General features: G+C 42.9%; 1 protein-coding gene and 1 pseudogene across 1 annotated transcript; one reads left to right on the forward strand and one right to left on the reverse strand.

Annotated features, from left to right (window-relative positions):
* Positions 1–10,432: 10,432 nt before the first annotated feature.
* DRAM1 (DNA damage regulated autophagy modulator 1) lies at positions 10,433–51,837 on the reverse strand. Its single transcript, XM_065887684.1, has 7 exons — positions 51,707–51,837; positions 29,337–29,404; positions 23,600–23,742; positions 19,227–19,404; positions 15,173–15,231; positions 11,050–11,142; positions 10,433–10,477 (listed from the first exon to the last, which is right to left on the reverse strand). The coding sequence occupies exons 1-7, from the start codon at positions 51,835–51,837 to the stop codon at positions 10,433–10,435; spliced, it is 717 nt and encodes a 238-aa protein (XP_065743756.1).
* LOC136130652 (large ribosomal subunit protein uL15-like) lies at positions 34,555–36,839 on the forward strand (annotated as a pseudogene).
* Positions 51,838–60,948: the final 9,111 nt, after the last annotated feature.

Raw genomic sequence — 60,948 nt, forward strand, 5'->3', positions numbered from 1 at the left:
AATATGGTCATGGGAGTCCCACATGGGAATCCGTACTTCCAAGTGGGGGAGGGAGAAGGAAAGAGAAATAAGGAAAACATGACCCAGAGTAGTGGCCCTCAATTCAAAGGAGGAGAATTTTGAGACATGGTGAATTGTGTCTAAGGCCACAGTTGGAGAATATGGAGACCATTGGCATGAAGAAAACTATTGGCAAGTGTTTTCAAGAAAAAGTTCAGTTGAGTAATGGGTCTGGAAGAGGTTAAGTAGTGGGTAGACTGCAAACAAAAAGGGCCACCACCTAGATGATGGAATAAAGTGAAAGGCTGTTCTGTATCTACTAAACTTGAAACTCGGGGTGGAGGGGGACTGGGCGGGGACCCAAGAATTGTTTTGACAAGCCCTCCAGGTGATTCTGATACACACTAACGTTTGTGGACCACTGCTATAGTACAGTTCTCAGCCTTGGCCACACAGTGGAATCACCTGGAATAATGATGCTTCTGCTCTATTCCTGAAATTCATTTAGTTGCTCCAGGCAATAGGGGTGTTTACAGAACTCTACAGGTGATTCTAATGTGCGGCTAAGAGTTGAAAACCACTGCTACCTCAAAGAGGAAGTGGAAGGGGTACAAATCACTGTGATGCCAAGGGCTAGCTGTGCCAGACATTGTGCTAAGGATAAGAACATGCTTTTAAAGCTTTAATGGGCATAAGGAAAACCCAGCGAGCTCCCAGGTGCTTTACGGGCATTGCTCCAGTGAATCTTCATGACAAGACTATGAGGCAGGTATGATGGTTATTCCCATTTTACAGATGAAGACACTGAGGTTCCATGAAGTTACCTGACTTGCTGGAGCATCAAAGCCGGAACTTGAAAACCAAGTCTTTGACTCCAAAGTACTGATTCCTTTTTTTAGAATTGTGATAAAATATATATAACATAAGAATTTGCCACTTTCACCACTTTGAAGCATACGGTTTTAGTGGCATTAAGCACATTTACAGTGTTGTGTAACCACCACCACTATCCATTTCCGGAACTTTTTCATCATCTCAAAACATATACACCGTACCCATTAAACAGTAACTCCCCATTCTCCCCTCCCTCCAGCTCCTGGTCACTCCTATTCTACTGTCTGTCTCTATGAATTAAAGTATTCGTTCTAAATCATCATTTCCAGATGGGCTCAAAGAAGAAATGAAGGTGCTGAGGTTGATCATTTTTTTTCCTTGAAAAAGGTATCTCTGAGTTAGGTGAGGCTCCCACCTGAAACCCATGTCCCCAGATACTTAAAAACTTGTAATTCCCACCAAACAGCATAAGCTCTCCTGCCTCTGTTCCACAGCACAGGTGAATCCCTTTTCCCACCTTGCCTTCATTTAGCAAACTCTGTCTCCTCCTCCAAGTCTCCCTCCAGGCATGACCATCCCTAGGGATCTGAACCAAGCTCTTCAACTAGCATGGTCCCACAGACCAGGCTTGGCAAACTAACGTTAACTCGAACCACCTAAGCGTCTTACTAAAATGCAGATTTGGATTTAGTGAGTCTGGGTTGGGGCCCTAAGATTCTGAGTTTCTATCAAGCTTCCAGGTCCCTGGAACACACTTTGAGCCATGAGGTCAGAGAGGGCAGTGCTTCACCATAGCATGTTATTTGTTTTATTTTTTTTTTAACTCTAGTGTTTCCTTGGCTGTTTCTCCACTCCACTATAAATACCTTGAGGGCAGAAACCCATCTTATTTATGGTTATATTCCAGAGACTAGCATGGTGCCAACCCAGAGTAACTCTCAATAAATGTTGAATGAATGAATAAATAAATGAGCTCACAGGCTGGAAGGATAAAAAGGAACAGATCTGTGAAGAGCCTGGTAAGCCATACTAAGGAATTTGAAATTTATCCTGAAGTTATGGGGAGCCACTGAAGGATTTTAAGAGGCTGTTATATCAAATGTGTATGTGCAGTGTGTAAGATGTGTTGGAAAGGACCAAGAATGAAATTAAGGAAACGATAGTGAGCTACTGCACTAGTCCAAGCAAATAATTATGAATAAATAAGGTAGTGATGGTGGGAATGGGGAGGAGGAAGAGGTCTCAAGGCCATGTAGATGGTTAACCACATATCCCCGTTTGCTTCTGACAGACCCAGTTTCCTTCTGGTTCACTTATTAATAATGTCCCTTTCATTCCCCAGAATGCCCTGGTTTGGATGATAATTATCTTTTAACCCAGTACATAGGAGATAAAGTTAATAGAACATGAGGTGGGGTTGGGGAGCAGAGTGTTTCTGCCCTGGGTGACCCAGGGAATGGTAACACCATTCACCAAACCAGGCAGTCCAGGAGGAGAAGCAACAGGAGAAGTTTCTTTTTAAAATAAAAATAGTTAAAAAGTGAGTCAGTGAAAAATATTCAGTAAATTGCAGTAAGAGGATGACAAAAATTGCAAAGGAGACACACAAATGGTTGAAGTCTGGGGAGTATTGAAGGAAGTTATCATCCTCCCTCCCTGAACCTCTGAACTGAGTTAGTCTCAGAGCCATTTATTAGGAAACCTGCCCTCATCTGCCATTCACACCAGCTGCAGATGGGAAGTCGAAATGGCCAATTAATTCCGGGTTTTTTCTCTCACTTCTCACTTTCTGTTTTTGGCTGCATTGGGTCTTCCTTGCTGCGTGTGGGCTTTCTCTAGTTGTGGCGAGCGGGGGCTACTCTTTGTTGAGGTGCGTGGGCTTCTCATTGTGGTGGCTTCTCTTGTTGCAGATCACAGGCTCTAGGCACGTAGGCTTCAGTAGTTGCAGCACGCAGGCTCAGTAGTTGTGGCACACGGGCCCTAGAACACATGGCGTGGACTCAGTAGTTGCGGTGCGAGGGCTCTAGGGCACACGGGCTTCAGTAGTTGTGGCACGTGGGCTCAGTAGTTGTGGCTCGCAGGCTCTAGAGCGCAGGCTCAGTAATTGTGGCACAAGGGCTTAGTTGCTGCGCGGCATGTGGGATCTTCCCGGACCAGGGCTCAAATCCGTGTCACCTGCATTGGCAGGTGGATCCTTAACCACTGCACCACCAGGGAAGCCCCACTTCTCATTTTCTTCTCTTCAAGTCACTGCTGCATCTGCTCCCAACAGCCAAGGACTTTTGAGTATCTTCAGCATCAATTGGATCACAGCTGACTGTGGTCTTTCAGGCAGTCAAAACAACGACAGAGCACACCAAGGCCTAGTTAACTGAGTCTTCTCAAAAGAACACATCCCCCGGTTTGAGCCAAAGGTCAGGGAACACCAAAATGTTCTACCTCATTTATAAGCCCCGTGACCCAAGATCCTCACTAATGTCTATTCATACTTGCCAGCACCTTGGCTCTTCCCTCCCCTACAACATGTCAGCAACTGGGTAATTATTTAATAAACCTCAGAGCATACCTTTGCTTCTCTCGGCCAGAGAGACCAGGGATTTTCCTGGTTTCAGTTTCAAGGTGGTTCTGACTTCAGAGTTCCAAGTGTGGTCAAGCGGAAGAATAAATTCACCCGCTAGAGCCTTTTGAGGGAACTTTCAAACAAAACTCTGGCTTTTCAAGTATTAAGAGGAAATGACAGACTGAACTAAGCTCAGTATTCATTTTAATACGCGTGTTAAATGTTATGTTAGCAGCTGTCAAATTGCTGGCCGGCTCTAACTACATCACTCTTCACCCTAAATCAGATACCTTGGGTGGCACCCGGAACTTCCTTCTCTGGGCTGACCCTAAACAACAGGATTGTTCAAGAAGGTGAATTTTGTCTTCCAGGCATTCCTATCACTTGTGCTAACATTAGCCTGATGAGCAAGAGAGCTGGAACCTGGGACCCCGAGCCCGGAGACCCTTCTGCTTCCGCTGGAGGCTCAGAGAACTCTACATCCTCCAACCACATCACCTGCTGGAGGTCGGACGCCAAGCCCATCCGTCTGACAAGTGTGAGCACCGAGGACTTCTGTTACTCAGCCTGGGGGAAGCCTAAGTGGTCTCTGCACCCCACCATGATTGCCTCCTTGGCAAGTAGAGAGAAGTTGTTTCTAACCCCAAGTCCATCTTACTGCACCAATCAGAAGCAAAAGATACTAAGAGTTCAGAGTCCTAAGAAACCACACCTCACAGCCACCAGGGCCTTAATCATACTGAAAGGCCCCCAGCCCCCAGCCTCACTGCCCCATGGCATCCTTAGCCATTTCGGTGCTCCCCTTCAAGGGTCATGCATGGCTGTGGGAGAGCTAATCTCAAACTCCCACCGAAGACTGGTGTGGTACAGGAGCCCTCTCTCTATCATGTTCCCACCACCTCCTCCCTGCCCCCTTCTCACAGCATCTTCGTTGTGGTTGGATGCTCAGTCAGTATTAACAGGAACTGAGTCATAATGCAAGCAAGTAAAGAAATGTTCTTGGTGGTTAAACAAAAGTCCCTGAATAGCTGGTACTGAGAAAACTTCATGCTGTCTCTCCACAGGTAGTCCCAACTTTGTCTTTTTCAAAATGACAAAAGGATTTTGTGGACAGCGAAACTATTCTGTATGATACTACAATAGCAGCTACATGCCATTCTACATTTGTCAAAACTCATGGAATGTGCACCACACCAAGAGTGAACCCTAATGGATACTACAGACTATGGTGTAATGATGTATCAAGGTAGGTCCATCAGTTAAAGCCTATTATTTCTAAGTAAGTTAAGTTTCTCAAAGCTGGAGAATCAATCTCTCTCTCTCTCTCTCTCTCTCTCTCTCTCTCACCCCTGCATCGCTGGTGTTCCCCACTCACTGGGTCATTCCACACTGACCACCAATCTACAAGGTCAGGGAGGACTAAAAGGCTTGTGGATTCTCCCTGGTTCTGTAATGGTTCAGAAAGAGGAAAGGGAATATTGTGGTTGATGATTGATGTCTATAAAAGCAAAATGTTCTCAGAAGATAAGGAAGTATAAGTGAAGTGGCAGCCCTTCAAAGAGATCCCAAAAGAGAAAGTGGATAGAAAAGGGATGAGATTAGAAGAGGCAGAGACAAAAGTGCAAGATCACAATGAAAAACCCAAGTGAGATGGAGACACTCTTGACCATGAAAAGGAGAGTGGGCATCAGTTGGGAGGAGGTAAAAGACAGTGGCGTTCTGCTGTCCGCAGAGAGGGGAGCAAACAGCCTCACCCTCCCTGCCCTAGGGGCTTAAATAAAAGGGAGAGTGAAGAGGGCTTTGTAGAACATGGCTGTTCTACAGCCATCAGCTGGCTTCTGTCCCACACCATGTACTGCAGAATCCACATGATGAATGTAGAACATAGCTGTTCTACAGCCATCAGCTGGCTTCTGTCCCACACCATGTACTGCAGAATCCACATGATGAATGAATGAGTTGCCAAGAAAAGGTGAACTTACAATCAGCATCCCCAGTTTAGATGGAAGGGTGAAATAGCTGGAAAGATTTTCCAACAGAAAACACTCATGTGATAAGGTTCCAAAGGCAAGAAGATAGTATTTGTCACATCACAGATTGCAGTTCCCGTTGGTCCCAGCGTTCCCACTTATGGGGATTTCTCCCACAGATTTCCTTGCACCCGTGTGAAATGCTGTATGTACTAGGTCACTCACTTATAATTGCAAAGCTTGGAAACCACATGATTGGTCATCAAACAGGGGACTTGTTAAATAAAGGATGGCACATAGAACACTGTACAAGTGTAAAACAGAACAAAAAAACCCAAAGAAGCTCTCTATGTGTTGATAAGGAAACATCTCTGAGATACACTGCTTAGTCAAAAAAGGCAGGCTCAAAACTGTTTGCAAGATATGCTACATTTGGGATAGAAATTAAAAGGGAAACGTTCTTAAATGTGTGTTTCTGCTTGTATTTTCATTAAAAGGGGCTATCTGCCAGAAGAGCGGTGAATTAAGTGTGGGTAGAGGAAGGTACAAAGGCTTTTCACAGAGTACCTTTTTATATCGTTTTGATTTTTGAATCACATCAATATATTACTGATTTGAGATTTTAAAAAAAAGAAAACATGGTTCAGAGAGTAAGGGCTGTGAGTGGGAACAGTTGAATCACCTGTTATCTAGAAATTATCTTTCCACCCCAGCACAGTGAGTCCAGATAACAGCAGTTTGCTATATTTGCATATTAGGAGAACTCTTGGGTATTTGTATTAAGTCAGGGCTCTTATAGGAATAAGCATGGGAAATCCAGCTCAAGTTTACCGAAGTTAAAAAGAGATTCACGTAACTGGAGAGTCCAGAGGTAGAGCCGGCTCTGGGGATGGAGGGCTTTGCTCATCACTGAGGGACTACCTAGGCTGCAGGCTCACTAGGCGTCATCTATCTCATGGCACCCTGACCCAAACCACAGTGCAGATGGCTGGTAGCCCCTTCAGCATTTTCCAAGCATTGATTTTGGAGGTCACCCCCCACCCCAGTGTGAGTTTGGCATACCGCTGCCCTTCGTTTTAGAAGATGAATCTGCTGGGGGTGACCCAGGAGCGTCAGAAGCTTCTCCTCCAGGGCTTGAGGCTGTGGTTGCTCTCTTGTGCAACAGACAAGATGCAGACGCATGACATTCTGGCCTTGAGAATGCAGGGTATTCAGAGCCAGACCAAGAGTATGTGTGTGGGGAGACGGCTGGGCCTCCAGGCTTGCCAGAATCAAGGAATGGGAGAGAATGGAGACCACTTATCTTCCTCCCACTCCCCCTTCCTCATTCCAGGCCCAAATACCAGACCAGTGTGTCTCCAAATGAGTAAAAACTGGGAACATGGGACCATGCCACATGTAAGGGATGTTAGGAAACCCAAACACAGCACAACACTGATGTACTTAATTTGGTTTATGAAATATAATTTCTGTGGAATCCTCTGTTAATGTTTGGGGAGAAAAAAAAAAAAAAAAAAAAAAAAAGGATGCACTGGATTAGAAAACAAGAGTCCCAGACAGGAATCTGTTGCCATCCGGTGGTAGAACCACTTACAGGTCACTGAACCTCTTTTGCTTTGCCTTAGTTTCCTCATTTGAAGCATGTGACAATTAACTGCCTGACCAATCTCACAGAGGTTAAATAAGAACACGAGAAGCTTGGAGAAGTATAAACATAACTTTGAAGTTAACTGAAGGTACATTATTACCTACCTGGCTTACATTTACTTATCTTTTTTTTTACCTGAAAAGATTGGCAGCAGGTAAAATTTGGTTTGCTCTGAATCAAGTTGGGTTGGCTTTTCTGACCTGTGGGATCAGGGAAGACTTTAATTTCATAGTGGAATCTGCAGCTTTTTGTCTGTGCAAGATCCACTTATCATCCCTTTCTTCTGAGAAACAACTTTCCCGCACCATCAGCCCAGTAGTTTGGGTGGTGTGGACCCCTCAATGCTCCAGAGGTGGACATGTGATGCTGGTCTGACCAATCAGAGCATCATCACGCCTCCCTGGGCTACAGGATGGGCATGTGACCCAAGGCAGCCAATCAGAGACAGTGAGTTTCAATTGGAGAGCTTTGGTTGGAACTTTTAGGAAGCCCTCTCATTCCACTGGACAGTTTGTAGCCTGGGTCTTCTAGAAGCCATCTCACTCCCACCAGGGGAAAGCCTGCCTGAGAATGATGCCAACAGAGAGAAAAGCAGAGCTGAGAGAAGGAGAGAACAGATGGAGTCCTGGTGGCACTTGTGGATCCAGCCATCCCTATAGCCAGCTCTACCCCCGGACTTCTCATTACTTGAAGCAATAGATGCCCCTTTTTCCTTCAACAAATTTGAGTTGGATTTCTGGTGCAAACTTCTGATACTACTATTCAAGAATCTCTACAGAGATGAGCCATCCTGCCCACATGCAAATCTACATGAATTAAGAACACATAAGGTGGGCTTCCCTGGTGGCGCACTGGTTGAGAGTCTGCTTGCCGATGCAGGGGACATGGTTTTCGTGCCCGGGTACGCGAAGATCCCACATGCCGCGGAGCGGCTGGGCCCGTGAGCCATGGCCGCTGAGCCTGCGCGTCCAGAGCCTGTGCTCCACAACGGGAGAGGCCACAACAGTGAGAGGCCCGCGTACTGCACACACACACACACAAAAAGAACACATAAGGTTTAAACTCTACCTTTATAGAGTCCAAGTGGAGCTAGAATCCTTTCCTGGATAAATAGACTTCATAGTAGCACCCAGTCGACATATTGTAATTTAACAGAGACACAAACTACTAAAATAAAGAAATATTTCATTTTATTTTACTCCTTTAGCCATGAGGTCCAAGGAAATGCAAGTTCATGGAAATTAGAAGTAATACCAGAATATGGATAAGATCAGCTTTAGAGATTTCATGGAATCAGCAGAACGTGATTGTCTGGAGTGATTTTTGGCCTTCTCAGTTTGCCAAGCCAGGTGTACCATTTTGTCTAGCCCATTTAACAATTTCTGTGGTAACTGTCCAGGATGAAGAGAGTCATCATAGAATGGAGAAGCCCAAACAACTGAAACGTTTCCAGCACACAGAGCAGAACAGTCAATATTACAAGGTGACACAGACTATTTAAGCACTTAGTTAGTAAACCAGAGTAAATCTCATTATGCAGCACTACAAATATCCCTAGCCACGCCTTCATTTGCTCATTCCTTCATTCATGCATTCAGTGAGTATTTATTTATTAAGCACCTACTGTGTACCAGGAGGCAGCCTGGTAAATGCTGGAGTTACAAAGACAAAGATTAAGGCGCAGACTCTGCCCTCAAGGAGCTCCCAATCTAAACCTTTCAGAGAGATATAGAAATGAATGACAACGCATCCAGAAGGGCTGATAACAAAAGTCTGTTCCCAGGAAGACCCAGCTCTGGATTCATTCTACTGCAGGTTCCACGGTAAAGGTCAGTGGCATTCCTCCCCCTCTGCAGAACATAGCTTTAACCAGGATTTCAGTTCCAGTGTTACACAGAGAGCCACAGCATTATAACAAGTTACCACTAACCCAGCAGCGGGTCTGAGGCTCTCACCACTGAACCTTTAGGGGAAATAGAGTGTGACCTTGCAGAAGTGGCTGACCACCCCTAAGTCTCACTCCTTCCTCCACAGCTATCCAGGCGGGCTGCTCTGCCCTTGGCATATGCCCTCAAGGTCTGGACCCACTTGGCCAGACATGGGTTTATGGTCTGGAGGGTCCCTGAAGAAGAGTTCCTTCTCTCCAACTTCTAAACCTAAGCCTTCCTATTTCAAGACCCACTTCTTCCTCTGGAATGACCTGCTTTTCATTTGTCATTTTTGATTTGGGTGAAAAGTGGCACCATGTGAAGGTCTTGCTGAGCAAAGGACCTGCTTCACATTTTGTAAAGTGTGCAAACATCCAGCCATAGGCATTAAGAAGAGGAGCAAACAAACTTCATCACACACCCTGCTCCCCTTTCTCCTCTCTCAGACCTGCGCTCCCATCATCACGTTGACCGGCGTAAAATGAATGCAAGGTGTTAGTTGCAGCTTCTGAGTCAGACTGTATGTCAAGTTATGCCAGTAACAATAAAGGGTAGTTTTATAAGTGGAATCTGCAATGCTGTTTGCAGACTGGCTTTTGCAGAGGTTTAGTATTAAGCAAAAGTCTCCTTCCCATAATCCTGCCTTACTTGGATATTCCCTGAGACACACTCCCCTCTCCCCGCTCATCTGGTAAAGACGACAGTCCGGAATCCAGTGAGTTTTTCCTGTTAGTTGTTCACCTGCATTTCACTCTGTTGTTAGAAGGCTTTTGATTTCTAAGCTGCCTTGCTAAATCAATCCTACCTGGAGTTACATCACTACGGACTGCCAGTTAGCAGCAAGGGTAGAAGCTTGGTCTCTGTGAGCAGGGAGGCCTGTGGGGGGGACAGAATTTCAAAACCGTGGTCTTCCGTGGTCACTGAGTTAATGTGCATCGTGGTATTAAGGCCTTTCAACAGAAGCATTTTGCTTGGTTCATCTAAAAATCATAGTCTCTTAGTGTTAGTTTATTAACGAAATCTTAATGATCATTATAAACTGAATTTTATAGATGCTCTTGAGATATAAAATTATACAGTGCATTCTCTAAAAATGAAATTTTAAAATGAATATTCCCTGATTTTACTTTTTAATGAATTCCTCCTTTAGTGTATTTCCATAAATCTCTTACACACAAAGAAACAAAACAGAATCTGTACAAAAAATAAGAGGTCTCCATTTTCTGGAACACCTTATCTTTTCTGTAATGAATTTGTTAATATAAAAAAGTGTCTACTTAGAAAATTATAAAAACATTGCTACAATGTCATAAATGCTCTACATTCTCTAGGAAAATATACCTTTGGAAATAGTACAACTATTGGAAATTCAAGTCCTGGATGTGCTGCAGATAAATTCCACGCAGGGCAGCGTTAAAGCCCTGTCTATCCTCTGTACCACTACTAGAAATTGTCTGCCACTTTCCTTGAGTGAGATTGAATTCTCCTTTCTTCAAACATCACCATTGATTTCTGTGGATATCCTTAGGGTGACACTCTATTTTTAAAAAAATAAAAAAAGGTTTAAAAGAAGGTAAACAATTCCAGTGCCAGCTCTGAAACTCCCAACAGCTTTGCACCCCCTCAGAGATGATCTCACTACGGTTTGTACTGAGCTCGAGTTGGGTCCTCAAGAGTTTTCTTGGCCTTCTCTCTAACCTTTTAGCTAGTAATTCACTTGTTTCAAAATGTAAGACTTTCCCTGTTGCCAAATCTGACAAGGTCCCATCTTCTCTCTGCCTTGAGAACATTTTTCAACAACACACTTTTATTTTTAAGAAAAGACACATTTCCTGTTATTTGGAACTTGTGAGACCTCTGTGAAAAAAACATAACCAGGATCTATGACTATAAGCATCAGATGGCAGAGGACAGATGAGCGTTTCCTTGTTTAGGAGGAGATTCAAGATGCTTTCCTTTGGGAATACACTAAATTGCATAATACTTACACATTTTTGCAAACACATAAGGGTAAAAAGATAGTGCTCTTATGTTAAATGCAAGAAATGTTCTATGGATCTCTACTAATCCGCATCATAACTTATAACATTTGTATTGATAAATACCTACCTGGAAATCGTAGATGAATGTTAGAAAGTAGAAAATAAAACCAAAGGCCACTGTCCATTCACAGATCGCACTCACTACATGATATACATAATCCTAAGAGCAACAACAAAAAAAGAAACAGAATTTAGCCTAAACGCATTCACTTTAGTGGACATACTGAAATAATAATGAGCAGGTCAGGCCAAAGGAAAAAGCTGTCCAGTGAGCGTAAATCAACCCCCGAAGGAAACACGGTAAGCAAGGCCACGTGGATGCACATCAGGGCAACTGCCCGATAAGAATGTGAATACAATGACCCCAAAAGTTCTCTCTGGTTCTCACACACTCTGGCTTTAAGACTTGGCTGTGGAACCTCAACAGGCAGAAGAAGGATCACAAAACGGCTGAGAGTGGAAAGCAAATTTGGACTCAACAGAAGAAAGAACTTTCCATACAAGGCACGACTTGCTCTCCCACAGCTGGGAATCCCAAAGTTGAAAGGCAGGCTTGAAAAGCACCTACCCAGTGTCCATATGGTTATTCCAGACTTCAAGTATGCATCTAAAGGAAACTGGCTATCACCCCTGGGTTTTGTGTTTCTCTGTTACTATAGAAAACGTCAGTTCAGAAAATAGGTCTGCTTGATGTTATAAGGTAAGCACAGCTACAAAGCAAATGCTAATTATGAGACTATTTTCTTGGGGGCAGGAATGAGAGAATGGAGGACAAGAAAGAGAATGGCTTTAATTCGGGGTTCCAAAGTCAGCTGCCTCTGGAGGCCAGGAAACTAATAAAAAGAAATGAAACTGACGGTTGCAAAAAGAGGGACAATGGGGAGCCCACGCCCCATCAGCTTAATTCCATTCTCGCCAGGTAGGAAAGTATGACCCCAGTGTTCCTTTAAGATTAAGAAGAGAGAGAGAGAGAGAGAGAGAGAGAGAGAGAGAGAGAGAGAGAGAGAGAGAGAGAGAGAGAGAGAGAGAGAGAGAGAGAGAGAGAGAGAGAGAGAGAGAGAGAGAGAGAGACTTCCCTGTTGGTCCAGTGGTTAAGACTCTGTGCTTCCAATGCAGGGGGCTCGGGTTTGATCCCTAGTCAGGGAACTAAGATCCCACATGCCATGCGGCGGGGCCAAAAAAAGACCCACGGAGTGTGTGTGTGTGTGTGTGTGTGTGTGTCTGTATGTATGTGTGAGATAGCTCCCCTGATTTTTAAATACTGGAAACCATTTTTAAAAAGCATTTTTAAACACCATCTAAGTAAAAAATTCTTGTCTAAATTCTGACTTTAGCCCACATGCCCAATTAGCCTGTGGACTGTCATCAGTTCGAGCCCTCTGATTTCAAATCATAACCTATATTTTCTTCCTACTTCACTGTCTGCTCTGCCGTAGGTTACAAGTGTGAACAAACAAGTGTGCTAGATTACAGGTCAGTTCTTTTCTTTGATCCACCACAAAGATCTAATTGAGGCACATCAAACTCTCAGACACCACCGCTCACCCTCCCCACGGAGGATCACATCCACCCACTGTTCTCATCCAGGCCACTCCAGGGAGAATCTGACCGGCCTACGTTACAGGGTCGAGAATGGGGGCCACTTCCTTTTCAAAGGTGACAGCACTAGGGGATCCACCCCATCTCCTATCATCTCTAGACAATGAAGATGGCTTAATCAAATAGAAGCAGAATTTGGGGGTGGGAGAGGATTTCTGTAGCATGGTATTAATAACAGTGCACTGAAGGAGGGGTCCAGACTCTTCCACTACACATATATGAACGCAGGCAAAGCTCTAATCTCCTTGCTACGTAAAACGGGACAAGGACATCATAATTCTTACCCTCCCTGCCACGTTAAGTCAATGCACAGGAATGTGCTCTGAAACCTCTGAAGCACTCCACAGTTTGGGGCAGGACCTAAACGATTATTCTGTTCCGTGAACTTATGTAAAGAGTTTTCTTTGCATTCGTGGATATTGGGGAACAGAAGGGGAGTGAATAGAAAACCAGGTACTTTTCACATTTTTAAGATAGAAAATGAAATGAAAAAAGGTTTTTCAACTGGGGAATATGCTTTGATGAATCCTTCCCAGCTGCTGATTTGTTTGATTTGTGGTGGAAGGCCTCCCCCCAGTGGTTAAGAAGTAAAATACACCTAGGGCTACTCTTCTGTGAGCTCTCCTTATCAGGAAGCACTTTTTTTCTAACTTCTGCCTGGCTCGCCCTCACCGTCTTCAGTCTCTCACTTGCTTCTTGCAGGCTTCCATCACCTGCCAGAATCCCCTCTGGTGGAAAGTGCTTCCTCTGACCCTGCCATTACCCCGACCAGGGATCGAACCCATGCTCCCTGCAGTGGAAGCACGGAGTCAAACAATGGACCACCAGGGAAGCCCCTGAAACTGCTTTTTTTTTTAAACAAAGGGATTGGGCTTTTTTTTTTGGCTGCATTGGGTCTTCGTTGCTACATGTGGGCTTTATCTAGTTGCGGCGAGCGGGGGCAGCTCTTCATTGCGGGGTGCAGGATTCTCATTGTGGTGGCTTCTCTTGTTGCAGAGCACGAGCTCTAGCCACGCGGGCTTCAGTAGTTGTAGCAAGGCGGGCTCAGTAGTTGTGGCTCACGGGCTGTAGAGCACAGGCTCAGTAGTTGTGGCTCACGGGCTTAGTTGCTCTGCGGCATGTGGGATCTTCCTGGACCGGGGCTCAAACCCGTGTACCCTGCATTGGCAGGCAGATCCTTAACCACTGCGCCACCAGGGAAGCCCCTGAAACTGCTCTTTGAAAAACATCAGTAAGTCCACCTGCCCCTTGGGAAAAACTGCTGCTCCTCACTAACTCCCTTCTCTCTGTAGGTAACTAACGACATGAGTTGATCTTAATTCGAAACATCTGATTCCTTGTGTTCTGATGTTTGGTCTGGAAACTACCCGTCACTCTACCCTATGCTCTGATGGCTCTTGATCCTACCCCAGGTCTAGTCCCCCATGTCTAACTGGACATTTCTCCTCGGCGTTTCACTATAGCTTCAGATTCAACGATTCTGAAACCAAACCCATCCATTTCTCCCCATGAAATCATTTATTCCTGTTAAGGACCCAATCTTTTCGTCTTCTTTTTTAAAAATATTTATTCATTTATTTGGCTGCGCTGGGTCTTAGTTGCAGCACGCAGGATCTTTTAGTTGTGGCACATGGAATCTTTAGTTGCGGCATGCAAACTCTTAGTTGCAGCATGTGGGATCTAGTTCCGTGACCAGGGATCAAATCTGGGCCCCCTGCATTAGGAGCGCTGAGTCTTAGCCACTGGACCACCAGGGAAGTCCCAAGGGACCCAATCTTATCTGTTCATGAGAACAGGTTCTTTGGTTCACCCAAGACAAAAACTTGGAAGTCATCTTCACTTCATCACGTCCTTTCATTCTTATGCTATTTCTTCCAGTCTAGGGGAATCTTGATTTAAAATCTAAACTAGTGGAACTGCCTTCTCTCTGCCATTCTAACTCCGGTCTCTCTCCTCTTCAATACATCCCAGGTGTCTCTTCTAATTTTCTTCCAATAATATTCTTTTTTTTTTGCGGTACGCGGGCCTCTCACTGTTGTGGCCTCTCCCGTTGCGGAGCACAGGTTCCGGACGCGCAGGCTCAGCGGCCATGGCTCACGGGCCCAGCTGCTCCGCGGCATGTGGGATGATGGCGAATCCCACACGAACCCGTGTCCCCTGCATCGGCAGGCGGACTCTCAACCACTGCGCCACCTGGGAAGCCCTCCAATAATATTCTTTTCATTTACTTTCCTGTTCAAAAGCCTTCGGCCGATCACCTACATCAAGCATGAGCCTCTCTGCCCACCTCTTAAAGCCTTGCACAAACTATTCCCCCACAACCTTATCCCCGACCACATTTATTTCTCACCCTATGCTGATACAAACCATCTTCTACTCTGTTTTCATCACCTCTGCTTAACATGTGGTGCTTCCTCTGACCTCCATACACCTTCATTCGCATTGTTTCCCTACCATTAAATCTCGCCTCTTTTACTAAGCCTCGATGGTTGAAGGGTTTAAAATTTTAATTTCAAATTTTAAAAAATAATTTTGAAAATAATTCAAGGAACCAGGTTTGACAATCATATTGAAAACAGCTTATAGTTTACCTTTTCTTTTGGATTCCACTCCAGCTTGGTTACAGAAATTAATGAAGCACAGGCAATCACTAAAAAACGAAATTGTTAAGGAAACTACAGGAGAAAATAGGTCCTTTATTAGAAGAATAAAGAATAGGTTATTCTTCTAATAATATAACCATTACACAATGTTCACATGTTAGTGCCAACATTTCTGCTATCAAACAAGTTATATCAGCTTCTTATCATCTCAAACCTTAAGTTCGATCATGGCAGCAGTTAAAATACAACACGGAAGTAGTCATTCCTTAGCAATACTTTGTCAGTTATGTATAGAAGACTTTTAATCTGTGGATACATTTTGCTTGACCCTGTTTTTTAAGTTTGGTCAAAATGACACAGCAGTCTAATATGGGTACTTTTGCAGTAGTTTTCCCCTAAAATACTATTGTCCCTAAATAATAATATTGATTAAAATTCTTTTTCCTAAAATACTATGTTCAAGGCAACAGCTTCAAGGAAAAAATTAACATTTCAAAGCATCACAAAGTACCAAGGCTCATATACAAAAACAAGCTACAGAAATTTAATGTATTATCTTTATAAAAATTTTAAAAAAACAGATTTTTCCATTGAGTAACTGGGTATAAGCGGAGCCCTTCCTCCCTGGCCCAAAGGGTTTACAAATCAGAAAGATACATCCTACATCTGACCTTGGGGACGAAGGACAAATCCTGAGAGGCCAGCCTAATAAGGCCAGGGACTGAGGCTACTGCCCAACGTGGACAAGACTGTCTGCACAAAGGTGGTGACAACCATTTTGATTGAACATAGAAGGCCAAAGAGAAAGCTAGGGAGAAATGGGATGCTCTTTAAAAGTTTTTGCAAAATGTTAATTCCAAGTGTTGCGTCAATCAATGCCAAGTTTAGCGCCTCCTCTGAATTTGGAGTCAGCACCCTCTCTCCCTGCCCTCCGCCACCTCCCATGTTTTGCAATGCTTAACACCTCTCAGTTTCTCAAAGTAAAAGAAGTAGAGAATGGGACTTCCCTGGCAGTCCAGTGGTTAAGACTCGACGCTTCCAGAGCTGGGGGCGCGGGTTCAATCCCTGGTCAGGGAACTAAGATCCCGCATGCCGCTGGCCAAAAAATAAAAAGAAGTAGAGAACACTAAAGGTTCTCTAATCATGTCATGACCGTATGTCTGTTTCTAATAGTTTTAAAAGCCTCTTACTTAATTCTTTCACTTAATTCTTTATCTCATCTTTAGTCCCATCAGGTCCCATGCTGGGGAGGAGTGGGTGGGGGGGAGAGGCGGACAAAACTCTGGCAAAAAAGACCTGGTCTCAGCTCCCAGAAACATTACAGCCTTGTCGGACCCAGGGAATGTGCCGCGTTAGAGAGAAAAGAACAGGGTGCAGTCATGACTCGGAGGGAAGATTATTAATTTGGAGCGAAATGGGGTTTGAGGTGTCAGGGAAGCTACACTGAGTTGAGTTTAATCTAAGCTGTGAGGTTTGAGGAGCTCTCTAGGACAGCATCATCCCACAGAAATTCAGGCATATTGTGTAACAATGTTCTCTACTATAGTCACCACATTGACAGAAACGAAAAAGAGCCTAATGAAATTAATATTAACGTATCGTATTTAACCCAATATATCAAACATGTTGTCATTTCAACATGTAATAATATAAACAATTATTAATGAGATATTTTACATTTTTTTTCTCATTAAGTCTTTGAAATCCAGTGTTTTACACTTACGGCCCTTCTCTACACAGACTACCCACGTTTGAATGCTCAACAGCCTCGTGTGGCCAGTGGCTACTGTGTGTTGGACAGACAGTTCAGTTCTAGAAAGACAAAGTGGAGAAGGTTATCCAGGCAAGAAGAAGAGCATGGGCAAAAGCAGAGAACGGGAAAGAGCCACAGTCAGGGAAGAAAGTGTAAAACGGAGGTCGGAGAAATAGGCAGCCTCAGACTGCGTCTCACACAAAGGAACCGGCCTTTGCCCTGTTAGTGATTTTGTGAAGCCTTTTGAAAGCTGCAGAAGCTGAATGCAAGATGGATAGTTTAGTAGGAAGGGCTCGGAAGCGTGATTCCAGTTCTCAGTTTCTTCAGGAGTCAAATAAGGTTTCACGGAACTAATACAGGAAAGAGAAACAAGGACATTTTCAAGATACTTTAAAATCTTTCTAAGGAAATATAAATCCATGCTAATGTTTAAGACAAAAGACTTTTTCCTATGGATGAATTTGTTCAAGTTAATTAGATAAAGACATATAACCTGTTTCTGTTCAGGGATCCTACCCGTCAGCATGGCTCATACGAACTTCCTAGAAATGGGAACTATTAGTATGTGAAACTCTGGCTTGAAAAAGTAATTCTGCTAAACCTCTCTCATTTTAGTACCTAGAGATCTGTCTCCAAAGTTGGAAGCAAGGAAAGTTTTCCTATACCAAAAAACTTTGTTTTTGACTTTACAAGTGGTTCTATAAATCTTACAACTAAAACAAGCTAAAAGGTTTGAGGAGATCCGTCTCAAGAGAAAGCATGAATGTCTTCAATCCATAAATAGGACAAGGAAACAGAGAAGGAACTATCTTAGGAACCAGGGTGTATAGTTTGTTGTTAAATTTCTCAATACTAGAATTTGGTTCCTCTGTGCTTAGAAATTTTGTAATTAAAATTTTTCTTCCCTAAATGACAAAAACAAAACCCAAAACCATCCTTAGACTTCACATTTTGTATAGCTCCAATTTTTTTTTTTAAGAAAAATTTTTAATTAATTTATTTATTTTTGGTTGCATTGGGTCTTCTTTGCTGCGCCCAGGCTTTGTCTAGTTGCAGCGAGCGGGACCTACTCTTTATTGCAGTGTGCGGGCTTCTCATTGCGGTGGCTTCTCTTGTGGTGGAGCACGGGCTCTAGGCACGTGGGCTTCAGTAGTTGTGGCATACAGGCTCAGTAGTTGTGGCTCATGGGCTCTAGAGCACAGGCTCAGTAGTTGTTGTGCATGGGCTTAGTTGCTCTGCAGCATGTGGGATCTTCCCGGACCAGGGCTCGAACCCGTGTCCCCTGCATTGGCAGGTGGATCCTTCACCACTGCGCCACCAGGAAGTCCCTATAGCTCCAATTTTAAAAGAAAAATGCAAGGCTTAATACTTAGAAGCACATGATGACAAAATATCTTTTTACTCAAGCTTGCCCACTTTGTACCACAACCCAACTTGGATGAACAAGACTACCGCTAATAAAATAGTTCCATTTTCCTACAGTCTGAAAATAATCACCAATTTTTAATGACTCTTTAGCATTTGCTATGACTGCAGATGGTATTTTGAAAGATGGGGAATTTTCCACCCTTGAAAGACCACAGCTTTTTTTTTCTTTGTTAAATACCTCTTGGGGGGAAAAAAAGGAAAAGAAAGAATGAAAAAGGAAAAAAAAAAGGAAGGAAGGGTTGTTTTTCATTTCTTCTAAATCAGAATATACAGGTATGATAAATTTCTATTTTCTTTTCACATTGTTGAATTAGGAAAAATAAAATTTCATTTTGAAAATGAAATCAGTGATAAAAAGAAAAGGCTAAATGTATTTAAATGACTTAGAAATAAATAGTATAGAGCTTTTTAAAACCTCTTAATATGGATGAATAAATCAAACCATCTAACCACCTATGTGTGGGGAGAAGGGAAAGTCGGGCCTCTTGGGAATCCACAAGGCTATTACTTTAAGTACAATATCAATATTTGAGGTCTTTAGCCAAGCACTACAGAGAAAAATAAATATTTTCACATGGCTCACGAAACCGACCCTGTGGAAGGAAAGTAAATAGAGACTGAAGTGTTCTGACATTGTTTTTCATTTTCCTTTCACACCATTCTTTTCCCCAAAGATTCTTTTGATTTAACCAGACAACGTTGAGATATTTTCCTTATGATTTACCCGTTTCTCCCAATCGTTCTTCTGAAGCCTGTTGACACTTGGCTGTTAACCTTTGCTTTCTCCATTTTTTTTGGAGGGGAGTGGGGCGGCGAGGGTGTCAAGCTTGCAAGGACACTGACAAATGTAAGAAAGGATACTGGGGATGATGGCTGCAGAGGAAACGGCAGAGATGGCCATCCGTATGCGGCATGTGGAAAGGCTGTTCCACTGGGGACACGATTTGTAAGAGATGATGGATTGCAGGAGCGTGTACACAACACCGCAGACAAACGCCAAAAGGGCACCGCCATCGTGTACCACGGGGACAGTTAACTCCTAGAGAGAAAGTCACACATGTGCTGTTACTCAGCGTGAGTCTGTGCACATCAAGAGCCGAACACTCACTCACTTGCTTTGGGCTCCTCAAAGCCACCAGGCATCACAGATGCACACACCCCATCTTTGGAAAATACAGCTGCTTGCAGAAGATGACCAAGAGAAAAGCCTTCCCGGCACTGGAGTAAATGCCAGGAACTTGCTTGTTCCATAGCAAACGTTTGGCTTGCTGCGAGTTGGGCAGATGGGCCTGGTTCAGTAATAATATCTCAATAAAACTGGGGGGGGAAACCCATATTAAACCAAAAAAATTATAAAAGAATTAAGAAAAACAAATCCTTTTCACCCCTTGAATGTTAGGCACATTTGAGCAAGGGAAAATAAACAAAAGGCAAAGCATCTAATGCTAATGAGCTGGGGTTGTTTTAGGAATAACCTGGTAGTCCTGGTACTTTCCACTCTCCATTTTCTTTCTATGCTAATAAGTAAATCAAATCCTGAATTTACATACTTTGTTTCCACCCCCCACTAGCACCGTCAGGAAACTTGCTTCCTCAACCCTGGCCAATTCAATACATCAGATCTTAATCTGCAAGCTTCATGACACCCACATTAGCCCTGACGAAATCAGATCAAAAGGCCCTTGAATTAGCAGGAGGTGTGTTTCCAGTGTGCCCTTTTCACTGTGGAATACATATTTGCTCATCAAAGATGTCTTTTAGAAGGGAAACGACTCAGATCAGACATGAATTTTGGATAGAGGTTAAGATGAAAACCTGGTAGCTCTTTTTGAAACTCTTGTTAATTTAAAAGATAATAGGGCTTCCCTGGTGGCGCAGTGGTTGAGAGTCCGCCTGCCGATGCAGGGAACACGGGTTCGTGCCCCGGTCCGGGAAGATCCCACATGCCGCGGAGCGGCTGGGCCCGTGAGCCATGGCCGCTGAGCCTGCGCGTCCGGAGCCTGGGCTCCACAACGGGAGAGGCCACAACAGTGAGAGGCCCGCGTACCGGTAAAAAAAAAAAAAGATAATAAAAGTAGAGAAAACTAGACTATTGAGAGGATTCAACCTCAGGAAACTTGACTTTTCCAAAAAGGAGACTTCTTGAGGGACAGGAAAGCATTGACGGAGATTGCTTGGTGAGGAGACACCAAAAAGTAGCCATCTTATCCACCAGTGCAGGAAAGAGTGCTAGCTGTGAACTCCTGGTAAGTACAGCTTACTCCCCCTCAAGAAAAAGCAGCAGCCAATGCCGTCTCCCGCCCTCACATCTCTAATTCTTCTTGAGGCAGCCGCTCACATAGGTTTGCTTACGGCACGCCGAAAGTGAATTGCGGGGTATCAAAAACGGAAGTTGTAAAGATACATTTACGGGAACAATGACAAGGCAAACACTTTGCTCTCAGGAAAGTTAGAAATTCTATTTCTGGTCTTTGTGAAGATGTAATCACTTCACAGAAACCTTAAAAGGAACCAAAGTGTAATTATCTAACCACCTAAGCCTTCTTCCTGAAGTCTGCCCTTTATGGTTTAAATACTGATGGCCGTTATCACTTGTGATGTTGAGTCATTCCGAGAATAATGTGATGGGATATCATACAGTGCATACTATCCCCCCCACAGGACAAGTCATACCCACATTCCACTAGACAACTTATATCCTTCCAAGTTGCCACCTTCCCTTTGAAAATAATTTTTCCATCGTGCTTTCTGACGCTAGAACTGTGAATTTTTTCCCTAATTTTAGGGAAAAAAAATTTATCATTCTTTTTTTTTTAAGTTTATTTTATTTTTGGCTGCACTGGGTCTTCGTTGCTGCGTGCAGGTTTTTGTCTAGTTGCGGCGAGCGGGGGCTACTCCTCGTTGCGGTGTGTGGGCTTCTCATTGTGGTGGCTTCTCTTTGTTGCGGAGTATGGGCTCTAGGCATGTGGGCTTCAGTAGCGGCGGCACGCGGGCTCAGTAGTTGTGGTGCATGGGCTTAGTTGCTCCGCAACATGTGGGATCTTTGTGGACCAGGGCTAGAACCTGTGTCCCCTGCATTGGCAGGCGGATTCTTTAACCACTGCGCCACCTGGGAAGCCCTAGAACTGTGAATTGTGTACATGGTTTTTTCTCACAGAGATTTTCTCATTCTGGCCTAGAGGTTAACTCTTCCCCACAGGTTCTGGGCAGACTGCTTCAATCAAAGGTGACTTTTCATGACTCACAGGATTTGGGGAGAGTATTAACCTCTCTGGGTCTCCATTTCTCCATTGATAAATGAGGAAAATAATACTACCTATCTTCTAAGGTCATTATTAGAATTATACGAGTTAAAGCATGAAATGTTTTCATAAATGTCTGTCACCTAGAAAACTTCAATAAGAATTCCCAGGTGGTCCAGTGGTTAGGACTCCATGCTCTCACTGCCGGGACCAGGGTTCAATCCCTGGTCGGGGAACTAAGATCCCACAAGCCGTGCAGCCCGGCCAAATAAGAAAAAGAAAGAAGAAAAAAAGAAAACTTCAATAAATGTTGTTATGGAACCCAAAACGCACACAATCATAAAACGTAAGGAAATGTTATCAAGAGTCTCTACCATGTGACAAATGTCATAGGCAACTAGTGATGTTTATTTCCTAACACAGAGACAATAGAGTAGGAAAGTTAAACGAAGCCGGAAGCAAACTGAGTTCACAAGACGGCCTCCTGGAAGCCCTATAGGCTTGCTTCAGGGAGGCTACAAATTTGGCTCTCAGCTTTCACCCGTGTTAACAAGGAAACACTGTTAGCTGTGGATTTGTAACATCCCAAAACGAAAACTTGTTGGCCACCAGACCTGGAAGAATATCCCTCCCCTAGGTTGTCCTGAAGGTTCTGTGTCATACAAGGAAGGATTTCTCACCCCTCACAACACAGCACTGAGTTTCCCAGAGCACTTTATTATACTGTCCCCCCCCACCAATGACAGATGGCTTCCTGCATGTGCAGGGCAGAAAAGGTGATTCTCTGAGGCCCACGTGATGCAGGTGAGGCAGAGGGCCCTCTGACAATGGTCTGACTCATGCAGGAGCAGACACTAGAGAACAGGTGGACAGCAGACAGTACAGGCGGTGTCCTGAGGTTATCAGCCTCCCAGGTACACACCAGGAGGCAGTGCCCCTCTGCTGCAGCTTCAGTGTGCAGATGTGGACTTGAACAGCCAGCTAGCACTGAAGGCTGACACGTTTTTATAAAGTAAGCATCACAGAAGATCAACCCACCTCTGGTGGGAAAAAAGTTAAAGGAATACCCCCAGGCAGAACCAAAAGTCCTCCAGGAGTAACCTCCTTTCTACGGTCACAAAGGGACAATGGTGATGACAGAGCAGGCCCTCCAGGGTGTTGGCCTATAGTGATGAACCGATGACCATGAAGACGGCTAAGTACAGACTGCTGGGCACTGTACATTATCTCATCGAATCCCAGCAATAACCCTGTAAGGCGAGTGCTCATAATTAGTACTCATTTGAAATACAACACATACTTGTAAAATATAAAATATTGCCTCCATAGACAAATACCATGCCTTCCTGAGAGAGACTTCGGAATGAAAGGAATCCAAAAATTAGAATAAAACATGTAGGATTTTTTCCAGCACTTGACACAGTAAGAATATGTCAAGTGGACTCTGCAGTTGTTGTTGTATAAGTTAATTTGCTCAGTAAGGCCATATTTTGGCCCTGCAACTGATTAGCTGAGTAACCCTGACCAACTTATTTCACCTCCATGTCCCTAGATCCTCATCTGTGAAAGGAAGAGATCAGATGCCTCTCTTTGAATTGAACACCAGAGGCCCAAACAGTAGAATCAGTAAACATACACACGCTCATACACAGAAACGTTTTCACGATGTTAATGAAATCATTACAATGACTGAAGTAGCTCTCCCAGCACATTAAACCACATCAACAAGAACACAGAGCAACCCAGAGCCCACAGCATGGTCTGAAGCACGCTCTCTCTCACACACGCACCCCATCTCTCTCAAGTACTAGGCTGGGCTGACTTGCAAATGACGAAGATTTGTTTCTAAGAAGCAAACTATCCCAATATTCATACGCTCATCAACTATTTGAGAGCTGTGCTGGCACAAGCGTGCCTCTGGTGCTCTTGCTTCTCTCCTCCAGATACATATACTCCATCACCCCCAATAACCAGAAAAACTTCAGGTCATACCTGGAAATTGGCTACAATGCCCAACCCGATGCATCCCACCAATCCTAGAACTAACGACACCAAGTTAAAAACAGGAGTGCTGAAATCGCTGGTTTGGTTTTGCTTCTCTACTATTTTATATCTTGTGTACATCGTGGCTGCACCTGAAAAAGAAAGGGACTCTGATGAATTTTTATTTTTTGACTTTTTAGAAGGAAAAACACATGAACAGTTTTTATGGCTTTTAAAATAATTTGTATTTTCAGTCTCCTGATTGCAATAGTCTCCCCACTCGTTCACACCTGCCCTTCCTCACCCCATCTTACTCTCCCCCGCCATGTGACGCATACACACACACGCATACACACACACACACACACACACACACACACACTGTCTTGGCTGTTATCCTTTTCACATAAATGCTATTGTGAACGTATTTTTCTGGGACTTGCTTTTTTATTTATTTAAAAATGTTCCATGGTTGGGACTTCCCTGGTGGCACAGTGGTTAAGAATCCGCCTGCCAATGCAGGGGACGCAGGTTTGAGCCCTGATCTGGGAAGATCCCACACGCCGCAGAGCAACTAAGCCCGTGCGCCACAACTACTGAGCCTGAGCTCTAGAGCACACGAGCCACAACTACTGAGCCCACGTGCCGCAACTACTGAAGCCCGTGTGCCTAGAGCCCATGCTCCACAACAAGAGAAGCCACTGCAATGAGAAGCCTGTGCACTGCAACAAAGAGTAGCCCCCACTCGCCGCAACTAGAGAAAGCCTGCACACAGCAACGAAGACCCAACGCAGCCATAAATAAATAAATTTAAAATAAATAACTAAATAAATTTTTAAAATAAAAATGTTCCGTGGAGATCTTGCCAATGTCAGTACACATAGGTCTCCCTCATCATGGTATACAGTGAGATGCCATATTTATTTCATCATTCTCCTAATGATAGATTTCTACATTATATGTTTTCCTATTACAAACAATGCTCAGTGAACATCCTTATATAGAAGGCTTTGGCGCACTTTCAGTGTTTCTGAAAGATGAATTCCTAGAAGTAGTATTACTGGGCCAAAAAACGATGCTCAATTTAAATGCCAAAAAGTAGCTCCAAACTGCTCCAAGACTGAGGCAATTTATACTCCCACAGCAGAGTTTGAAAGCAATTCTGTATGCCCTGTCCTTTTAATTGTTGCCAATCTAACAAATGAAAAATGGCAACCTGTTTGTTTAATTTGCATTTCTCTGATAGTCAGTGAGATTGAGCAACTTTCAGTATGTCATTACTCATTTGCATTTCTCTTCTGAAAATTGTATGTTTATCATTTTTTAAATTTTTCTCTTGAGTTTGTTCATTTTTAATTTGTAGTTGCTCTTTATACATTATGTACATTAGTCTATTGTCTGCTATAAATATTACACATGTTCTTCTGGTCTGTTGTTTGTCTTTAACTTCGTGAATCTTTCTTCACTTAGAAGTTTCCATTTTCATCTACCCAAATCTGTCAGTTCTTCTATTTAGCTTCGGGGTTTTGTGTTTGTAAGTTTAGATAAGCTTTTCCATCCTAAGGTTTAAAAATATTTTCCTATACTTAAATCCAAATCCTCTTTTTTTTTTTTTTTTAAGATTTAATTTTATTTATTTTTGGCTGTGTTGGGTCTTCACTCTTGCGCGCGGGCTTTCTCTAGTTGCAGCGAGCGGGGCTACTCTTCTTTGCAGTCGGGCTTCTCCTTGCGGTGGCTTCTCTTGTTGCAGAGCACGGGCTCTAGGCGTGCGGGCTTCAGTAGGTGTGGAGCGTGGGCTCAGTAGTTGTGGCGCGTGGGCTTAGTTGTTGCATGGCATGTGGGATCTTCCCGGACCAGGGCTCGAACCCATGTCCCCTGCACTGGCAGGCGGATTCTTATCCACTGCACCACCATAAGAAGAAGTCCCTCCTCTTATGGTTTTGTTCTTCATGTTTACTTCTTTAATTGCCATTGGCTTTTGTGAATAGTGTGAGAGCAAATTTAACTCAGCAAATTTAGCTTACAGAAAAAGTCACATAGATATGCAGAGATATGTTTAAAAGATATTCACTTTAGCATTGTATATTACAAAATGAAAAATAGCCTAAATGTTTAACAATAGGGGACTGAATTATAAATTATTATATGTCCATGAGATGGATATCATGCATGTGTTGGGATAAAGTAGATTTCTGTGTGTTCAATAGTGTTATGATGGCCATAATATTTTTTGCTGAATTTTTAAAACCAGTCTAAAGGCTAATCACTTATCATAGAGCATTTTAAACAGAGATATTCATGTCAGATTCTCCCTTGCCTAGAAGCAAAAAGCTACATTTATCACTTGCTAGTGATAAAATAATCTGTCTTCTAAATCTGGACTCTGGGCAAGGATGGTGTAAGAGGGCACTGGGATTGACTGATTTCTACTTCCTCTTGCTCACCTCCAAAACCTTGGGAGGAGAAGACAACAAATGAGTGATGGGGTGAAACTCCCTCTACCAAGGAGGATGAACAAATTCTGAAGATGTCAAGTCACTAGGTAGGGTTTCCAGCACCTCTGCCCCTTCCGCCCTGCATCAGTAGAGAGGGCCAGAAAGTGCTGGTTATATGATGGGTCCCTGGCAAACACCTGATTGTTCTGCAGGGTTAAGGGTCTATGGAAAGAGCCCTATCTCTTCCATCCATATACCCTCATCACCCATAGGACTGAGTTTTTTAGTCTTTACATTAATTGGCTCATGAGAGAGGGTTGTAGCCTCTCAACTGCATCTCAGGTGCATTTGAGGAACTGAAAAATCGTAGCTGAGTTGGAGACAAACTATTCCATGCTTCACCTTTCCCTTCCTCTAACAGGTGAGCTAACACCTTTGTCATTGGTTCAGAAGCTTTTGTGAGTATCCAAGTCCCTTAGAGTGCTGGTTCACAGCACATATGCTTGGGCCCCACTTCCAGAAGTTCTGATCCAGTAGATCTGCAGTGTGGCCCTGGAACAGGCTTTGGAACCAGCACCCAAGAGGATTTTCTTTTAAGTTACCTTCAGAACACACTCTGAGAAACACTAGCTTCTAAACTTTAGGTGTCTTTGGCTTAACGCAAATGCATTGGATATAAATCACAATTTTAGAAATTACATTTAAAATCCATTTCAAATTCCTGTGTCAAATTACCAGATAAAGTGAATAGTTCTATAATGAGGCCAAAAATAACTTTGGATTTCTAGTCACTTGAGTTTCTTAAAGTAGAGCAAAACTGTAGTTGCAAAGGTTATACTTTTTAAAAAATCACATATACCAAGCATAAACCCTAATGTAAACTACTGACTTTGGGTGGTAATGATGTGGCAATGTAGGTTCATCAGCTGTAACTAATATATTACTCTGGTGGGGGATGTTGATAATGGAGAAGGCTGTGGGGGTTGCGGGGGAGCAGGGCATATATGGGAAATCTCTACCTTTTCCTCCAGTTTTCTGTGAATCTGAAAATGTTCTAAAAAATAATGTTTGTTAAAAAATAACAATAAAAGAGGGAAGAAGAACTACAATCATGCAGCCTGTGGAACCAAAACCACATTCACAGAAAGAGACAAGATGAAAAGGCAGAGGGCTATGTACCAGATGAAGGAACAAGGTAAAACCCCAGAAAAACAACTGAATGAAGTGGAGATAGGAAACCTTCCAGAAAAAAGAATCCAGAAAAATGATAGTGAAGATGATCCAGGACCTCGGAAAAAGAATGGAGGCAAGGATCGAGAAGATGCCAGAAATGTTTAACAAAGACCTAGAAGAATTAAAGAACAAACAAACAGAGATGAACAATACAATAACTGAAATGAAAAATACACTAGAAGGAAGCAAGCAGAATAACTGAGGCAGAAGAACAGATAAGTGACCTGGAAGGCAGAAGGGTGGAATTCACTGCCGTGGAACAGAATAAAGAAAAAAGAATGAAAAGAAATGAAGACAGCCTAAGGGACCTCTGGGAAAACATTAAACGCAACAACATTCACACTATAGGGGTCCCAGAAGGAGAAGAGAGAGAGAAAGGACCCGAGAAAATACTTGAAGAGTTTATAGATGAAAACTTCCCTAACATGGGAGAGGAAATAGCCACCCAAGTCCAGGAAACACAGAGTCCCAGGCAGGATAAGCCCAAGGAGAAACACGTCGAGTAATCAAACTGAATAATTAAATTAAATTAAAATTAATTAATTAATTTAATCAAATTAAAGACAAAGAAAAATTATTGAAAGCAACAAGGGAAAAACGGCAAATAACATACAAGGGAACTCCCATACGGTTAACAGCTGATTTCTCAGCAGAAACTCTACAAGCCAGAAGGGAGTGGCACAGTATATTTAAAGTGATGAAAGGGAAAAACCTACAACCAAGATTACTCTACCCAGCAAGGATCTCATTCAGATTTGATGGAGAAATCAAAAGCTTTACAGACAAGCAAAAACTAAGAGAATTCAGCACCAACCAAACTAGCTCTACAACAAATGCTAAAGGAACTTCTCTAAGTGGGAAACACGAGAGAAGAAAAGGACCTACAAAAACAAACCCATAACAATTAAGAAAATTGTAATAGGAACATACATATCAATAATTACCTTAAACGTGACTGGAATAAATGCTCCAACCGAAAGACACAGGCTTGCTGAATGGATACGAAAACAAGACCTTGCTGTCTACAAGAGACCCACTTCAGACCTAGGGACACATACAGACTGAAAGTGAGGGGATGGAAAAAGATATTCCATGCAAATGGAAATCAAAAGGAAGCTGGAGCAGCAATACTCATATCAGATAAAACAGACTTTAAAATAAAGAATGTTACAAGAGACAAGGAAGGACACTACCTTGGATGATCAAGGGATCAATCCAAGAAGAAGACATAACAATTAAAAATATATATGCACCCAACACATAGGAGCACCTGAATACATAAGGCAACTGCTAACAGCTATAAAAGAGGAAATCAACAGTAACACAATAATAGTGGGGGAATTTAACACCTCACTTACACCAATGGACAGATCATCCAGACAGAAAATTAATAAGGAAACACAAGCTTTAAATGACAAAATAGACCAGATAGATTTAAATGATATTTATGGGACATTCTATCCAAAAACAGCAGATTACACTTTCTTCTCAAGTGCACAAGGAACATTCTCCAGGATAGATCACATCTTGGGTCACAAATCAAGCCTCCGTAAATTTAAGAAAATTGAAATCATATCAAGCATCTTTTCCGACCACAATGCTATGAGGTTAGAAATCAACTACAAGGAAAAAATGTAAAAAACACAAACACATGGAGGCTAAACAATACGTTACTAAATAGCCAAGAGATCACTGAAGAAATCAAAGAGGAAATCAAAAAATACCTAGAGACAAATTACAATGAAAACACAATGATCCAAAACCTATGGGATGAAGCAAAAGCAGTTCTAAGAGGGAAGTTTATAGCAATACAAGCCTACCTCAAGAAACAAGAAAAATCTCAAATAAACAATCTAACCTTACACCTAAAGGAGCTAGAGAAAGAAGAACAAACAAAACCCAAAGTTAGTAGAAGGAAAGAAATCATAAAGATCACAGCAGAAATAAATGAAATAGAAGTAAAGAAAACAATAACAAAGGTCAAAGACCAATAAATAAAAATGATGCAAAAACTAACATTTTATTTCACGTGAGATTGGTAATTTTTAATTTATTTATAATAATTATTGTGTACTTACTAAGAAATGCAGAGAAGTTTATCATAAATCCAAAAATACCACTCTCTGGAGGTGTTGTTCCTGTATCACTGAGAAAGAGAAGACATGTCCAAATTAGTAAAAAGGAATTCAGTTCAGGCATGTAATTGGCAGGTATTATATTGTGTCCCTTCTGGGTGTTCGGCCACTTTGAATTCCAAAGATTTGACCTGATTTTGTTCTAAAGTATTTTCAAGTTGGGCTCTGAAAAATTACAAACTATTTTTTCTTTTTTCCCCAGTTTTACTGATATATAATTAACAAACAGCACTGTACAGCATAATGATCTGACTTAGAGACATCATGAAACGATCACCACAGTAAGTTTCGTGAACATCCATCATCTCATATAGATATAAATTTTTTTGAGAACTTTATTTGTTATGCTGAGAACTCTTAGGATTTACTTTCTTAACAACGTTCATATATAACATACAGCAGTGTTAATTATAGTACCCATGTTGTACGTTACCTCCCTAGTACTTATTTATATTCTAACTGGAAGTTTGTGTTATTTGACCACCATCATCCAATCCCCCTCTTCCTCACCCCTGGCCTCTGAGAACCACAAGTCTGGTCTCTTTTCCTATGAGTTTGTTTGTATGTTTGTTTGTTTTGAAGTATAATTGACAACACTATGTGAGGAAATATTTAAAGTGAATGGTGGTGGTGTTTTTCAGATGATCCCACCTGAAAAATCTGAAGTGTGTGTTCATTCTTGATGAGGAATTGAGTGAGACTATTTTTTGGGGGGGGGGAAAAAAAACCTGGTCTAAAATCACATTTGAAAAGTCTACTATTTGAATATTAAATATACCTAAACACATCATCTTAATTTTTAACAATATGATTTATGCATAAGAATTTACACTGCTGAAAATATGATAGAAGGCTGAGCAATAAGTATTATTGATGCCTGTCAGTACTTTATGGAAATAGGGTATCAAGGGTATTACTCATGGTGACAAATTACTTTAACAAAAAAATAGCTTCTATGAGACATATTTCAGATGCAGTCTATCAATTAATTAATTCAATGAGCTGGAATGTAGCATTTGACATGTGCTAGCTTCTATTCATTAATGCCAAGGTTTACATTTTTATACTCTCAAGCTGCTTGCATAAAGCACAGTTTCAAACTGATGGCAAAGGCACTCCCAACATGAAACAACTCGTACTTGTCTTGAGTGTTTCCACGTTTTAAAACAGCTCTGAAATTTAAGTACTGAAAAATGGATCAAGTTGAAAAGATGCACTTCAAAGTGTTTGAAAAATTCCACAGGAAGCCTGTGTGTGCAGGAAGCAGGAGTCTTTAAGCTTTGTGAACACTTAATATTTGAAGAGTATGAAGAGGTTAATGTTCCCCCTTCCCACAAATTCCTCTAGTCCCAATTACTTCAATCTCAAGTGTCACTTGTACCTGTAAGAATCTGAAGGGTTTAAAATTTAACATTACCATTTTTCCTACAAATAATCTTCTTTCTCACTAAAGGGACGTTGAGGTGAAGGCTGCCCGACGTTTGGGATGCCCTTCTGAGCACAACATCGTCCTGAATGGGCGAGGAGGGGATGGGAACCAGTGATGGAAACAGCTGGTGGAAACAGCTCATGTGTGCCCTTGGGCAGCACTTTTTTTTTTTTTTTGCGGTACTCAGGCCTCTCACTGTTGTGGCCTCGCCCGTTGCGGAGCACAGGCTCTGGACGCGCAGGCTCATCGGCCATGGCTCACGGGCCCAGCCGCTCCGCGGCATGTGGGATCTTCCCGGACCAGGGCACGAACCCGTGTCCCCTGCATCAGCAGGCGCCATCAGCAGCAACCACTGCGCCACCAGGGAGGCCCTGGGCAGCACTTTTGCCAGAAAATTCTCACAGGGAAAGGAAGCCTTCTATTCTTGACCTCAGGGTATAAAAAAGCAGCTACCCGATGACTCATGCAAGAGTACTTGTTGGCACAGGTCTGTGAGGAATCTGCCACGTGCCAGGAAGATTGTTGGTTGTGGAGAAGTGACGAGGATATTGAGGAGGGTAGGTAGGTGGGGGGACAAAGGTGCTCTAACAGGAGATGAGAAGATGCCCATACTTGGGAATGATCTGTCCAGGGAGAGCAAACCAGGACATATTTCAAGGGCCCATGTATGCAGTCCACATGACATCGAACATCGATTCGAAAGCTCAGAATTTCAGAGTGGTATTTTACTCTTATCTTTACATTTAAAACCATACAGGCAGAATCTGGGAATTCCCTGGCAGTCCAGTGGTTAGGACTCCATGCTTTCACTGCCACGAGCCTGGATTAGATCCCTGGTCAGGGAACAAAAAAGATCCCACAAGCCACACAGCGAGGTCAAAAACAAAAACAAACACACAAAAAAACCCATACAGGCAGAATCAAAAGTGCTTTGCAAACAGCCTTTCCATATGCATTTGTTGAATGAATGACTATCAGTACTGGCAGTAGACACTACTTTTTGAACACTTACCATGCACCAGCCACTGCTAGGTGCTCACCATACATCATTTCATTTCATCCTCTTAACCCTGAGGTGGGCCTATTACCAACCCCACTTTATTAAGGAGGAAACTGGGTATTGGAGAGGTTATATAACTTGTTCCAGGTCCCAGTGCTATCATATGGAGGGAATCTACATTCCATCTATGTGTCTGACTCTGCTTTCCTGCCTCCTCTGTGCTCTAACAGCAGGCAAGGAACAAAGCAATTAGAAGAATGACTGGGGGAGGAGAGCGAGCACAGATGTGCTGGTAAACGCTTAACAAACAGCTCTAGAGGGAACCTGATTTGTAACACAGGCCAATTTCCATGCTATAAATATTCCCAATATGTCAAAATTCAAGCTACCAAAATGCTGGTCACTGAACAAGGAGTTGGGAAAAAATGCACACAGTTGGCTCATCATGCCTTAGTTCTATGGCAGGAAGGTGTAAAGTAGGTTAAGACCTCATAGCTTCTCAGATGCCATAATTTAATAATAAAACACCTTTGAAAAATGGTTCTGAAGAACCTAGGGGCAGGACAGGAATAAAGACGCAGACATAGAGAATGGACTTGAGGACATGGGGAGGTGGAAGGGTAAGCTGGGATGAAGTGAGAGAGTGGCATGGACATATATACACTACCAAATGTAAAACCGATAGCTAGTGGGAAGCAGCCGCATAGCACAGGGAGATCAGCTCGGTGCTTTTGGACCACCTAGAGGGGTGGGATAGGGAAGGTGGGAGGGAGACGCAAGAGGGAGGAGATAGGGGGATATATGTATACGTATAGCTGATTCACTTTGTTATAAAGCAGAAACTAACACACCATTGTAAAGCAATTATACTCCAATAAGATGTTAAAAGAAAAAAAAGAATAAACTGGAAACTAATACTACATTGTAAATCAACTATATTTCAATAAAAATTTTTTTTTAATTAAAAAAAATAATAAGAAAACACCTTTGGGCTTCCCTGGTGGCACAGTGGTTAAGAATCTGCCTGCTAATGCAGGGGACATGGGTTTGAGCCCTGGTCCGGGAAGATCCCACATGCCGCGGAGCAACTGGGCCCGTGCACCACAACTACTGAGCCTGCGCTTTAGAGCCCGCGAGCCACAGCTACTGAAGCCCGCATGCCTAGAGCCTGTGCTCCACAACAAGAGAGGCCACCGCAATGAGAAGCCCAACCACCGCAAGGAAGAGTAGCCCCCACTCACCGCAACTAGAGAAAGCCCGCGCGCAACAACAAAGAGCCAATGCAGCCAAAAATAAATAAATTAAATAAATAAATTAAAAAAAAAAAAAAAAAAACCACCTTTGACAATTATTCACCACCATGGTCTGATTTTCTTTCAGGATTACTCAGTCTATAACACCCACCATCAATGCATGAGTACCAATGGGCCTACATTCCTACGCTTGTCACTACAACATAGGAAACATCAATACTACAAACATAGGGGAAAGTATGAATGCACTGTATTCATAACCAGTTGTTTGGTTAAATGAAATCATCTTTTAAAAAGTTTTTATTTGGCTGCAAAAATAACCATAAACTTTATCCACTCATCAACAAAATATTTATGGGACACCTACCATGTGTTAGTACAATCTGAGTCACAAATTTCCCTATTTATCAGGTAAGAGTGGTCAGTGTGTGATTTATTTCCATTAAGTGACAAAGTGGTACCTAAACTACATTTGGTGATTTTTAAAAATGTATTTATTTGGCTGCGCCGGGTCTCAGTTGCAGCATGCAGGATCCAATTCCCTCACTGTGATCGAACCCAGGCCCCCTGCATTGGGAGCATGGACACCAGGGAAGTCCCCCATTTGGTGAAATTTTGCTTAAGAATATTTCAAGAGGGGGGCTTCCCTGGTGGCGCAGTGGTTAAGAATCCACCTGCCGATGCAGGGGACACAGGTTCAAGCCCTGGTCCAGGAAGATCCCACATGCCACAGAGCAACGAAGCCCATGCGTCCAACTACTGAGCCTGCGCTCTAGAGCCCTGCGAGCCACAACTACGGAAGCCCGCGTGCCTAGAGCCCATGCTCTGCAACAAGAGAAGCCACCGCAATGAGAAGCCCGCGCACCACAACGAAGAGTAGCCCCCGCTCACCACAACTAGAGAAAGCCTACGCAGCAAAGAAGACCCAACACAGCCAAAAATAAATAAATAAAATTAATTAATTAAAAAAAAATTCAAGATATAAACAACAAAGTCCTACCGTATAGCATAGGGAACTATATTCAATATCCTGTGATAAACCATACTGGAAAAGAATATGAAAAAGAATGTATATGTGTATATATACATATATATATATGTATAACTGAATCACTTTGCTGTACAGTTGAAATTAACACAACATTGTAAATCAACTATACGTCAATAAAATTTTGTATAAAATTTAAAAAGAAAAAGAGTATTTCAAGAAAATTTCCAGGGAATTCCCTGGTGGTCCGGTGGTTAGGACTTTGTGCTTTCACTGCTGAGGGCATGGGCTCAGTCCCTGGTCAGGGAACTATGATCCTGCAAGCCATGCAGCTTGCAGCGGCCAAAAAAAAAAAGAAAAGAAAAAAGAAAGAAAACTTTCCAAGCAGAAAATGAAACTGTGGCCACTTCTAAGAACTTTTAAGGATAGTAGTGGTTGCCTGCTATCGTTAATACAAACAGAAGGCTCCCTCTTTCATCTCAGCCACTGACATGCCATGCTGACTAAGGAAGACCCAGAAACTCAGGGGCCGCGTGCCATGCAGTCATGCCATGGCTGCATCATCAAACGCCGGAAGCACCCAGAGGCCTGGGTAACGCGGATGGCATCCATCACCACAGGATCAGCTTTGACAAATATCACCGAGGTTACTTTGTGAAAGGTGGAATGAGGCATCACCACTTAAAAGAGGAATCGGAGCTTCTGCCCCACTGTCAACAATGATAAACTGTGGACCTTGATCAGTGAGCAGACACGGGGGAAATGCTACCAAAAACAAGACTGGAGGTGCTCTGATCATTGATGTGGTGTGATCAGGCAGTTCTGGAGAAGAGAAAGTTCCCAAAGCAGCCTGTCATTGTAAGCAGATAGGGTAGGGGGGCCCTGGAGGAAAAGAACCAGATATAGCTTTTTGACATTAGAGAAGCCATTTAGCCGTAAACCATTTTGTGATCTAAGCCTGGCTGCAATGCTTGCCCTTGAACAGGTCTCAGCAGTAATGATCTTAAGGGAACAGAGGAACAAACAACTGTTACCAGGCAAGGTGAGTAACAATAGCAAAGATAATAAGTCAGTTGTAAAGACTCCCAGTTCTGTTTCAATGGTAAAGATTAGCCTGAAGCACTTTCTGGAACTGTTTCACAGAATTTAAACCCCTCAGGGGGGCTCATCCACCAGATCCACTGGAACCTAAGGGATGAGAATGTTGACCTTTTCTGATCCTCCTGACATCAACTGACTAAAACTTGGACATTGTCGACCTTTGCCCCAATTCTATGCTGAATTCTCCTCTGTTCAAGCCCCTTCATGAGTATGCAGGTAACCTAACTTAAAGCTTCCCCAGTGTTGCTGTTTGGGGAGACTCTGCTTTGGGAAAGATCCCTGGTGTTCTCCTTACTTGCTGCAAGTAATAAATCCTTCCTTCTTCCATTGTTTGGCTTGGCTGTGTCTTCTGGCTTGACACCTACCAAGAGGTGAACCCACTTTTTGGGGTAACATTGTCATGAAGGTTAAATTCTTCAACAGAAGAGGTGAGGAGAATATTAAGGGTGTGTGTGCGTGTGTGTGTGTGTGTGTGTGTGTGTGTTGGGGGATGGCGTGGGGGAGTGGCTCTGTCCTGGTAGCTTGAAGTCACATGGAGGGAGATTTTTAAATGTTAACAAGTGCTTTTCTTTAAAAATAATATATGTATATATTTTTTCATATATATATATACATATATATATATGAAAGCCTCTCTTACCTTAAAATGTTCTTTTCAGTCTTTCTTTTGGTCTCCAAGCTATTATTTTACATCATAAGTAAATACTGTATCACACCTTCCACCTGACACTGGAATCCAGATGAACATAACACCAAGGGGGTGCCAAGAGAACCTGTTGGTAGCCTCTTTTTCTTTTACATTTTTTATGCTCACAGTAAATGATCATATTGTGCAAAGGTAGAGGTAGTAGGATTTGGTTGGCACAGCTGTACTTGGGCACCTGATTCAGGAAAATGGAGAATGAATGCCATGCCAAAGCAGTTGCCTCCCAATTTGGCAGAAGTAGTCCCTTTACCCAACTCCCACGACATCATTCTGTATCACATGGCTTAAAGACCTGGCCCAGATCCATCCACGTCCTCACTTGCCTCCTAGTAAATGAGGCACTTCCTGGAAACTGTACAGGGGGATAGGAACTAATTGTTCACTTGCATGTGGCTTAGAAGCTGTTGAGGCTGTTATGTGTACACAATTGTGCCTAGGAAGTCAATTTACAACTATATTTACTGTGTTTAGATTTCTACAAGTTTTGTTCATCACGGAAAATTCCAAGCTGTTTATCTAACACCTTTCTCCGAACTAATTTATGATGTTAAGCCACTTCATAATCCCTTGGTGCTCAAAGGGATAAAAACAATACAAATAAGACGTGATAGGTTCAAGATGGCAGAGTAGAAGGACGTGTGCTCACTCCCTCTTGTGAGAGCACCGGAATCACAGCTAACTGCTGAGCAATCATCAACAGGAAGACACTGGAACTCACCAAAAAAGATACCCCACATCCAAAAACAAAGGAGAAACTGCAATGAGACAGTAGGAAGGGCGCAATCACAATAAAATCAAATCGCATAACTGCTGGGTGGGTGACTCACAGACTGGAGAACAATTTTACCACAGAAGTCCACCCAATGGAGTAAAGGTTCTGAGCCCCACGTCAGGCTTTCCAACCTGGGGGTCTAGCAACGGGAGGAGGAATTCCGAGAGAATCAGACTTCGAAGGCCAGCGGAATTTGATTGCAGGACTTCGACAGGACTGGGGGAAACAGAGACTCCACTCTTGGAGGGCACACACAAAGTAGTGTGTGCATCGGGACCCAGGGGAAGGAGCAGTGACCCCATAGGAGACTGAACCAGACATACCTGATAGTGTTGGAGGGTATCCTGCAGAGGCGGGGGATGGCTGTGTCTCACCGTGAGGACAAGGACACTGGCAGCAGAAGTTCTGGGAAGTACTCCTAGGTGAGACCCCTCCCAGAGTCCACCATTAGCTCCACCAAGAGCTGGGTAGGCTCCAGTGCTGGTTTGTCTCAGGCCAAACCAACAGGGAGGGAGCCCAGCCCCATCCATCAGCAGACAAGCATACTAAAGTTTTACTGAGCTCTGCCCACAAGAGCAACACCCAGCTCTACCCATCACCAATCCCTCCCATCAGGAAGCTTGCACAAGCCTCTTACATAGCCTCATCCACCAGAGGGCAGACAGCAGAAGCAAGAAGAACTACAATCCTGCAGCCTGTGGAAGGAAAACCACATTCACAGAAAGACAGACAGGATAAAAAGTCAGAGGGCTATGTACCAGATAAAGGAACAAGATAAAACCCCAGAAAAACAACTGAATGAAGTGGAGATAGGCAACCTTCCAGAAAAAGAATTCAGAAAAATGATACTGAAGATGATAAGGACCTTGGTAAAAGAATGGAGGCAAGATTGAGAGGAAGCAAGAAATGTTTAATAAAGACCTAGAAGAATTAAAGAACAAACAAACAAAGATGAACAATACAATAACTGAAATGAAAACTGAACTAGAAGGAATCAATAGCAGAATAACTGAGGCAGAAGAACGGATAAGTGACCTGGAAGACAGAATGGTGGAATTCACTACTAAGGAACAGAATAAAGAAAAAAGAATAAAAAGGAATGAAGACAGCCTAAGAGACCTCTGGGACAACATTAAACACAACAACATTCGAATTATAGGGGTCCCAGGAGAAGAGAGAGAGAAAGGACCTGAGAAAATATTTGAAGAGATTATAGTCAAAAACTTCCCTAACATGGGAAAGGAAATAGCCACCCAAGTCCAGGAAGCACAGAGAGTCCCAGGCAGGATAAACCCAAGGAGAAACACACCAAGACACATAGTAATCAAACTGCCAACAATTAAAGACAAAGAAAAATTATTGGAAGCAACGAGGGAAAAATGGCAAATAACACACAAGGAAACTCCCATAAGGTTAACAGCTGATTTCTCAGCAGAAACTCTACAAGCCAGAAGGGAGTGGCACAGTATATTTAAAGTGATGAAAGGGAAAAACCTACAACCAAGATTACTCTACCCAGCAAGGATCTCATTCAGATTTGATGGAGAAATCAAAAGCTTTACAGACAAGCAAAAACTAAGAGAATTCAGCACCAACCAAACCAGCTCTACAACAAATGTTAAAGGAACTTCTCTAAGTGGGAAACACAAGAGAAGTAAAGGACCTACAAAAACAAACCCATAACAGTTAAGAAAATTGTAATAGGAACATACATATCAATAATTACCTTAAACCTGACTGGAATAAATGCTCTAACCATAAGACACAGGCTTGCTGAATGGATACGGAAACAAGACCCATATATATGTTGTCTACAAGAGACCCACTTCAGACCTAGGGACACATACAGACTGAAAGTGAGGGGATGGAAAAAGTTATTTCATGCAAATGGAAATCAGAAGGAAGCTGGAGCAGCAATACTCATATCAGATAAAACAGACTTTAAAATAAAGAATGTTACAAGAGACAAGGAAGGACACTACCTTGGATGATCAAGGGATCAATCCAAGAAGAAGACATAACAATTATAAATATATATGCATCCAACACATAGGAGCACCTCAATACATAAGGCAACTGCTAACAGCTGTAAAAGAGGAAATCGACAGTAACACAATAATAGTGGGGGAATTTAACACCTCACTTACACCAATGGACAGATCATCCAGACAGAAAATTAATAAGGAAACACAAGCTTTAAATGACAAAATAGACCAGATAGATTTAATTGATATTTATAGGACATTCTATCCAAAAACAGCAGATTACACTTTCTTCTCAAGTGCACAAGAAACATTCTCCAGGATAGATCACATCTTGGGTCACAAATCAAGCTTCGGTAAATTTAAGAATATTGAAATCATATCAAGCATCTTTTCCGACCACAATGCTATGAGGTTAGAAATCAACTACATGGGAAAAAATGTAAAAAACACAAACACATGGAGGCTAAACAATACGTTACTAAATAACCAAGGGGTCACTGAAGAAATCAAAGAGGAAATCAAAAAATACCTAGAGACAAATGACAACGAAAACACGGCAATCCAAAACCTATGGGATGCAGCAAAAGCAGTTCTAAGAGGGAAGTTTATAGCAATACAAGCCTACCTCAAGAAACAAGAAAAATCTCAAATTTTGAAATCTCAAAATCAAAATGTCTCAAAACTTACACCTAAAGGAACTAGAGAAAGAAGAACAAACAAAACCCAAAGTTAGCAGAAGGAAAGAAATCATAAAGATCTGAACAGAAATAAATGAAATAGAAACAAAGAAAGCAATAGCAAACATCAATAAAACTAAAAGCTGGTTCTTTGAGAAGTTAAACAAAACCGATAAACTATTAGCCAGACTCATCAGAAAAAGAGGGAGAGGACTCAAATCAATGAAGCCAGAGGGCTTCCCTGGTGGTGCAGTGGTTGAGAGTCCGCCTGCCAATGCAGGGGACACGGGTTCGTGCCCCAGTCCAGGAAGGTCCCACATGCCGCGAGGCAGCTGGGCCCGTGACCCATGGCTGCTGAGCCTGCAAATCCAGAGCCTATGCTCCGCAATGGGAGAGGCCACAACAGTGAGGCCCACGTACCACAAAAAAACAAACAAACAAAAAAAAAACCAAAAAAACTAGAAATGAAAAAGGAGAAGTTACAATGGACATCGCAAAAATACAAAGCATCCTAGGAGACTACTACAAGCAACTCTATGCCAATAAAATGGACAACCTGGAAGAAATGGACAAATTCTTAGAAAGGTATAAACTTCCAAGACTGAACCAGGAAGAAATAGAAAATATGAACAGACCAACCACAAGTAGAAATTGAAACTGTGATTAAAAATCTTCCAACAAACAAAAGTCCAGGACCAGATGTCTTCACGGGTGAATTCTATGAAACATTTAGAGAAGAGCTAACACCCAACCTTCTCAAACTCTTCCAAAAAATAGCAGAGGAAGGAACACTCCCAAACTCATTCTATGAGGCCACCATCACCCTGATACCAACACCAGACAAAGATACTACAAGAAAAGAAAATTACAGACCAATATCACTGATGAATATAGATGCAAAAATCCTCAACAAAATACTAGCAAACAGAATCCAACAACACATTAATAGGATCATACACCATGATCAAGTGGGATTTATCCCAGGGATGCAAGGATTCTTCAATATATGCAAATATATCAATGTGATACACCATATTAACAAATTGAAGAATAAAAACCATATGATCATCTCAATAGATGCAGAAAAAGCTTTTGACAAAATTCAACACCCATTTATGATAAAAGCTCTCCAGAAAGTGGGCACAGAGGGAACCTACCTCAACATAATAAAGGCCATATATGACAAACCCACAGCAAACATCATTCTCAATGGTGAAAAACTGAAAGCATTTCCTCTAAGATCAGGAACAAGACAAGGATGTCCACTCTCACCACTATTATTCAACATAGTTTTGAAGTCCTAGCCACGGCAATCAGAGAAGAAAAAGAAATAAAAGGAATCCAAACTGGAAAAGAGGACGTAATACTGCCACTGTTGGCAGATGACATGATACTACACATAGAGAATCCTAAAGATGCCACCAGAAAACTACTAGAGCTAATCAATGAATTTGATAAAGTTACAGGATGAAAAATTAATGCACAGAAATCTCTTGCATTCCTATACATTAACAACGAAAGATCAGAAAGAAAAATTAAGGAAACAATCCCATTCACCATTGCAACAAAAAGAATAAAATACCTAGGAATAAACCTACCTAAGGAGGTAAAAGACCTGTACTCAGAAAACTATGAGACACTGATGAAAGAAATCAAAGATGACACAAACAGATGGAGAGATATACCATGTTCTTCGATTGGAAGAATCAATATTGTGAAAATGACTATACTACCCAAAGCAATCTACAGATTCAGTGCAATCCCTATCAAATTACCAATGGCATTTTTTACAGAACTAGAACAAAAAATCTTAAAATTTGTATGGAGTCACAAAAGACCCCAAATAGCCAAAGCACTTTTTTATTTTTAAATTTCTTTTTTTTTAAAATAAATTTATTTATTTATTGGCTGCGCTGGGTCTTCGTTGCTGTGCGCGGGCTTTCTCTAGTTGCAGTGAGTGGGGACTACTCTTTGTTGCGGTGTGCGGGCTTCTCTTGTTCTGGAGCACAGGCTCTAGGCACGTGGGCTGCAATAGTTGTGGGGCACACCCTCAGTATTGTGGCTCATGGGCTCTAGAGCACAGGCTCAGTAGTTGTGGCACACAGGCTTATTGCTCCATGGCATGTGGGATCTTCCCGGACCAGGGCTTGAACCCGTGTCCCCTACACTGGCAGGCGAATTCTTAACCACTGCATCACCAGGGAAGTCTCACCAAAGCAGTCTTGAAGGAAAAAAATGGAGCTGGAGGAATCAGACTCCCTGACTTCAGACTATACTACAAAGCTACAGTAATCAAGAAAATATGGTATTGGCACAAAAACAGAAATATAGATCAATGGAACAGGATAGAAAGCCCAGAGATAAATCCATGCACCTATGGTCAACTAATCTATGACAAAGGAGGCAAAAATATACAATGGAGAAAAGACAGCCTCTTCAATAAGTGGTGCCTGGAAAACTGGACAGCTACATGTAAAAGAGTGAATTTAGAACACTCCCTAACATCATACACAAAAATAAACTCAAAATGGATTAGAGACCTAAATGTAAGACCAGACACTATAACTCTTAGAGGAAAGCATAGGAAGAACACTCTTTGACATAAATCACAACAAGATCTTTTTTGCTCCACCTCCTAGAGTAATGGAAATAAAAACAAAAATAAACAAATGGGACCTAATGAAACTTCAAAGCTTTTGCAAAGCAAAGGAAACTACAAACAAGACAAAAAGACAACCCTCAGAATGGGAAAAAATATTTGCTAATGAATCAACTGACAAAGAATTAATCTCCAAAATATATAAACCGCTCATGCAGCTCAGTATTAAAGAAACAAACAACCCAATGCAAAAATGGGCAGGAGACCTAAATAGACACCTCTCCAAAGAAGACATACAAATGGCCAAGAAGCACATGAAAAGCTGCTCAACATCACTAAGTATTAGAGAAATGCAAATCAAAACTACAGTGAGGTATCACCTCACACCAGTTAGAATGGGCATCATCAGAAAATCTACAAACGACAAATGCTGGAGAGGGTGTGGAGAAAAGGGAACCCTCTTGCATTGTTGGTGGGAATGTAAATTGATATGGCCACTATGGAGAAGAGTATGGAGGTTCCTTAAAAGACGAAAAATAGAATTACCATATGACCCAGCAATCCCATTCCTGGGCATATACCGAGAGAAAACCATAATTCAAAAATTCACATGCACCCCAATGTTCATTGCAGCACTATTTACAATATCCAGGTCATGGAAGCAACCTAAATGCCCATTGACAGACGAATGGATAAAGAAGATGTGGCACATATATACAATGGAATATTACTCAGCCATAAAAAGGAACCAAATTGGGTCATTTGTAGAGATGTGGATGGACCTAGAGACTGTCATACAGAGTGAAGTAAGTCAGAAAGAGAAATACAAAAATCGTATATTAACGCATATATGTGGAACCTAGAAAAATGGTACAGATGTACTGGTTTGCAGGGCAGAAATAGAGACACAGATGCAGAAAACAAACGTATGGACACCAAGGGGGGAAAGCAGTGGTGATGGTGGTGGTGGTGTGATGAATTGGGAGACTGGGATTGATATGTACATACTGATGTGTATAAAATGGATAACTAATAAGAACCTGCTGTATAAAAAAGATTAATTCAATAAAATTCAAAAATTAAAAAAAAACACGCATGATAATATAAGCTTGGTCGAATACTGTTCTTTAAATCATTGGATACACGTGATTCCATTACTCTAAAGCCTGGGGTCATGGTTTACTGTGGGGACTGAGATGCTGGCAGTATGCAAAATTATCTGCGTGCCCAAACAGTTTTATTAGACTGTCCTAAAATCCTAGGCCCATTGCTTGGAAGATTAGTCAGGACCTAGAACCAAAAAACACTTAATGCACCTGTATAAGGAGACCATTACTTCCTTTGCCTTCTTATTTAAATATATTATTTTAAAAAAATAAGTATGATAATAAAAAGTCATTCCAGGGAATTCCCTGGTTGTCCAGTGGTTAGGACTCGGTGCCTTCACTGCCGTGGCCAGGGTTCAATTCCTGGCTGGGGAAATAAGATCCCACAAGCCACATGGCCAAAAAATAAAAACAGTCATTCCATTTTATTACTTTAAATTATTAGGGCTAACTTTTTGGCAGCTTCACTCAGTGATTATTCTAGAGTGGGAGGTACCCTATAGCTATATCAACTATTTTTTTTTGAGGTGTGGTTGATCTACAATATTATATTCAACTAGTTTTAAATTTAAAAAGAATATCCTAATCATAAATGCAAACAACTTGCTCTTTTCTCACTCTATTCACATGCAATTGCCCTCTATCAACCCAAGTTCCCTCTTTGTTCACTCATACAAAATACTGTTAAACAACATTGTAAAACAGCTATACTCCAATAAAAATTAATTTAAAAAATTTAAAAAAGGAAGTTTAGTGAGAAACAAGCTGGTCTGCCATCGCTAGGTCAAACTACTTCCATGTAGTTTTAACATTTTAAGAAAACTTAAAGATTTTTGTAATCAAATTTGATTGTTTAGAGGAAATTAATTTCTTAAGTACCTATATTAATTTATTAATCAGAAAATCAAATTGTTGTTATCTTGAAACAGCTATTAGTTTCATGAATAGAATAACAAGATTAAGTTGTCCTTAAAGACTTGTGAAAAAAAGTTTCAATGTTCGTATTCAATGTTCGTTTACACTAAATTTTAAATTCAGTGTAAAAAAAATTTTTTTAAATACTGTTAAGCATCTCCTATGTGTTGGGAACTGTGTCGGGTGATGAGGATACAAAGATGAAAAGGTAATTCACTACCTTCGAGAACCTTAGTATCTAACAAAAAAATTCAAAGATTCATTGATTCAACGTTTAGTTACTGATTGCCTTCTATGTAACAGGCAATTTTGTAGCAAGGTGAAGGCAGTGGTAAGTAAAACAGAAAAAGCCCCTTCTTTGTGGAATTACATTCTGTGGGGGGCAATAAAAATCGTCTAGGAGTGGGACTTCCCTGGTGGCACAGTGGTTAAGAATCCACCTGCCAGTGCAGGGGACACGGGTTCTGAACCCTGGTCTAGGAAGATCCCACCTGCCGCGGAGTAACTAAGCCCGTGTGCCACAACTACTGAAGTCCGCGCGCCTACAGCCCGTGCTCTGCAACAAGAGAAGCCACCACAATGAGAAGCCCTCGTACAGCAACAAAGACCCAATGCAGTCAAAAACAAATAAATTTAAAAAAAAATTTTTTTTTAATCGTCTAGGAGTGATGAATGCTGTGAGGAAGAGGCAAGCTGGATAAGAGGATAGAGAGAGACAGATGAGCCACCCACTCGAGACAGGGTAATCTGGGGAGGGTCCTTGAACAGAGATCTGAATGGATATTTGGGCAGGAAAATTACAAGCAGAGGGAAGAGCCAAGTCAGAGGCCAGAAGGTGGCAATATATTAGAGCAACTGCAAGGAAGGAGGTGTGGCTGGAGGGGAGTAAGCAAGGACCTGTGTGCACATGGGCGAGGGGGTCATGGAGAGCCCCGTGGGTCATGGTAAGGACTCTGAATGTTACTCTAAACATGATGGGAAGACGCTGAGGGCTGAGAGCAGGGAAGTGATATGAAGTTGATTGACGTTTTTAAAGGATGTTGCAAAAAGACTATGGATGGGCAGGCATGGACCAGGGAGACTTAGGAAGTGATTTCAGTAGTCTATCAAGAGAGGACAGTGGCTTGGACCAGAATGGTAATGAAGAGGGAGGCAGAAGCGGTCAGATTCTGAAATTTTTTCTGAGGGGAGTCTCTAAAAAAAATAATCCCTGCTTGGACTATCGCTGCTAATATTACAAAAGGAAAATAAACATTTCCTCAGCACTTACACTTGCTTTCATCTTATTTGGTCTTCAGAATATTATAAGGAAAGTACTTATCATCATCTTAAAGATGAAGAAACTGAGTCTTAGAAAAGAAACTTGCCCAAGGTCACAGAGATAGTAAATGGGGAAGCCAAGCCATGTATCTAGAGCTGTCTAATTTCAATGGACACAGTTCAGAACTGTCCTCTGCTGTGCTATATTCTTTCCTTTTATGATAAAATATCATTTCCATGTGAGTTTACAGAACTGTTTATCTTACAAGCGGGTTCACACCAGTGATCCCTCCTGCAGCCATTACCTTAGTAAGTTGTCCTTGGCATGCTATGACTCTACAATGCATGTTCTTGATGGACTGAAATGCAATTACTGTCAGGGAAAGAGGACTGTTGAGTGGACCACTCTTTTTTAAGTTGAAATTGAGCACTTAGGTTTAAAAATCGTCATCAAGACTTCTGAGCGATACTCTACTGCCTTTTAAAAAGTAGGACTAGCAGAAGAAAAACATTCACAAGTTTAAGTCAGTGAGAAAAATAAGTATTTTATGTAATTAAATGACAATGAAAACTTTAAATGGAGGAGAACTTATATATATTTACAGTTGACTCAGAAGCCAAACAATGCTACAAGCTGCAAAAGTTTAGGATCTTCAATGTTCTTACTGTGTTTTTCATAGAATTAACTAATTTGGGCAATGCTTTTTGATAAAAATATTAAGCTATAAATTATCCTTTCTATGCTATAAATTACCATTTCAAGGATGACACTTTTCTAGCTCAAAGTTTTAAATGGCATGCCTGCCTTTTCGTCTTATGATACTGTGGCTTAGATACTGTGAGGTAATAATCACTGCACTATAAAGACTGAAATGTCATTAACATCATGTGAGAATATGTGACTCTGTACCTAGAGACCTCATTATCCTATTATTTATTATCCTGAATCCCATTGTTGCAGCTGAACAGGGAAGCAAAAGTCACCATTGCCTGAAATTCAGTGTAGTTAGTAATCAAAAGAGTTGGTTTAAGCAGGAAGCCATCAAAAATTATATGGATTTGGGGGGCGAGGGATAAATTAGGAGTTTGGGATGAACAGATACACACTAATATATATAAAATAGATAAATAACAAGGACCTACTGTATAGCACAAGGAACTATATTTAATATCTTATAATAATAACCTATAATGGAAAAGAATCTGAAAAATAGAGATATAGGCGTATGTATAACTGAATCACTTTCACACAACATTGTAAATCAACTACACTTCAACTAAAAAAAAATAATAAAAAAATTATATGGATATGTACACACCACAAATATACAAATGTACAAACATTCATTTGCCTACATGCTGATGTGGGCCAAGGCTGTTATATAAGTACGAGTCCACCATATGTCCTCCTGGCATAAAAACCACATCTACTCTGAATCATCTCATTTCCAGTTTTGGTGTCTTTAAAGTGGATAGAGGGCTTTCCTGGTGGCGCAGTGGTTAAGAATCTGCGTGCCAATGCAGGGGACACAGGTTCGAGCCCTGGTCTGGGAAGATCCCACATGCAGCGGAACAACTAAGCCCGTGGGCCACAACTGCTGAGCCTGTGCTCTAGAGCCTGTGAGCCACAACTACTGAGCCTGTGCTCTAGAGCCCACAAGCCACAACTACTGAGTCCACATGCTGCAACTACTGAAGCCCACACGCCTAGAGCCCATGCTCCACAAGAGAAGCCACTGCAATGAGAAGTCTGCACACTGCAACAGAGTAGTCTCTGCTCGCCACAACTAGAGAAAGCCTGTGCACAGCAACGAAGACCCAATGCAGCCAAAAATAAATAACTAAAAAAAAAAAAAAAAAAGAATATGAGCGTGGCCCTGTAAAAATCTAAACTAATGCTTTGAGGTTGATTTGTATTTGTCCTTGGTTTTCACATCCTTGCATTAATGGTTTCATAATACAGAAACATCACACTATGTTATTCCAACTTGCTAAATTTGGTGGCTGTTTGAATCCCCATGTTTCTAATTTAATTTTCTGATAGGAAACATCCATTTGCCTAAAAAATAAATTCATATAAAAAGTTAATGCCAAGTTTAGAGATGTTACCTTTGGGAGAAACTGGGTAAAAAAATACATGGGATCTTTCTGTATTATTTTTTTATAACTGCATGTAAATCTAATTATCTTAAAATTAAAAGATTAATTTTTTTAAAGTGTGGCAGGAGAAGTCTTATTTCCACCCTTTTTTTCCATCAGCTAGGGTCTTGCTGACCATGGCCACCTCCCTCCATCATACACAGATAAACCAGTTTTATTAGTTTCTTCATGCAAGCAAATACAGATACACATTATTCCCCTCCCCAATGGTAGTATATTTTGTTTGCATCTTGCTTTTTTCCATGTAACAATGTAATGAAATTCTAAAGAGAGTATTCTATGTAAAAAGAGCTTTCGTTTGAGATATTCTTGGGTAAATCATTTATTAAGCCAGTCCTCTACTGATGGACATTTGTATTGTTTCCAACCTTTTGCTACTAAAAGCCGTGCTATGAATATACTTTAGATATTGTATTTGTGTCATTTTGATAAATAATGCCCAAGTCCCTCCATAGAGATTGAATCACTTCACATTTCCACCAGCAGTGTACGGGAGCCTGTTGCCCCAAAGTCTCACCAAGAGAATGTGCTATCAAACATTGGGGTTTCTGCCAATCCAGTAGATGAAAAGTGAGTTGTTTTGTTTTGTTTTGTTTTCAGCCAGGCTGCGCAGCTTATGGGATTTTGGTTCCCCAACCAGGGATCGAACCCAGGCCCTCGGCAGTGAGTGCCTGGAGTCCTAACCACTGGACCACCAGGGAATTCCCAAAAGTGAGTTTTAATTTGAATTTTTATTCCATTCATGAGATTGAGCATATTTTCATGTGTCTAAGAGCTATAGGCCCACTTGTCCAAAATACTGAGGAATAACAATGTTATCAGAAAATATCTGATAAGAAAGCTGAATTTGATTGTCCTACTGCAAAGGGGTTCTTCCACAGTTCTGGATCTTATTTAAAATGCAATGGCTAGTGGTGATCATTTTTTAGTGTACAAAGATACCGAATCACTATGTTGTATACCAGGAACTAACAAAGTGTTGTAGGTCAATTATACTTCCAGAACAAACAGAAAAAGATCAGATTTGTGGTTACCAGAGGTGGGGGTGGGGAGAGGGGACGTTACATGAAGGTATCCAAAAGGTACCAACTTCCAGCTGCAAGACAAGGAAGTGCTAGGGATGTCACGTACAACACGAGTAACATAATGGACACTGCCGTATGTTAAGACAGTGATTCTTAAGAGTTCTCATCACAAGGAAAAAATAGGTTCTTTTGCATTTATTTAGTTATTTTATTTTATTTTTTTGCGGTACGCGGGCCTCTCGCTGTTGTGGCCTCTCCCGTTGCGGAGCACAGGCTCCGGACGCGCAGGCTCAGCGGCCATGGCTCACGGGCCCAGCCGCTCCGCGGCATGTGGGATCTTCTCGGACCGCGGCACGATCCCGCGTCCCCTGCAAAGGCAGGCGGACTCTCAACCACTGCGCCACCAGGGAAGCCCTACATTTATTTTGTATCTATATGAGATGATGGGTAGTCACTAAACTTATTGTGATGAGCATTTCATGACGTGTGTGAGTCAATTCGTGATGCTGTACACCTTTAACGTATACAGTGCTGTATGTCAATTATAGCTCAATAAAACTGGAAGATAAATAAATAAACAAAATTGTAAAATGCAATGGCTCTTACTTAAAGTGTTCAGCGTTGTTAAAAAACATCAGAACATCAGATTGGCTGAACAATGCCTTCGCGTTAAAGGGTGCTCACCCTAAATATGTCCAGATCACTGACCAACCACCAGTGACTTTACCGAGCCTTCCCTAAAGGGCTCTGCCCTGCCCTGGAGGGAAGAATAACAATACTCACAGTTGAGCACCCAAGACATATGAATTCAACAAATATCGAGAGCCTTCATGGATGTTACATTCCAGCAAAGGAAGACAGATGATCAGCGTAATAAATAAGTAAATCATACAGTTTGTTAGAAGGTAATAGGTGCTATGGAGAACAAGACTGGATGGGGGTGTCAGGGTGCAGTGTTAAATAGGGCCATCAGAGCAGGCCTCACAGAGATAATTGAACAAAGAAGGAGGTAAGGAAGAACATTCTGGCAGAGTAATAGCCAGTGCAGAGGCCAGGAGGAAGAGGTGTGCCTGACATGCTCAAGACCCAGGAAGGAGGCCAAGGAGTCTGGAGGGAAGTGGGGGGGGGGGAGGGCGGGTAAGGAAGAAGAGGAGGCATCAGAGCAGAGATGAGTTAGAGAAGTATGGTCTGGGCCAAATGGATAAATCTGGAGTTAATCCCATCACGTCCAGAAACTTTCCCTTCTAATCTTGCCCTTGCCCTGGCCTCAATGACTTAGTTTTCTAGGAGGCGGCAGAGGCAATCCAGTGCTCCAGCCACCCACGTAGGCAGACAGAGCAGACAACCTAAAGGCCCCAGGCACACTTAGGCAAGCAATCATGTGTTTGTAGGCTGAAGGCTCCCGGCAGCAAGGGAACAATCTCGTGCCTTTTTCTCCTGTTATTCCACTTTTTCCTGAAAGTTTCCTTTCCTTGCTAATTTTAAAACCTCTTCCTTGGAATGTCTGTGATTTGAGCATCTTACAAGTAGTTGGTCCTGTCAGCTCATTTCACCATTTCTGAATGTCTAGTAGCTCACCTGGAGGTGGTATTAATCACAACTACATCAGACACCTCTACAAAGACTCAAACCCTGCCTCTGATCGCCTAGCCAATGTGTACCAAATACTACCTAACCCCTGACCTTCAAACTGACAACAAACACAGCTGCTATTTACTCAATAAAACGCATTACCGGGAGTGAACTCTTGCTTTTAACATCAGTCTAAGAGGATCTATCCCACTTCAGATACAAGAGAAGCAAGACAATGGCACTTGGGACAGAGACGAGCCATGAGAAACCAAGCCGAGGTTTCTGCAGGGGCACCACGCCTGATGGGAAAGTTTCCTCGATGCATGGGACGCCACATCTTGCGTGGGCAAAACCACCACCATTACTATAGATTTCGTTCTGTGTACTATTCTGCATATCACTTGCTTCCTTGCATCTTTAAACTGTAGTCCCCCCTTGCTTCACTTCGTTTCCCCTTTCTCGCCTACAAAAAAGATTATAGAGCATTGCTCACCAGGCAGAATGGCTGCAAAAAGAAGAGGCCCTACAACCTCTATAATCTCTACAATCCCTACAATAATTAAGCAGTAACCTTGGGTGTCACCAACTTTATAATGCCCTCACCAATCAATACAGACCCAGAGCGGTCACACCACTTGGATAAAGATGGATTCTTCAAATGTTTAAGGAACGCCATTACCACAGTCAAGGCGCAGAGCTGGGAGCCACATGAAGAGGATCCAGACGCATGTCCTGGGCACTGATAAAGTGACTCTCAAGAAAGGTAGAGGCCAGACGTCCCTGGTGGCGCAGTGGTTAAGAATCCCCCTGCCAATTCAGGAGACACGGGTTCGAGCCCTGGTTCGGGAAGATCCCACATGCCATAGAGCAACTAGGCCTGTGCGCCACAACTACCGAGCCTGCGCTCTAGATCTTGCGAGCCACAACTACTGAGCCCGCACACCACAACAAAGAAGAGCCTCCGCTCGCCACGACTAGAGAAAGCCCATGCGCAGCCACGAAGACCCAATGCAGCCATAAATAAATAAATTTATTTTAAAAAAATTAAAGAAAGGTAGAGGCCAAAACTCATGAAAGATGAAATGGTATAATGACAACACAAGAGATGTCACCAACCGTTGACAATTTGAAGGCCCAGTACCCAGAGGGATCTTGGGCAGCTCCATCCAAGAGAGCTTAAAGCGTCTTCCAAACGCCACTACCAGAGGTAGCATGGTGTTGCTTCTGGCGTGGGAATGAATCTGGGCGTGAGTTCTGCTCCCACCATGTCTTAGCTGTGACATCAGTGTCACACTGATGAATTTCAACATAGGTTAAACTTAGTTTCCTTGCAGGAAAAATGAGCCAGGCAGCCACTTCACGAGGACGTTGGGAAGCAGGAGTGAAATACGTGAGCTGTTCTAGCGTACACCTGGATCTGCCTCTTACACATTCAATGAGTGGCATCCAACAGGATCCATCCTTGTTTCAATAACGCCAAAGCGTCTTCCAGAGATTCTGTCCCATACCCAGTCTCAAAGTTCTCCTGTGCATCCTCCATGGCTCCTGACGCCACTCTGCTCAGTGTTCGGGGTAAAATCAGAACTGCTCGGCTCCTACCCCCTGCCTCCCTGTACCTCCCAGGAGCGCCCCCTCCTGGTCGTCAGTGCTCCATCTTTCTGCAAGACGCCCCAGCTGGGTCTGGACCCCTTCCCTCCGCATCAGCAGTGCTCCCCCACGGTGCCTCTGCCCCGTCCCGCGTCCTGCCTCCCACCCGGCTCCTCACCTGATGTAGGGGAGGAAGGGGTTGACGTGCCCGGAGAGCACGGCGACCACGTAGGAGATGATGAAGGCGGCGGACGACCAGGTCACCAGGAGGAAGGGGATGAGGGCCATTCCCCTCAGGAAGCACAGCATCGCGCCGCCACCAGGAGGGCGCTGCGCTCTGCGGGCCCGGAACGGGGGGCTGCTCTGCGCTGCTGGGAGGCGGGGGCCGCGCACGTGCCGACCCGCGGCGCGGCGGCCACGGCGCGAACAGCCACGGGCGGCTGGGCGGGAGGCTCCGCGACGGCTGGGCAGGCCCGGCCCCGGAGGTAGGGGAAGCGCGGAGAGAGGCGGCGGGCTGCGAGGCGGCGGCGCGGGGGTGGGTGGGGCGCGGGCGGCCCGGGCTCGTTGCGAAATGAGTGAAGTCACAAAGCGGCGGCCCAGCCGACTTGCAGGCGCGCGGCGACCTCCCCGCGAACGCGACGCCGGGGCTGCGGGACCGCGGGGCGGGGGGCGGAGCGGGGGGACCGGCTCCTTTCGCTTTTGGTTCGGCCTCCAGGCGGGGGCAGCGGCGGGAATGCCCGCCCAGACGGTCCCAGCCCGCCACGCCGCCCTTGCCCTTGCGCAACTCCGGGGAAACGGATCAACGCCTCCCGGCCCCTCTTTCCCTCGGGGTTTCCGGGGTGCCGGGCCTCGAACCCCGACGGCTTCCTCTCCGTGGTCCCGCCGCCCGCGCGTGGTGACATCCACCCCATCCCGCCGCACTGCGACGGCTGCTGCTGCCCCGGCTGCCGGGGTCCGGGCAGAAGTGTTTGGTGACGTTCGCCAGGACACGGGGCACGGATGCGGCACCCACGTGGATGGTGTCCACCTGAAAACCGAGGGAGTGTATAGGCGGGTGTTTGCGAGGGCCGGGGGTGAGCTCTGGCCGAGCCTGGACGGCCCCGGTGCTGCCCACAGTGCTGCTTCCCCCCTGCCCCGCCCCAATCCCCCCTCCACCCCGCACAGCGGACTCTTCTTTCCTAGAAGTTAGGTTTCTGTTTCTCTCACGGATCAGGGTTAGCCCAGGCTTGGAGCCATGACCTAAGATGAGTAATGGGGACTTGATACATTTCAAACCCTGTGAAAGGGATTCGTGTTCTGAAGGCGCTGGCCGGCACAGTGATTTCGAGATACAGTTTAGGGATTCTGAGCCCAAGGTATGTGAGGTCAGGGGTCATTGGTAACCAAACGTGGGTTTGTTTTAGCCACCTTAACATTTCTTGAGTGTCCTGTCCTCCTGCTGGAGGACAGGACACAAAGATTAAATAGTTACATGGGGTCTAGGAGACTGACATGTCAAAATAAAATACATTGTATGGAATATTAAATAAATAGATTAAAAAAAAATAGAGCTGAGAGGCTGGGGCCAGTGCTCGCATGAAGAGCCAGGTACGTGTTCCTGACAGATAGTAGAGGTTTTTAAAGTAAATCATTGCTCTTCAGGCAAAGAAAGGTGAGACTACCATTCCAGTCCAAGGAAACAGCAGGAGAAAATGCACAGACGGTGAATTGCCTGTTTTTCTGGACCTAGAGAAGTACCCTAGGGGACTTCCATGGCGGTCCAGTGGTTAGGACTCCAGGCTTCCACTGCACGGGGCATGGGTTTCATCCCTGGCCCAGGAGGATCCCACATGGCCGGTGGCCGAACCGAATAAATAAACCATTTAAAAAAAAAAAAGCACGCTAGTGTAAGGCAGGGAATGGAGAGGTGGGCAAAGAGGCCACATCACCTGAGCCCTGCTAAGAATCTTATTTGTTTGAACGTATGGACACCAAGGGGGGAAAGTGGCGGGTGTGTGGTGGTGGTGGTGGGATGAACTGGGAGACTGGGATTAACATATATACACTAATATGTATAAAATGGATAACTAATAAGAACCTGCTGTATAAAAAGAAATAAAATAAAAAATTTTTTAAAAAACTAAAAATGTACAAAAAAAAAGAACCTTATTTGTTTGGTTTTGGTTTTGGTAGTGAGGAAACAGGAACATGGACAGAATTGTATTTCAGGAAATCACTGAGCCTGTGGGGAAGTGACCACCATATCCAATAACGCAGAAGCTTTTAATTAAGCTTTTAAAAAAAATCACAAAAGTTGCCATCCTTAGTTATCCACTGTAGGTCTCTACTTAGGTTTCTGCATTCTCAAAACCCACCAACTTCCCTGGTCTTGCTTGCTTTTCCCTGTCCCCTCCTGCTTCCCCTTTCCTACTCTACAACTGATCTGATTTAAAAAACCCTCCCTGAGGCAGAGGAATTATGACATCAAATGGAATTCACCTGATCATTTTATCTTTCTGTTGCTTATGTAAGTCCCTTAATCCAACTGGCTAATCACTTTTAACACATACAGGAGTTGTCTGACTATAAAGGCAGAAAGAATAGAATAAGTATGGATACATATATATATATTTAATATAGGTATATAAGTGTAACTAACTGCATACACATACATATGGTGTCAAGCAGCCCTAAGGAGCACAGCGCTGCTTTCCTTTCAAAAAGCTTCTGATACCGTAGATCTTTTTTTTTTTTTAAGCAAGGGATACTTTATTTTATGTATTTTATTTTTGTCTGCGTTGGGTCTTTGTTGCTGCAGGCAGGTTTTTCTCTAGTTGTGGCCAGCAGGGGCTACTCTTTATTGCTGTGCGCAGGCTTCTCATTGCGGTGGCTTCTCTTGTTGTGGAGCACAGGCTCTAGGCATGCGGGCTTCAGTACTTGTGGCACACGGGCTCAGTACTTATGGCTCGTGGGCTCTAGAGAGCAGGTTCAGTAGTTGTGGCGCACGGGCTTAGTTGCTCCACGGCATGTGGGATCTTCCCGGACCAGGGCTCGAACCCGTGTCCCCTGCATTGGCAGGGGGATTCTTAACCACTGTGCCACAAGGGAAGCCCCTTTGTTTTTTCTTTTAAATATTTATTTGGCTGCGCCGAGTCTTAGTCTTTAGTGATGGCATGCAAACTCTTAGTTGTGGCACGTGGGATCTAGTTCCCTGACCAGGGATTGAGCCCAGGCTTATTGGGAGCCCGGAGCCTTAGCCACTGAACCACCAGGGAAGTCCCAATACTGTAGATCTTATGACACCCACTGCTTGGAACAGTAAAGTTTATATGGTTAGAAATGCAAAAATCCTGAAAAACAACCTTACTGGTGAAGGAAACCAGATTATGTCACTCCCAAATATGCCTCTTTGACATACTGTTTTGAGCCGAAGGCAATTAGGAGCAGCGAAAACAGGAAAAGCTCTCTCTACCCTCCTCCTTTCTGCCTAAAGACAAAATATAAATTGCCTTTGCTGGAGAAGGTTCTAGACTGTTAGCCCAGAGATGACACCAAACAAACCTCACTGTTAGTTTCCCCCAATATATTACATTCCCACAGTTTCCCGCCCTTGGAAGCCTTAAAACGCTTTCCTTTGTCCCGTCATTTCTATACAAATTTATTTTTTCTTTGTTAAAATGCTATATACACCCAAGTTCTAGCCACCCCTTTGAGTTACTCATCCCTGAGTTTCTCCCGTGCATTTGAGATACACATATTAATAAACTTCTGTTCATTTTTCTGTTTTTTGTTGACAGAGACCCAAGCTGAGGACCCAGAAGGGTAGAAGAAAAGAAATTCTTTTTCTTTCTCTATACTGGGTAACTTTAGGATGTATAATATAATAAATATTGTGCATCTCCCTTTAAAATGATCCTGACTTTCTGTCAAAGGAAGTCACACTGTCTCAAAGTAAGGGTCTCAGTGGACTGTCCTTTTGAGGATGAAGTCATTCTTCCTTGATGATCATCATTTATTGAAAGGTAGTGATGGGCTTCCCTGGTGGCGCAGTGGTTGAGAGTCCGCCTGCCAATGCAGGAGATGCGGGTTCGTGCCCCGGTCCGGGAGGGTCCCACATGCCGCAGAGCGGCTGGGCCCGTGAGCCATGGCCGCTGAGCCTGCGCGTCCGGAGCCTGTGCTCCGCAATGGGAGAGGCCACAAAAGAAAGAAAGAAAGGTAGTGTTGTTCTGATCTAAATAATCCTCACACCAAAGCTCAGGTATCATCCCCTTCTCATGGATGAGGAGACTGAAGCTCAAGGTCATGCAGCTAATGAACAGAGGTGCAGAATTTGAATCCAGGTCTATCTGACTCAAAAGCCTGTAACCCTAACCATTGTGAGGAATGTCTCACTCTTCTAATTCCTCAAACTCCAGAATTACAGAAGGAAACTCCTTAAAATATATAGTTATCTACGGCTTCCCGGGTGGCACAGTGGTTAAGAATCCGCCTGCCAATGCCGGGGACATGGGTTCAAGCCCTGGTCCAGGAAGATCCCACATGCCGTGGAGCAACTAAGCCAGTGTGCCACAACTACTGAGCCTGCGCTCTAGAGCCCATGAGCCACAACTACTGAGCCCACGTGCCACAACTACTGAAGCCCGCGCACCTAGAGCCTGCACTCTGCAACAAGAGAAGCCACCGCAATGAGAAGCCCACGCACCGCAACGAAGAGTAGCCCCCGCCCACCGCAACTAGACTGTGCACAGCAATGAAGACCCAACACAGCCAAAAATAAAATAAATAAATAAAAACAAATTAAATAATATATATAGTTATTAAATTTTTGTATATGTATATTTATGCATGGATATATTATGCATTTTGAAAAACTTACCCAATATATAATAACAATGGAGAAGCATCCATAATTCCCTGACAATAAGTCAACTTTCTAACTTTCTCAATTTTCTAATTTCTGTTTGGCTTTTTCTCATAGGAATATTCAAAATCAAATTGTAGTTGCAAATTTGTAGCTTGATTTTTTTTTTTTTTTTTTTTTTGCGGTCCTCGGGCCTCTCACTGTCGTGGCCTCTGCCATTGCGGAGCACAGGCTCCGGACATGCAGACTCAGCGGCTGTGGCTCACGGGCCCAGCCGCTCCACGGCATGTGGGATCCTCCCGGACCAGGGCACGAGCCCGTGTCCCCTGCATCGGCAGGCGGACTCCCAACCACTGCGCCACCAGGGAAGCCCATAGCTTGATTATTTTTATGTATCAAATATCTATTCCATGTTGTTACAATCTTCGAGTTACCACTTTTACTCTGTATTCATCCATTGAATTAATGAACTATAATTTGTTTCACTGCCCCCAGTTTTAAACACTTATGCTCATCCAGATAGTTCTCTATTTTAAATAACATTCTACAAACACTTCAATTTTTTCTGTTTTTCTTTTTCCTGTCCTTTTCACACATAGGATTGCTCTGCCAAAGGACAATACAAATATTTTAAAATCCCTGTTAACATTCTAAATTATATAAAAGTACTGTACCAATTTCATTGCTTCGATAACCTCACTGTTGCAGTTTCATCATATATCACCTCCATTTCTGTATTCTTAGTGTTATCTACTACAGTAGCTATAAAACACTGCTTGTGGTATTAACTTATACTTGCTTTCAGAGCTATAGCTCCTTTATTTCATTGTTGTGATAGATCACAAGTTACCCAGTGCAGCACCCATTTTCCCTTCCTCCTTAGTAATAAATTCCCAATTTAGAGTGGACACATTCTGCCCCATACAAAAGGATCAGATTTCTCACCTTCCCTTGCAGCTAGGGGCAGCCATGTGATGGTTCAGACCCACAGCATGTAATAAGAATCCTTGGGCTTCCCTGGTGGTGCAGTGGTTGAGAGTCCGCCTGCCGATGCAGGGGACATGGGTTCATGCCCTGATCCGGGAAGATCCCACATGCCACAGAGCGGCTGGGCCCGTGAGCCATGGCCGATGAGCCTGCGCGTCCGGAGCCTGTGCTCCGCAACGGGAGAGGCCACAACAGTGAGAGGCCCGCGTACCGCAAAAAAAAAAAAAAAAAAAAAAGAATCCTTATGTGATATAAGAAGGCTGCTTAAGGGAAAATGACTTGCAACATAATAGGATGGCAGGACTCCAGCAGCCATATTGGAGTATGAAGTTACCAAATTTGAGGAGAGAGGCTCTAAGTGAGGATGGTGGAACAAAAAGGTGGTGGCCTAGTCCCTACTGACATCATGGAGCTGCTGGGGCAGCCCTGGATCACCTAGCTCTGGGCTTCCTTTATGTGAAAGAGAAATAAACTTCCATCTTACTTAAACACTATTATTTGGGTAGTTTTCAATACAGTTGACCCTTACGCCATCCCCCACCCCCAGTGGAAAATCTTATGACTTTATTAGTGGGTCCTCTGTATTCGTGGTTCTTCATCAGCAGATTCAACCAATCTTGGATCATGTAGTACTGCATCACATATATATTGAAAAAAAATCCGTGTATATGTGGACTGGTACAGTTCAAACTCATGTTTGTTCAAGGGTCAACCATACTTCCTAAATTAGTTGTTTTATCGCATCCCTTTCATGATGTCTGTAAATCCCAGGTACCCAGTTGTTCAATGGGCCATATTCCTAGAAAATTGAGTATAAAGTCATTTTCCTAAATACCATCTTGAAAATACTATAATGAATCCTCTTGTAAATTATGCCATCATGTATCCCATCTGTAAATCTGGATGTGCATGTGCTGAACTTGCTTAAGAGCCTTGCTTATTTCTTCTACCAGGTCATGATAATTTTACAAACTCAACCTGCCATCGTTTTGTTCCCCTCTTAAAGTGTGTTTTTACGTCCCTGGAGTTCCCACTTTAATACACCACATTGTTATCCTGTATTGATTATTAGACATTGTACTTGAAGAATTACTTTTAGAAATAATTTTAGGTGTTGATGATATTTCTCCAGAGAGTATTTTGTTTACTTCATGTTGGCACTGGGGACGTTTGCTATTCACCATCACGCAGACCTTATTTTATGGCTCGAGGTTTTCTATGCCACGTCCCCCCTGCCCTGCACGTGCCCCCCTCCAGATACCTTGAAGCCAGACCTGCAGTGTGTATGAGGGCTGGTTATTTCTTGCTCACCCTTACTTTGGACCCACAGCCCTGGTCTCCAAGGCTTAAATCCCTTACTTAGAAGATGGTTGAAAGCCCTTTTCAGTGGCCTTTCCTCACAGGCCGATGCCCCTGACCAAATACAGTCCCAGAGCTGGGCTCACTCCTCTGGATTCTATTCTTTTTGGAGATCTTGGCCCGATAACTCCTCATCCTTTGGTTAAATCTGATGCTTTTAAGATGTTTTTATATTTCCTCAGATTTTTCAGTTGCCTGAATTTCCTAGTCCAACGTTGTTAGAAGCAGAAGCTGGGGCACTGCATTAGGTCCATTTCTTTTATGAGGATAAGTTGTCATGTTTTTGCAAAAGCAACTTTTTAAAATTCACAGTTCAGGAGCTTGGTCACTTGTCATTACTCAGCTCTTTAATTACCAGATAAGAGTACAAAAATCAGCACTGCTAATTCCATTTCCTTTACCATTCTTTACTTATTCTATGTATTTTGATTCACAGGCAATAAAAACCTCAATTATTTCTCCCTTCTAAAAGCTGCAGTATCCCCTCTCCGTGAATGTGGACTGAACTTAGTGACTTCTGAGGACTAGAGTATGGAAAGAGAAAAAAGGTATCTTTACAGAGGAGAAATCTGGCAGACAACACCTTAACCAGATCATCAAAGTTAACATCACCCGTAATAAACTGCTACTGTATATATTGATATAATAGGATATCATAATATGATGTGATGAGAAAGTACTTCACCTCTGTAGTATTTTCTCCAAAGCCATACCCCCCAGTCTAATTGTGAGAAAACAAGACAAACCCAAATCGAAGGTCATTTTATAAAATACCTGATTGGTACTTTCAAAAGTTTCAAGGTCATGAAAGATTGAGAAACTCTCACAGACTAGAGGGACAAAGGTAACATGATATCTAAACGCAGTAGGGTGTCCCAGATTGGATCCTGGAACAGAAAAGGGACCTTAATGGAAAAACTAGTGAAACCTAAATTAAGCCTATAGCTTAGTTAATGGTAATATGCCAATGTTAATTTCTTAGTTTTGACAAATGTACCATGGTTACATGGTACATGTTAATATTAGCGGAAACTGGGTCAAGGTTATATGGGAATTCTCTGCTCTACCTTTGCAACTTTTCTATAAATCTAAAATTAGTCCAAAATATTTATTAAAGTTGCAGTAATATATTTACCAAAACTCAATAAGATCTCATATTTAAAATCGCATACTTCATTAGTCTCCTTTTGACAACTATATTACTTTTCTCAGTTATATTGTAGAAGCAGAGAACATACAGTATGCCTAGATGTTCCCCTAGAATGAAAGATTCCTGTTTCCTTTCCATTGTCTAGTTCTCGCTGGGAAGTGGTTCCTCAGGCAAGGACTTCCCTTCCTCCTGGCCGCATCAGGACTAGCTCTTGCCAATGGAGGTGGTGAGCCATTTCCCAGTATGAGCAGTGGGTATGCCTTCTTCACTTTCTTCTCCCATCAGCTGGCAGTATGCCAGCGCCCACGATGACCTTGGAAGCCACTTGTTATGGATAGAGACTATCCACCTGGGTCCCTGAACAACTTTGTGAAGCAAAGAACTGCGTCCAAACCCCAATCCCCAGCCATTGAGAAACACTGGTTTGGGTCTTTACAGAAACGAGATACTAAAGCCTTTGAGATTTCTGGGTTTGTCTGCTACAGCAGCTCACGTTTCTCAACATATACATACACTTAACTTGCCTCTCCCACCTTGTTTAACTCATCTGAACGGGGTTGACTTCACATGGTAACTCTAGATTCCCAGAGAAAGTCAGGCTGAGGTTAATAAACATTGCTATGAACAGCAAACACAGGAGAGCTAAAGTGAATAAAGATGATTGTAATTCAGTACATTTATTTATTTTAATGTGTGGGGTTTTTTCTTTTTTATAAATTTATTTTATTTTATTTTTGGCTGCCTTGGATCTTCGTTGCTGCGTGTGGGCTTTCTCTGCTTGGGGTGAGCCGGTGCTACTCTTCGTTGCGGTGCATGGGCTTCTCATTGCAGTGGCTTCTCTTGTTGTGGAGCACAGGCTCTAGGCACGCGGGCTTCAGTAGTTGAGGCACGTGGGCTCAGTAGTTGTGGCTCGTGGGCTCTACAGCACAGGCTCAGTAGCTGTGGCTCACGGGCTTAGTTGCTCTGCGGCATGTGGGATCTTCCCGGACCAGGGCTCGAACCTGTGTCCCCTGCGTTGGCAGGCAGATTCTTAACCACTGCGCCACCAGGGAAGTCCCGTAATTCAGTACATTTAAAATCAAAT

This window comes from Phocoena phocoena, chromosome 11 (genome assembly GCF_963924675.1).
Source record: "Phocoena phocoena chromosome 11, mPhoPho1.1, whole genome shotgun sequence".
Classification (NCBI taxonomy): domain Eukaryota; kingdom Metazoa; phylum Chordata; class Mammalia; order Artiodactyla; family Phocoenidae; genus Phocoena; species Phocoena phocoena.

Excerpts from the sequence above, each read along its gene's own strand:
- DRAM1 (XM_065887684.1), bottom strand. The coding sequence starts at position 51,837 with ATGCTGTGCTTCCTGAGGGGAATGGCCCTCATCCCCTTCCTCCTGGTG. Across the intron at positions 19,405-23,599 it reads GCATTGTAGCCAATTTCCAG|GAGTTAACTGTCCCCGTGGT; the intron begins GTATGACCTGAA and ends CTTTCTCTCTAG. Across the intron at positions 15,232-19,226 it reads CTCTGCAGCCATCATCCCCA|TGATTGCCTGTGCTTCATTA; the intron begins GTATCCTTTCTT and ends TTCGTTTTTTAG.